Below are 72089 nucleotides of genomic sequence, written 5' to 3'. Positions count from 1 at the left end.
AACAAGCAGGGATGGAGGAGTTCCTTCCCTGACCAGGAACAGCAACCATACCCACCGGGCCCCAAATTACTAACAACTAACTCCAAGTCATTCATATGCGGTCTGGTCCAAATCCAGAAAAAACAAGGGAAGATAACCACAAAATCTAATTAGTACAAAAGGCCCATGTACAGATGAACTAAAGGCAATATACAAACACAATCAAGTTAATGCTGCATGTTTTCCAAAAAGCTCAGGGCACCACAACACATCACTATAATGTAACCCCCTCTGTATTATTTACAATGGGATATATTTGGGTAGTCTGTAAAAATGTATTACCAAGAGCTCAAACTATGCTCTGGGCACTTCTAGCAGATAGAAGGCATTTCTGGAAAACTGTTGTAGTCTTAGGGACAAGAAATGAAGAATGTAAATCATTGCATAGCTTGTATATACCTTGATGATTCAGAATGGTCAGAAAATCACAGCAGATGGTCCTTATTTCAGCAGCCTAACAGAGCCATAAAAAAGTAATTAGGCACCCTGTGTAGTTTCCCAATCTGGCACCCCCTCAACTTTGAAAAGAAAGGTCTTCACAAACTTGAAGAATAAAAACAACAAAAAAGCTTGGCTATTGTAGCAAGCTACACACTACAAAGGTAATGAACAGTTTGCTATAATCAATTTACCACACCCAGAGTGCTTTAATACTTCATCTGTAACAGCAAGTACAGTATCAGCATTCATTTTTAAAGCCACAATGTTCAACTTTCTGCAGATTTTAATCCAGTTCAGAGTTCCCACACCATCAGCACCTGCTGATAACACCCTAACAGCTTGCAGCAGGGACAGTCACTTCCATCACTTGCTCTAGTTACAGATCTGCAACCTGATCCCTAAATCATTTTGGAATAGGTAGTTGAGTGTCCTAAATTAAATGAATTTGAAAAATGTAGAGGAACACTTAGCAAATCCATTCCCTAGAATCTCCAGTCCCAAGTGAAATGCAGAAAAGAAACGGATCTGAGATGCTGAATAAGAAAATGGTTTCTCTTTTTTGCAGGCTGAACAATTTTACTTTTTTTTCTGTTTACAGACCTTACTGACAACTTACCTGAAAAATCATTGTTTATTTATTTATTTACTATTTGCTAACTGGTTAGGTGGGCTGATCAGAACAGCTTTTTCAGCTGCAGCCCAGGCGAAAAGAGAGTAATACAGACATTTTTATATTAAGACCACAAGAGATGTGCAAACACTTGAAGGTGTGATTACACAAAACAGATGTGGTGTGACTACACAGAACACGTAGTGTGATTAACAATAGCTATACATATTATGTAAAAATAAACGTTAAGGAAAAAGATTGCTTATATTATATATACTTTAAGAAGACTACCTTGAATCAAATGCTTTAGTTCTTGACTTTAGCTAACAACAGGTTTCTGAAGATGTGGATTACAAAGTCCAGCTAGCCACTATCAATGTAGCATTTATAACTGGCCTCATTATGTAAGTGATAAGATGTGGTATTTTTAAACTCAGTAAGAGAATTTGGACTCCTTATTTCATATAGAATTTTGTTCCACAGTGCAAGACCTAATGTGATCACATGATCTCAGATAATAAATTTTAAAAATTAGTTGGTTGTGTAGTATAATTTATGTTGCATTTTTCTTAAAGGGTAAACATGTCCCTTAATGGAAAATATTAGTTTCATTGGTAAGCAGTAGCCTTCTTTTAGCATTTTACACAGAAGAGAACCAGAGAAAGAGGTTACCCTATGCATTACAAGGAACAAGTTTAGTCTTTTTACAGGAGGTTGCAGTCTTCAGTTAGAGTACTAGATTGTAGGGCAAACAAGCACATTTTATTCTCTGTCATCTGTAGCCTCTCGGTATTGTAGATGAAATGAAAGTTAAGAATCGGTAACCTGTATTCCAGTTTAGGACAAAGGACATTTTTGTCAATGGGTACACAGGCAGTGGATATGAACTAATGTGAGATTCTATAACATACTTTCAGATGTGAGCCATATTATTAATACTGTCAGCGTCAACAGAGAAGGGGAGTGTGGTGTCAAGGGTAGGCACTAAATAATTATTTTCTAAAATAAATGGAATAATATTGTTTTTATTATCACTGATGGTAGTGCAATTAAGTTGAGTTACTGTATGTGTAGATGCAAACAACAAGCAAGAAATCTGGCAAAGCCATGAAATAAGGACCAAAAGTAGGGGCAATTTTTAAATATTTCTCTTATAAACTTAGAAAGTTGATAGAATAAAAAGGTTTCACATTAGCATGAATTTTTTGAAGGGTATGAGGTCTAAAACTCAAATGTCTGTCATTATTTTCTAACTTCAATCTTTAAAGATTTGCTACGAATTTACCAATAAAACACAATTTTATGAAAAATGGACCAAAAATATGAGGCAAAAATCTGGACATTCTGCAAAAATCTCTACAGTTGAGAAGTATGGTAGGGAGTTTATTCATTTGATGTAAGAGAATGCCATCTGTGTATGAAGTGAGCTCTAATTTCGTTAGGTGTTCTGCAAGGTCATTAATAACTAAGTTCCTATCCACCCATAGGTCTGCCAATGTTTGAGTGTACTTTACCGTGTTCAGAGAAATACTTGGGGGGGGGGATAAGACAGCTGTATAGAAGAGTTTACTTACTTTTTGAAGGGTAGACCCTGACATTTTTTACTTAGTTTGGTAATTAGCCATGTTCAGTCACAGCAAGCCTACAAATGACGTCAGAGTAGGAGAATTTAAACCCAGGACCTATTCAAACATGTTGTATTTACCTCACATGCTTCAGTAATACAAGAGCTTCTGTCTGCTGGATTAGATAACATTCAATAATATGCCAATATAGTTAGGTGCTCACTAAGAAGGTAACAGTTTCAGGTGTAGAGGTTGGAAATCTCTTTCATATTTTCTCCCTGCTCCCCATCATTACAGATCACAGAAAAAATGAGGATGTTTGGTGCATTAATAATCTGTTACAACTGATGGATTATAGTTTGTAGAAGCATTAACAATTTTGTGAGGTTGGAAACCTTAAGAGCAACAAGTTGCAAAGCCTTAGGAAGAAGGTTTTTCCTCAGGTGGTAATCTTCTTACATCTCATAGTTACAAACATTTATCCAAATGACATATTCCTCCAGATATTTGGAGCTCAGTATTTCCAAGCCTGAAGAAACACAATTATCCAAATATTTCATGGCTTTAGCCACTCATCTAACATTAATCTGAGCATGCAGGTTGTAAATCCAACTGTCCTCTGTCTCATATCACCTACTTAGAGGCAATCTCTGCTTGACATACAAAGCCATGTCTGGCCCAGCTCTGTTAGAAATGCTACATCTAAATAAATCCCAATCGCTCTGCACCATATGCTCAAGAGACCTCAGCCTCATTACCACAATCAACAGAACATGCTGGAGGGACAGGTTCATAACCCAGAGACTGCCCATGCTATGGAATAGACTTGCCATACATGTCAAGCAGAGCACCTCACTGGCGCTCTTCAAGATAAATCTTGATGAGTGGATGGGAAATGGAAAATTCATCCCAGGGATCACTCCAGTGGCTCCACTCGACAGAGGCACTGTGAACTAAGTTTGGGTGGCACGATGCCAGGGTAATCCTATGGGCTAGGCTTGAAAAGGCTCCAGGGCCATTAGCCTAGCACACACCAATGAACCATTGATGCATTTGTTTATTTAAAGCTATATTTGTGTTTGATATTTTGACAAAAGTTTTAAACAACTGCATATAATTCAGCAAATATTTTATTGTGAATTGGAGAGGAAGAAGAATGTTACAGGTATATAAATTAACATAGCGTTGGTAGTCAACCCTTTAATGAATTACCACACAAGAGCTGCCAGTGATGCCAGTGCTAAAGTAAATAATAAATGGGCAAGAGGATATCCCCACTTTGTACCACCCCATGTCAGCATATTTTGAGGAAAGGACTACAATGTCACAAAAAAAAGAGAATTTTTTTGAAAATCTTTGTAAATACATTAGGACAAGTAGGAAAAGTCTAAGATCTAAGATTATGCTTGGATAAGTTCAGCTTAACCTATCAAGTGCCTTTCCTGAGTGAATAATTACTGCAAGTAGCACCACATAAACCCTTTGGATGAGGAAAGGTACTTTGGTCTAGAAGCTGTAAGGAAGCTAGTATGCGTGCTAGCACAAAAGCTTATATATGCTTGGAAACTTTGTAGTCAATATTATGTATCAAAGAAGAAGAAAACTGGTAGGCAGAGAGACGTAAAACAAAGTCTGTTTAATAAAACACAGATAATAAACATGGAATAAAACTTTAAAAAACAAGGATGAGCACTTTCATACCTTCTAGGTACTTCATCAGATCCAATTAAGACACATATAACAAGCAGCATTTATAATTCAGTGTCTTAGGTCACATGACCTCAGTACTGGCTTAATTGGAATAACACCATTTAACCCCTTCCCATCAGTAGGTCGGAGTATATGCATCCATTTAATTTCAGCACATTTTGTTTGTGTACTTGCATCGCCCCCTCTAGGTCCTGGCACATACATTTCTGGAACCATGAATTTAAACCAGTGATTGCATCCTGCAGCTTTTACATGTTTTGACAACACATTCCTCTCATCACTTCTATTTATACTATAGAGATGCTCTCTGATCCTGTCTCTTAAGGACTGGTTGGTTTTGCCAACATAGAAACATTTGCAAACCTCACAAGAGGCACAATAAACCACATTTTGGCTACCACAATCAGCATAAAGTTTGACATTAAACACTTGCCCTGTGTCTGGATGTAAAAACTGATCATCAGTATTAATGTATTATTTTGAGGAGCAGGTAGAACAGTCCACCTCTCCCAGTTTGTCACATATTCAACCCACACGTAAGAGTCTTACTTATTCCAAGGACTCAGGTTCTATTTGTGAGATAGTTAGAAGACATTTTAAGGTTTTGGCCTCAGATGAAAAATGTAAGGAGTTGCTAGGTGTCTTCCCTTCCTTCTGCTTTAAAAATTGCCCGTCTATTAAAAAGATGCTGTGTTATAAATCTTTGACCAAGCAGAATAGGAAAGTTGTGAGTGAGAGAATAGGCATATACCCATGTCGTCACTGCAATGCATGTAAATACATTAATACTGATGATGAGTTTATACATTGAGACACAGGGCAAGTGTTTAATGTCAAACTTTATGCTGATTGTGGTAGCCAAAATGTGGTTTATTGTGCCTCTTGTGAGGTTTGCAAATGTTTCTATGTTGGCAAAACCAACCGGTCCTTAAGAGACAGGATCAGAGAGCATCTCTATAGTATAAATAGAAGGGATGAGAGGAATGCATTGACAAAACATGTAAAAGCTGCAGGATGCAATCACTGGTTTAAATTCATGGTTCTAGAGATTTATGTGCCAGGACCTAAAGAGGGCGATGTAAGGACACAAACAGAATGCATTGAAATCAAATGGATGCATATACTCCGACCTACTGATGGGAAGGGGTTAAATGATGTTATTCCAATTAAGCCAGTATTGAGATCACGTGACCCAAGGCACTGAATTATAAATGTTGCTTGTTATATGTGTTTGAGTTGGATCTGATGAAGTACCTAGAATATATGAAAGTGCTCATCCTTGTTTTTTAAAGATTTATTCCATGTTTATTATCTGTGTTTTATTAAACTTTGTTTTATGTCTCTGTGCCTACCAGTTTTCTTCGTTTTTGATACATTTTTGCCTTTCACTGGTTGCTCTTTTTGTTTTGGAGTCTATATTATGTACCAACATAGGCCTGTAATTAGCATACAACTGAGGAGACTGTTTAAAGAAATGTTTAATTTAATCAATAGGATGTATATTATACTAGAAGTATTTTGAGAAAAAGCATTTTTTTATGAAGTGATGAGTATTTCAAGTATCAAGAGGTACTGTATTATTAGCCATATTTATGTTAATATGAATCACTGTAATATCAGTTAGGGTTCATCAATTTAAAAAGTGGGAAACGTAATTTGAAAGTGCAGATGTACAGTAAAAGTGGCTTCCTATTGAAATGTTAACACTTGAAATGCCAAGTTCCAAAAAGCTGAAATAAAAAGACTAAAAAGTTGGAGAAGAGCGAATCTCAAAAATTGCTCTTGCCCTTAAAAAAACTTCTTTAAACAGCCCCTCCCCCATAACCTTACACATACCAAATTTGAGACTGCTATACCTCAGAGAAAAGAGAATATTATGGGAAATTGCATCTCAGACTTAGTGAAGGTCCTAGTTAAATCTAAAAAGGTGACTGACCAGAAGATGATATAGACACTGTTTGTTGTGCTGGTCAGTGTAGCAGGTAATCACAAGAATGTTTGGCTTAAAAGTCAAAATAAGCAAGGACAACGATAACCAAAGGGCACAATCTGGAATCTTACTTAGTGGACTTTGAGTGTTATGCCACTATAGAAAACTTTGATAAAGCAGACTGGCAAAAATCCTATTAATCCTATCTGACGTGAGGCAATGAAAATGCATATGGACATTTAAGAAACTGATTACATGGCCTATAACCAACTTGAAAAATGAACTTTTGGCTAGGACTAGAATGACATTTGAAGGGCAAGCAATAAATATTTTATCTGATCCTTTAATTCAGATGCATTAGTAGGAACACAGCTGTATGATTAAAAATATTTTAAAGCTATGGTCAGAACCTAACAGTGATACTAAACTGAAAATTTTATAAGATTCATCAGGATACAGGTTTAAAAAAGGTTTGACTAGTAGTACAACAAGAAGTGTATTACAAGTGATCCCAAGAACTCCGATAAACTAGTAACTTTAAAAGAATACTTATTAGATAATGATACAAAGTTTAAAATAAATGATATGCTTCGAAGTGGAAAGTTGTAGTAAGAACTGTTCCATCTTCTTTGATACAATGAAAAAGTAGAAAGAATTAATTTGCTTTAATGTGGAAGAAAGGGTCACATTGCCAAGTTCTGTGCCATTAATAATGCAAATAATACTAGTAAAAAATGTAAAAAATAATATGCATGCTGTGAATTCAAATGTTAGTATGGATTGTGATAAAATCTAAAATACAATAACCAAGTCATCATGTCAGTGTGTTACACTTAATGGTAAAATAGACTTTATTTTTATATGGAAGGGAAGTTCAAGCTCTGCTAGACTCAAAAAGCATGACTACACTTGTAAAGGGTCCCATGTAACATGCAGATAAGTTTAATAATATTCAAATTTACAGGTAATATACATCTGTGGTTATAGTGCAAAAAAATCCTCCCACATGTGTATAAAATGAAACAATTGTAGAAAATGTGTTACATTGTATGGCTGTAATTCCTATTTGACTTATTATATAATAGTATTAAATGATCTTACCTATTCTGCTGCATAATGGAACATGTGACAATCCATAGATAGTTTGTGGTAAACTGATTCACCTGAGAAAAAATAGGAAGAGCAGCAACTTGATACACCCATTCAGTATAAAAATGGTTGAATAAGACATTGAAACTCACACGGAGTTCCAGAATCAAAACCAGAAGAAAGGAAATGGCATAAAGGAACAAAATGAGATAGAATTTAGTTGTAATTAGACAATAAAATGGATCTTGTCTGTTATCAGAATCCTGCCCCGATGATAGTGCAAAATAAATCTCAGAATGTAAAAGATGTCAGTACAGGCACTGAAAATGAACTGATAGAAAATCCTGAAGTAGAAATCAACACAAAACAGAAGTCTGCTCATAGACTTACAAGGTACAGAAAAACAGAGATGAAAAAAGAGAAGTAAGTAGAAAGAAAAGTGAGTTCTAAAGATGAGGAAAGCAAGAGAATATAAAGTTTGGAACCTATTTTTCTAGTGTTGTGTAGAAAACTCAGGTAAATACACACCCTAAGCAACATACATCTACCAGTATGGAAACAAAAAATATGAAGGAATAATTTTTGCAAGATACCCTTTGCAAATGGAGGGCAACATAAAGAAGGAAACCATATGGGAATGGTAGTATCCACTCACACTGAAATAGAAAGGAATAAATAAAAGAAAGGAGACTACTGAAGAGGCCTGTGCAGAAAAAAAGAGATAGTAAATCAAAAGGTGATTGTAATCTACAATTACCCTTTGTAGGGAAGACATAGAAGAAGCTAAAATGCTAATGTTGTTTGGGGAAGAAGTTGTATTTTCCATCTTAATAAGTAACCGAAAAAAAAAAACTGCTCTAAGTTAGTGGACTTACAGTTAAGACACGTAAATTAAAAAAAGCATAATGTTCAGATTACCCTTCTTGAAGGGCAAAAATGAATATAATCAATATTGTAGAGTAGGATCATAAACACCATTTTTCTATTACTTTGTACCCCTACTTTGAATTTAAAATGCGTATGTTATATAGAGTAAATAAAGAAAACAAAGACATTTCACATCAATTGCAAGTTCCAAAAATGTATGGGACAATACTAATGAAGCTAGACCATGTCACATGTCAGGAGGTTACTTGAAGATGGAAAAAACTAAGGCAAGAGTGCTGTCCAGATGATACTGACCACCCAAAATAAAAAACATCGAAAACAGGTGTGCTTCTTGGCCAGAATACCAAATACTGCATCCCACATTGGATTTTTGAGTCCATTGATTCAAATGCCTATCATAGAAGTGATGTTTGAATATATTGCAATGGATTTTTAGGGACACTAGTAATATATAAGAATGAGTTGCATTGCATACTAGAAATGTTGCATGATAGCATACATTTTCAGAAATGGTGCCATTACGTAAAGCTAAGGCTTTTAACAGAGAACTTGTAGTATTATTCTGCGGAGATGGTATCTATGAAAAAATGCTTATTAATCAATGCACTTCTTTGCATAATTTATACCAGTGGTTTAATATCAAATAGTTGAAAACATCAGTCTACCATCTATAGACTGAGAAAAGTCCAATAAAACACTAGAGTCCATGCTAGGGAAAGGTACTGTGTCGAATGATAAAAGCAAGGACTAGTTATTCCCTTACTTACTGTTGATAATTAAAGAGGTGCCACAGGCCTCAGCTGGGTTTGCCCCATTTGAACTTTTATATGGCAGACCCCTTAGAGGGCTACTTGACCTTTCTAAGAAAACTTGGGAGAAAGAGAAAACATCATTTAAATGTGTGATATAGAACATTACGTTAGTCTACTCAGAGTATTATCCCCTTAATAAATGAGGACATGCATAAATGCTAGGCTATGTGACTGCAAGATTATAATACAAATTCTGATTTAGAGAATTTAATCCAGGACATCAGATATTAATACTAGTACCCTACAAAGAGATCAATTTTTTAACCAATTGGCAAGGTCCATTTGAGATAATTGAGGGAATCAATGAAGTAAACTGTAAGATTAGATTGTCATAAGAAATGCTAGAGCAGAGCTACAACAGTAATGCACTGAAGCCATGTAAAGAAATGGAGAGTTCATACATAGAAGCCAGAAAATCACAACAGAAAGAGGAGTCAGAGAAATACTTATCAAAAGTACAACAGCAAGAAGAAAGAAGTCCTCTTAAAAAATAAATAAGTGTTTTAAGAAATGCCTGGGAGGCTAAAGTAATTGACTATAGACATGCACACAGAAACATAACTTAAAGACAACACCAAGAATGAAGGCTAGACTTATGCCTTATGGAATACTGGAGTTAAAAACAAATACAGCTGATTAGAGAAGGATTCTAAGGATGCTCAAACTAGGAGTGATAGAAAAGTCACAAAATGAATGGAGCAGCGCACTATTGCTGGTTGTATGTCCTAAACCTGATGAAAGTCAAGGATTCTGTAACAACTTTATCAAATTGAATAGCATGTCAAAGTTTGATAGTTATCTCATGCGCAGTTTTGATGAATTAATAGAAAATGGAAGAGGTAGGTATGACTTAGCCCCACTGTTAAATAAAAAGCAGTCTTTGAAATTGTGGATGGTCTATTTCGGTACACAGTGTCACCATTTAATCTACATGGAGTTCTCGCTACCTTTCAAAGACTAATCATGGATGAAACATTACAGCCTCATTTCTCCTGATACACTGCAGTATACCTGGATGAGTTGGTCATTCATTTAGAGGACTGAGAATTTCACTGACCAAAAGTAGAGACTATGTTAAATCCAAAAGACAGACATACTTGACTATAAATGTTAAGAAAAGTAAACTGGTACAGCTGAGTCAAATACATAGGACACCTTATAGGAATGAAAATCTTAAGACTACAACTAGCAAAATAGGCCCATAAAAAATCTAACCTGTGCCCAATTCTAAAAGACAGGTGAAGACTTTTCTTGAAGTAGCTCTGTCACACAGAATGCATATGCCTAATTTTGTGACAATTATCTGTACTTTCACAGATATCATAGAAGGAAAAGGTCCTGACAGGTTACAATGTTGTCTTGAAGCAGATAGAGCATTTAATGAACTAAAATGGATATCATGTTCAAATCCTATGTTAATGACTCTTACTTTTATTAAAGATTTGCCTGTAAACTGATGAAACAGATGAATCAGATAGTATTACTGTCCCAAGACATTTGAGGAAAGGAAATGAATCAGCAGAAATCTTTGTAACGTGGAAAGGAGAATCTTAGCCATTCAAAGAGTATTCTTAGCAATAAAGGAGGCCTTATGTTCACTGGACCACTATTTACATAGTAGGCATTTCAGCTTATTAAAGGATCATTATCTCCTACAATGCCAGAGTAGGTAGATGGATGGCAATGACAAGGTGGGTCTGTGCTCACTGCTACCTGTGGAATCTTACTATTTCATAATGAATCACAGAACTGGAATACAACAGGAGAAAGCTGACTGGTTGTCCATATACTGCAATACAGCATTTTGAGGGTAAAGTGATTATGTGTCAGGACATTCCCACAGAAAGTTAGTCAGCAACCTTACTGCTTTAGCTATATAGCCAGACACTCATTTTCTAGTACTGCTGCACATATGAAGGTAGCCTGCATCAGAAAGACAGCAAAGATACTTCTTCAGAGGTTCTCAATGCAGTAGGCAGGAGGTTGCCTGAAGTTTCCTGAGTATGAACCTAGCTGGAGCCTGTATAGAAGTGTACCTGGTGCAGTTACCTATAACTCAGAACTGGCATTTGGGCCTAGGGAACTCTTGTAGTCCTAGATTTTGGTTTTAAGTACAGCCTATTGCTAGAAAGGCTATATGAGCAGTGCATTTGTCAATCTATCTATATACATATTGGAGAAAACTTTGAAGGGACTGCTCTTCTTTGTTTTAAAAGTGAGATGCATCTTATTTTCTCCTTTATGGATGTACAGAATAATACTTTTATTTTTATATCATAATTACTGCTTCCAGTGCTTGTGTGGACTTTATCCATCCATCCATGTATCCATCCATCCATCTATCCATCCATCCATCCATCCATCCATCCATCCATCCATCCATCCATCCATCCATCCATCCACAACCTCTTTTTCCTAGTTTTGCACACAGGGTTGTGGTGTCACATCAACAGTGGCAGTCTTATGGAGCTAATGCTTACACCACTGAGTAGCTAGCCTTGTCACAGTCGCTGTTCCAAACCACACACACATGCATGCACACTCACACCTATGGCCAGTTTAGTATGTCCAGTCCACATACTGCATGTATTTGGAATGTAGGAGGAAACTGGATCACCCAGAGAAAACGCACACAAACACAGGAAGGAGATCCAGATTCCCACAGGTGGGCACCCCACCCAGATCGAGAACCTCTTCCTGAGAGGAGACAATGTTAACTGTTGTACCACTAAGCTGTCCTAATTACATATTTACTTATATATATATATATATATATATATATATATATATATATATGTGTGTGTGTGTATATATATATATATATATATATATATATATATCTGTTTGTCTATCTGTGTCTACCTACACAGACACACACACACATACATATACATACACATATATATATATATATATATATATATATATATATATATATATATTTACACACATACATATATATATATATATATATATATATATATATATATATATATATATTTTTTTTTTTTTTAATTCATATTTCTTCGCAATGAAGCTATATGGAAAAATAAAAAATAAATAAAACAATCATACAAGCAGTATTAGGAAGGCCTGATATGGCAACGACTGACAAATAACATCTTTGACATTATTTAATACTTCTATACAGACATTTATTTTCTTATTATTCATTCATTTACTTTGCCCCTTTTTTGTCTATTGTTTGTTTTATTATTATGTATATTTTTCTTTTTTTATTAACTAGGTAAGTCAGCCTTACCAACACCTCTATTCAGCAATAATCTTGGCCAGAAACAAGCACCCAAAAAAGTAACACAAGACATGGCACAAAAGAGAACAGTCATGAGTAACTTCATTAGTCATATTCTTAGATCACTGTACATTGTGGAATTAGTAGATAGAAATATGATATTATATTTATAACATGGATATTCAAATAGATGGATGGACAGCTATATGCTTGTGTGCATGTGTGTATAAGTGTGTGGTGTATGTGTATGTATAAATGTCTGTATATGTCTACATCTACTATATAAATCAATATCCAGCTCTCTCTCTCAATATTGAAGGTACGTGAATTAAAATTTGAGAAGTTCCCTCTCCCTGTCCACCCATACACATCATTTAGCCATCTATATGTGCATTATGCCTGTGTACATGTGTTATAAAGATACTAGAGAGACAGACAGATAAGTAGCTCAGGGTAATCTTTAGTAATTGTTACCCGCCATCCCTTCATGCTGTCAACAGACCATGTAAAGAAGCTATCGATTCTTTTGTTAACATTTACTGCGATATGGAAAAGAAAAGAGTGAAAAGTTCTCACGGCAAACCGATTAGTAAAAAATACATGAACACGATGTCCTTAAGGGGTAATTTCCATATATCCTGGGGCTGCTACTACACCCCACTTGTCTCTATTACAGGAGGTTTAGGGTATTACACAGTGAAAACTTAGGTTTTTCTTGCAGTTTTCATTAAGCGACAAGGAACAGTCATTACACAGTAATCATTGCATGGAGTAGTTGCTATATTCCTGGAGGATTCAGAACACTGAAAATAAGGATAATATGTTTCAGTTGTCATCATAATTATTGTATTTACTTTGTCTGTGACTTCCATGAAAATACAGAAATACTGAATACTATCATTAAATGCTTCAACAGAGTCATTATGTCATATCTACAAACTAGAAAGGGTACTTGGGATTAAAACATGACCATTCAATGCCCTGCACTTTATCTGTTAGAGCTGTTATTAATAAGCCTGGACTCAGGCAGTAAGTGCACTTGCATACTTCTTGATTAGTTTCCGGAAGAGAAGGAAACTGCACCCCCCTCCCCCTATTAAAAAATAAATCACAATTCTGCCAGGAGGCGTCATAATGGACAACAGCAGTGGCAGTTTGGCTGCTGTTCCATGGGTGAGGTGATTTTAAAGAATTATTAATGAGTCATTTAAAAGGATGGGCAGGGAAAACTGTTCTACAGCAAACAGAAGCTGTGCTTGTGAAAAAGTCTAAGAAGAGCTCCATCTACTGTATTAATATACATGTAAGTACAGAAAAATAATGTTTATATTAAATATTCAGGGTAATATATCTTAGGGTATGGCTACAACAGAGGCACAGTGTCCCTGTTCTTTTTTTTTTTTAGTATAAAGGCATAGAGACATCATGTACCTAGATATAATTCTATCCAAAAACAATGATGGCAGCAGAAAAAAATAAAAGCGTAAACTGTACTGTAGTTTAAAATGTATCTGGGTCAATATTTGAAACAGTTATGAATTTTTGGAAAAAGAAGAAATTGAATTTTTGTGCAGGTATTCTGGGGTAAATTCACACCTAGGTAGTGCACTTCATGTTTGTTATGTTGTAATACTGTTTTGTTAGCAGTCTGTCTTTCTCTAGGCATCTAGTTAAAAATTACTACTAAAGTGTGTACTTGCAGATTCTAGAAAAGATACTCATGCTATGAAATGTGTGTTGCTTTGCTGTTAGCCTTATTTCACTGTTTTCTTATCCTTTGTTTACTGTCTGCCTGTCTGTTACTTTATATGAACTGAGTAGGATCAGCCCAGATCATTGCTTCCATATTATTTTACTGATGAGTGCCAAGAAGATTTCTTTGAATTTTTTAAACTGAAGTAAAGATCGTACTGTGTACAATAAGTAATTTCTAAAATGGAATAGGCTATCAAACAAATATCCGCAAACATACTTGATATGAGCTTCATAATGTAGTTCTGAGTTTAATGCCTTGGTCTCTATTTGCCTAGTCTGTGACTCTAAACTACTCAATGAATCATTCTCTGCTCCCAATTCATTTACAAAGAGTGACACTTATGGTACAATGGTTAGGTTGTTTACTTGGCAGATATAAGATGCAGAGTTTGATTTTTCCATGGAGTAACTGACTAGGATAAAACTGCTTGCAAAGCTAGTTAGCTTAGTATTAATCTATGAACCTTCTATCCGCTTCACCAAGTTAATAAATAAATAAAATCAGCATAGACTATCCACAGACTAATTCAAAAATTTCAGCATTAAAATCTTTGCCTGGCATTATTTCCGTAGACTTACTATAATAATGATTATCTTGAACAACTCAATTTAATGTTCGCCATCAAAACAGTTTTCATCTTATAAATTTGACTGATCGTGGAGTGTGTTTACCTGCAGACTTAAGGATGACTGCTTCCTTCTTTGATCTGCATTCTTTTTGTAACAGCCAGAAGTCAAAAAACATGTGTAGACACTTGAGATTTTTGAATAGTAGAACTACGGTTACTGTAGAACATGTCTACTGAATATCAGGTTTTTAATAGGAACAAGTCATATATCTGCATCAGGAAGAATATGCATCATGCTATGGTCCTCTGTAATGTGCAGTCCTAAAAATAGCACATGTGGATGACATCATTTTGTTGTGACAAATGAGACTGTCTGCCATCACACGCCTTATAGCTTTGTCTTGTAGAATATTATGTTGCTGCTAATGTCAACTTGATGAGCAGGTCTGGGCCAGGGGACAAAAAAAGAGTGATTCAGCAAAAACAACTGCCATGATAGTTAAGAATAAAACTAGGAAGTCCCAGTCTCAACCAAATGTATCAGGACTAACCTTAGACCTAGGTTTTTAGGTTGTTCCTACCACTGGATAACTACTGACTATGAGACTTACATAACTTGGCTTGCCTCAACCAAGAATGATGTTGTAGAAGAATCTTGTAGGCTTACCACAAGCACACTGAAAGGTGAGAGATGGGTATGGATCTCATGCAAAGTAGTCTTTGATAATGGAGGCTAGTTTTATGGATTTTAAACATTACATCATCTCTGAGGAAGAAACTAATGTGGTACAGGAAGTGGAAATTTATAAATTGGATATAACAACGCTATATAATTTAATATACAACTACAATTTATGAGCTCTGGAATTATACTTCTCCATTAATAAGGATCTCTTTTTTTTGGAGGTGCTCCTTCATGAAAGTTATGTGAACATGGGTCATACTTATGTTAGTTATATGTGCATAGGTATGATGCTAGGCTATCAGTCTGGAGACTATCACAAGTCCAGCCAATGGTCAGAGATTAGAATCAAACCTTATACCTTGTATCGCTGGGTTAAAGCCCTTAGCCATTATACCAACCCATCCCCTCAAAGCAAAACAACTCGACAGTGATCAAAGTGAGACTTAAACCATGTACCTAGTGTTTGTCAGGTAAACATCTTAATTGTTATGTTAATACACCAACCCTTGGGTAGTGCACTAATCAAAACTGACCAATTACAGGGAAAGTATAGATGAATGTTAAAGAGGTATCACAAATACATAAGAAAACTTTTTTTTTTTTTACATTTTTATATACCAAGAAGAAAGTAATAATGCACCAACATTTTAGCTGAGGGACATTTAGCTGAAATATTCTGATCAATGTCAATGAAGTCTAGCCACTGTGATGAAAACTGTAAAAGTTCTTTGTGTTTTGCACTCTTCTGTTTGTAATGAACAGCCATGCAGCATATTTTAGCATTTAAAGAAGCAATATGAGCTACCTGAAAAAGTGACACCTACCCATTCCCTATTCTTTCAAGGAGACTTAAACTACCACTTGAGAATGGTGAAGATAAGTGGAGTGGCATGACTGGGAGGAATATTATTCCTGATATGAAACTGAGTGATGAGTTTTTGCTCCTTGAATCAGATACAGGCCATAACATTTTATTCAAAAACAAGAATGTTTATTAACTTTGGGCCAATACCCATTACTGAATTTGTGGTCTTCCCATCAGGTCATAGGCTGCATATCCTTTGCATGCATGTGAAGAAAGAGTGAGAACTGTTATGGATTACCAGTTCATGGTGACTTACTGAACAGGAATTTATCCAGACAGACCTCAAAGAGTGAAATGAAGAGTGACTATGACCTGAAATGTCTGACAAAGGCTTCTGTGTGAGGTGACATGAGTTCATTTCCTGCATTTAGGAGGACATCATCCGTGTCTCATTTGAAGACTACAGCATTATGTTCTATAGGCATGTTCAACACCTCATTGCTAGGAACTGTGGTATGAAGGGGGTCTGTGCCCAATCAATTAATAACCCTAGGGCTTGTTGGAAGGGCCAGCAGTGATGAAAACTGCCCCACCAAGAAGGTGGCCTTCTAGGTGATGTTTATTTAAAGGTCTTCTAATTTAGCTGAGAAGAACTAGCAAGACAAGAAAACTACAATGATAAAAGTTGGTGCAGAAAAAGATAGGCATTGTAAATTACTTAAGAGATGTTCTGTCAAGCAGTTCACTGTGTCAGGAATGTAAACCAGGACTTTCAGCTAATGCTGCGCTACGTAATAGCACTGAAGTGTTTTATTATTTTGGGCGGGTTATTTAGGTGGTACGAAAACATTATCAAGAACTCATTAATCCATGATCATGACACGTTTTCACAAATGTGTGCCAGAATTCAGTGGTAGGTTTGTGTCTATCACTGTAGTACAGATCTCCAGATCTGGAAATGATACACACAAAGGTGCTAAAATCTCTGGACAAGGCTGTGTTATTATGACTACAACTCTTCTTCAGTATTACATGAAATGTAAAAACAATACATTTGAACTTGCAGACTTGAGTGAGGTGTGAAATTAATAAAAAAATGACTAGATAGTGTGATCTGGCTAAGGGAATTGTGGTCCTGATTGCTTTCTAAAGGCTTATATCACTGTCCAAAATTAGAATAGAATTTCAGATTCAGAAAGAACAATGTGGATTCTGCACACCATAGTGTGCATGTGTGTGTGTGTGTGTGGGGGGGGAGTTGTAAGTATTTACCCTTGTACCATTTAGAAAGGATGCTGGAGTAGCTACTTCAGTTTAAATTTAGGTTCATTGGTTCATACATTTTTAGTAAACTTAAGGCTAAAGGAGACCATTAAAAAGCTCAGCCATATCCCCCACTACTGTGGGAGATTAACAATGCTCCCATTAAATAGGCTTTAGCCACATATCCAGTCATCTAGAAGGTTGCTAGGGAAGTACTCTACTTGATATGTATGGTGGCCTATTACAGAAACGGGTATATGTTGAGTTAGATATCTGTCAAGCCATTTGGTATTGCTAATGTGACAGCATAGGTGTAGGTCTCTAGAGTGGATGTTTACTTTATCACTGGTTCCATTTAGGTGAAAGAGTTTAAAGAGTGGTGAGTTATTTACAGCCTAGAAGGTTAAGCAGAAAACACCCTCAGAAATCTGTATGGGACTGACTAGAGAGAGACAGGAATTTCAGTATATCAGAGTAGTTAGGGATATCAAAATCTGAAATCTGTTGATGATGAAACAATGAGGTCTCTCTTGCTGGTTTAGGTGCTTAGTGAGTTACATGCTAAAGGGTACATTATATTCAATGATGGGCCTAATAAAGAATGACTGAAGTGGGTATATAACTTTTATGAATGTTGAAAAGATACCATAAAGGATAACTTGTGAAAGGTGGAAGGATGTCCTCACCACTCTATAGATGTGGGGATCAAATGCAAGTTTGTTATCAACATACATACCCGAATCCCTGATGTCTGAGTCAGATTTAGCTGGAATGTTATCTATATAGTAAGCAGTAGTGATATAAGACTTTCCAAAGGAAACTGATACCTTTCTTGGTATTGAGGGTAAATCCATGATTAATTCACCAGGAATTTGCTAGGTACAGCCCTTGATGGAGAAACTGGGTATCAAAACGGGATTTGAAAAACAGCCTCAGTTAGCAATCATCACCAGACTTGAATAGTCTTAGTCCCTTAATATTGGCTTTTATGTCAGGGAGAGATATATATGAAAGAGAAGGGAACCCGAAATAATAAATAATTGGTTTTGGAGTAATCTCTGTATGTAGTGGAGTTATTTGGAGTCATAAATCAGGTTATCATAGAGAAGGTCACAGCAAGATGGTCAGATTTTACCAGGGAGAGGGTAACAAGGGAGGTAATACAATTGGGTGAAATGTTTGTAAATACAAGTATATGAAGAGTAACACTTCTGATGAGTAGGGGGGCAATATGATGAGTTGTATTGTCATTACAAATCCATAAATTGTTGGGCATATTTGTTGCTGGTAGTAATTTTTGTGACTCTTATGTGTGTATAATTGAAGCCACCCACAAATTATTTAAAATTTAATGAAACTGTTTATAGTTATAACAAAATGTTATACAACCAGAGCAAGAAATAAAAGCAAAAAAGGAGTATGTGCAGTAACTTTTCAGTCTAGTAACAAATACTTTCTGCCCCTCCCAGTGTGCCATCTGTCAATCTTCTACCTTTTTCCTTCAAATTTCACCCTTACTTTCATTCAGCTGTTCCAGACATTCAATTTTGGCCCATATCAAACTGCACCTCTAAAAACCTTCTAAATTCTTACAGGTTTTTAACTTTTATCACTACAGCTCAACAAATTATGCCCCCTTTATATCCTTCAGGAAGTAGTATTTTTACCCATTAACTCAATACAATTTTTTTTTTACTTTTCATTCCAGCCTTGCTTTTTCCCCACAAGCTTAAATAGTACAAATTTACATTCACTTGGAACCTGCTTTTCCCAAAATATCTTCCTATTCCAGGATACATTTCTCCCATGCATGATTAACTGTCTTAACTCCCAAAATATAAGGACATATCTAGCCTTACCTGCCCAACATCTTCAGGAATGGACTGTTCCAAATGTCCAGATCTTACACAGCTATTGATGAGATCTCTACAATTAATGGATCTGTCTCATACATTGAAATTATCACCAACCCCCTTTTTCATGTTTTTACATGTGGTTGGGGTGTCACATCAACATTAGTCAATGTGACTAAATCAACTGGTGCCAATGTTTACAACACCAAGTGCCTATACACTGATACCATAACACTGGGTTTAAACTCAGTTTTGTTACTACATTAAACATTTCACACCATTCCTTTGTGGCAAAATCAACACCTCTCTGCCAAGTGATAAAACTTCTGTTTTTTTTTCCATAATTTCATTTTTTCTGTAGAGTACTTTACTTCAAGCTGTCTTCCATGTTGTTTTTTTCTTCTTCTCTACTATACTAGCGTTTGGTTCATGTGTAGATAAAAGAACCCCTTTCATATTTAACCAGTTCTTTATGGTAATTTTTATCTTTTGAGATTTGTGCCCTATATTGATTCCTAGTAATATAAATGCTGTATTTCCTTTTTCATCCTGACCATTAACTGTTCTACTTCACTATTTTATCTTCTGTTTCGATCTCAATGTTATTCAATCAACATTTTTAATATGATAATAAATAAAATCCTGTTTTATCCCACTTCTGTTCCAAACATCAGCCAACACTTTATTTTCCTAGCCTTCCATATGCTCTTCCTTTTACCTCTCAAAGGCTCTTACTTTATGTTTTCTTCTGTCCCTTCTAACTGCTATTCTAATTACTTTATCTTCTTCCAAATCCTTTGCTTTCCTTCCCACATATGAGGCTAATGCTGACAGAGCATACAGCTGAAAATCTGAAATGTTCCCTACGGCCATTTTTTCACTTCATCTCATTTTCTTTATTATTCTATTTTCATTGCCACATATAATCTGGCACTCTGTACCTGCATCTTTTGAACCCATCTTATACTGTCCCCATCAGTATATACATAAAGAAGTACATAGATTTTTGGTAAAATCATCATTTGCATTACATTAATTCCATTTACTAATGTCCTTAATTATTTAAACCATTTACTCAGCAAAACTGAGTTTTGTTTTAAGAGTTCATCATAATTATTCCTGCATGTCCTCCCATGACTCAAAAACTTCTGAACTCATATATTTCATCTCCCTTCTCTCATGCCTCTTAACAACAATCCAACCTTTAGGCCCCTGTATTCTCACCACTGAGGGTGTATTGTTCTTGATATATAAATACAGCGGCTCACACTTCCTAGTCTATGAGAATTACCCTTGCCTTTTTATGCATCTCCAACATGAGATATTTTTGTTCTAGTACAACAGTAGAAAAGCAGGTTCCAAGTGAATGTAATGGAGGGACCTTCTGGTAGGGAGTTCAATGTTAGGGGGTAGCTGTGTAAGATCTGGACATTTGGAACAGTCCATTCCTGAAGATGTTGGGCAGGTAAGGCTAGATATGTCCTTATATTTTGGGAGTTAAGACATCCAATATGGTATTTTGTTGCCAATTTCATATAACTCTTTAGAAAATGAAGTACATCCTTATTAGGGCCATAGATAATTCTTAATTTCGAGCTGCTCTCATCCATATGTTTTTCTACTATAACCCACCTGTCTACCTCATCCTTTTGAAAATAATTCCTTTCTGTATTGACTCTTTTTCTGATCATTATCATCCACCTTCACATAATTCATTTAATTAAGCTAACTCCTATCACAATTTTCCATCTTCATCCCATCTTTAACATTTCTTCCTTTTAAATGTTATTTCCTGGAATAAGACTAGAACTTCCTTTATACTGTTCAATGTTCTCTGAACCTTCCCTCTTTTGCCTGGGTGACTTGCTTTTGCATGTTTCATGAAATGAAAGTAATTTTAAACACTTTCTCTCTCTCTCTCTCTCTCTCTCTGACGTCAAACCACTTTTTTGCTATAGTACCCCCTAACATTGAACTCCCTACCAGAAGGTCCCTCCATCTTCCCAGCTCCCAAATAGAGTTTTGGAAAAATTTGTTTCATCTTCTGTCTAAATTTGTAATGCCAGGTCTCAAACTGTGCTTGATGTGTTCTTTATTCAGAGTCAACAAGACTCCCCCATGCATCACTGTCTCTCCGACAGCTCCCTGCAGCTGTATGACATAAATTTTACATGTAATATCTTCTCATATCAGTTAGGCATAGCATGTTTTTCAGTGTCATATATTAACATTATAAAGGCTTCATTTTCTTTCAGTATTACTCTACATACATTCAATAGAACAGATATCTATCTCTCTATCTATCTATACATAGATAGATAGACAGATAGATATATAGAAAGACAGACATATGTTTAACTTTTATGTAATCTAATAGAATGCTTATGCCATTTACTCATTCAAGTGCAAATTATTATGAAACACAAAGGGTGGAATTCAATAAAGCCTACATGGAGTGATTCTTCATGTAGGCATAGTGTTATGTCCCCAACATGGAACATGGCCACTGAGCAATCCAGGAAACAGGGCAAAGGGGCATGCATGAGTGTGCGGACATGGAAGAATGCAAATCACCTTATAACCTGATGAAAACCATGCAAATGAGATTGATTTGCAGTACAATAAGCAGAAAGGCACCCATGTAGGTGCCTTTGTTGGTTTAAGAAATGTACATGGATAGAAACTGTCTACTGGACAGTAATTTTTACACAGGGGCTGTAAAAGCCTAAATAAAGGGGGGGATATGGTACCGTAGACATGTAAATGTCCAAAACTATAGCCAGTGTGCTCAGAAAGTAATGCAAATCATTTAAAAATATTTTTAATACATATGTTACATCTGCGTGGTGCGCAGCTGCATGCAAACATGCTGTTATGGAAAAAAATTAAAAAGTGTAAAAAAGTGAAAAGTAAACATTTGCAAATATATTGCTTTATAGTGCCCAGCATACAGGGTATTACAATGGCAGGTGTCATTGGTTGCTATGGAGGCAGGTCCTGGAGTAGTGAAGTATCCAGGGTATACTCAATTAGCTGTATGTAAATGAGCTGGGGTTACTGAATAGCAAAAAGGGGTATGGTGTCAGCAGATGCAACCCATTGTATGGCAAGAATCATGTAGATAGTGGTAAAACAAGTAGCTGACATCAACACGGGGTGTGCCACACTATGTTAAAGCAGTTTGGAGCTCAGCAGCACCTGTTTGCACTCAGCTAAGCACAGCTAAGCGGAGGGCGGTGTTTGATGCTGCTGAGCATGTTTTAGTTAGTTTAATCAAAGCTGAGCATGCCCATGGTTGGGGGAGTGCCAAAACTGCTGAGCACTGTTTACACTAGTACTGCAGGTTTGAGTGGTGCTCCACACTGCTTAGCAGTGAAAGAAATAGGAAAAAAATAGCCTGGGAAAGCCAATCAGGTAGAAATGACTGATAAACCCTGTCCAACTGATATTGGCCTATTCAAACCCCAACGATATACCTGTCAAGTGGAATGCAGCATAATGAGGCAATCACATGGACTGCAACTGCAGCACACCACTATAAAGTATGTACACCCTACAATCTGATTTTCATACATAGTCTGCACCATTGGAGTGGGTACACAATTGGGAATTTTAACTAACAAAATGCTAGGGGCTGCTGCTGCACTGCTACATCTGTATGTGCTTGAGGCTGAGGTCAGTGAAGATGATAATGCTGACAATAGGACCAGACTGAGAAGGAGAATAGTGTTCAGGCCCAGGGTGACCTTTCAGGGGCTAAATGAGCTGAAGATTGTAGAGTGCTACAGGGTGGACAGGGACATACTACAAGAACTCACTGAACTCTGCCGCCCTCACCTCAGACCCAGACCAAAGAGAGGGGAATCCATCTCAGTGGAAACCAAGGTATGTGTAGCCCTTAGAATATTAGCTTCAGGTACTTTTCAAAGACCAACTCGGAATATCATTGGGATATCTCAGGCATCTGCATCCAGGGTACTCCACCAGTTCCTGGATGCTATGCATGCACATGCCAGTGAGCACATTTATTTACCCCGCACCCCTGAGGAGAGGGTCGGCAATATTTATCTCTTCCACCATGTAGCACACTACCCAGAGGTACTGGGTGCCATAGACTTCACTCATGCGCACATCAAAGTACCACCCGATGAAAAGGATAGAGACTATGTCAACCACAAGGGGTATCACTCCATCAACTGCCAGGTCGTGTGTAATGCCCAGGGTATTATCATGAATGTGTGTGCTCGCAGCCCTGGCAGCTATCACGACTCCTATATCTGGCATGCCTCACAGCTGTACCAGACGTTTGCCGGGGGGACATCCCATATGGCCATCTACTGGGGGATGCTGGCTATACATTGGAACCATGGATGATGACACCCATCAGAAATGCACACACTCCTACTGAAGAATGCCATAATGAGGCACGCACACAAACTAGAAAAATCATACAGCATGTGCTTGGGATACTCAAGTCACTGTTCTACTGCCTCAATATATCTGGTGGAGCCCTACAGTACTCTCCAGCCACATGTGCAGACATGTGCACAGTATGTGCCATGCTGCACAATATGATCCTGCAGAAACAGCTGAAGCAGGAGCAGCATGGGTAAGGGTCACACAGCCCCCCACCAATGCCAAGGTGCCCACAGCCACAGGGGGACTGGGAGGAGGAACCCCCTTAGCCTATCCCTGTATTCAGACGTAGGTGTGCCCAGTATGCCCTGGCCTGGGCAAAGAGGCAACGCATAGCACATGCACTGACAACCTAGGGTCCTAGAGACTGACACCTCACTCTGACTCACATACATAGTAAAAAGGATGACAGCCACACCACACAACCTGTACCTTACCATGTATTAGCTGTGTACTGCATACATCAGACAGAGACAGCACTGAAGCACTGTTATCTCAACTGCTGCAGGTGCAAACTAAGTCACTCTTCTTTACAACAAATGAATGGGGTAGTAGACTGTGGTAGCATATGTATGAACCTGCCACATGTATGCAAGGGAATAGAGAGGGCTGCCAGGATAGCTGCAGACAACTGACAGCTGTGTGGAACAAAAGGAACTCTCTATCCAATACTGGGCAACCAATAAAATGCAGTAGGCCCCAAGCCAGCAAAACCCACTGTGCTATGTGAGGGAATGACATACAGTGGGGTCACAGAACAGATGCTTGACTGTCAATGCTAGAGTCCCCTACTCCCAACATACCCATGTCCCCATACAACTGCAGTGCATACCTCTCAACTGTACAGATTTTCACACAATGTCCAGAATTTTTCCTCATATTTCTGGTCTGTTCCTCGTAAAAAAAATGTTTTTTTTTAGGTTCATAGGTAGGTACTAGGCTATCGGCCCAAGTGCCTACGTAAGCCTAGCCAACAAGGTTCCCTGGCTTACGCCACCCAAGAAAGTTATTTGCCTATGCCACTGTCGAGCAGAAACACAGACAAATCACTAGGGTGCTCTAAGGACTGAAGTCACTAAATAATGACATGGATTTCAGTTTCAGACTTCATTTCCTTCAGAAAATGCATAACACAAATCCTGTTATTTTAGCAACTTTCTAAGTTTATAAGAGCAATATTTAAAATGCGTCCCTATTTTTAGCCCTTTGCCCCACCATTTTGTTAGGCTTTGTCCAGATTTCTTGTGCTAAGAGGTTGAGAGGTATGCTGCAGTTTGTTTATGTTCTTGCAGTATGTTTTCAAGATAATAGCAGCAGACCATGAAATCCCTTAGTTGTCCCTATCAGTCTGGTGACAAGTACAATGTCCCCAATATGCAGGGGTCAATGCGCTATGTTTGTTTGTGGTTGATAGTGTTAGGAAGTAAACTGCACTGTCTTGTGGTTGTCGTGGCTAAGTGGGTAAGTACATTACTATGTTTGATGTGGTACATGGTTCAAGACTGGCTGCACCTACTGTTTTGCATGTGAGCTACACCTATGGTAGGAGTTTTACACACCGTCCAGATGTCAGTATTTGTTACTGCAAGAAAGCTGGACAAAGACAGAGATAATGGAGAGGGACAGGGGACCAGAGATATGGACAGTTCACAGCCCTGAGTAACCTAGATGGTGGATAGTAGAACACCATGTTGTAATAAGTCAGTGTAGCACCATGGTATAAAGGCTGTCACATAACTGTGTCAGCACTTACAAGTCAGTGGGCACCATGCATACCTCACAAATGTACAGAGTTTAGCATAATGTCTACATTTACGTCTCATATACCTGTTCTGTTTGTCATAACTTTGAAGTTTTCTGGCAAACTACTGGCAAATCAATAAAGGCTGCTGTGAGAAACTGACAGACAGTTGTGATGCAGACTTCATACCCACTGGAAAATCCATGCTAATACAAAACCATTCTACCAGCTGTCTAGGTTTGTAAGAGCAATATTAAAATCTTGTCCCCATGTTTGGGCCTACATCCCACTGTTATATATGGTCCTGTCCAGATTAATGGCTGTAAGAGTTTGAGAGGTATGGGCAACATGTAGCTTTATAATAACAGTACAATGCAAACTGTCTGAGGATAAGAGCAGACCTATGGGGCACAATACTGGATAACCTGCAAAACAGGAGCAGTCAGAGGAGTGAAGTCAGTAACCCTGTGTGTGGTGTTACATCTCTTACCCCAGTCACAGCCTACCTAGAACTACATAGAGCAGCAACTGTGGATGAAGCCAGGAACTGGAGCAGGGCAGGACAAAAGCCCACATATAAGGGGAAGGAGGAATCACTGGCCAGACAAATGTAGAAAGTGCAGAATAGAACAGTTCGTGTAGTAGCATGGGGTCCCTGGAATGTATGTAGTCAGTAACCCCAATGTCTGTCAGCGGTTCCTCATATCAATCTATACTGATCTGCCATTGTCACACCAAGAAATCACAGTGCTCTGTAAAATGTAGCATACATATTTTGCAAAACTCTATTCAGTCCAATACACTCTGTACACACCCTAGATATGGATCAGATTGTACGGACAGTACACAGCCAGGAAATCCCACAGGCATTATATCAGGAAGGTGCTGGACTATTTCATGAGGTTAAGCAGACAATTGGCTGTAGCACAACAAATCTTGGACTGGAGTACAGGGAGGTCTGGCCTGGAGTCCAATGTAGTTAATGATGGTCATAGTGGGCATACCCCTACACTGAGTTAATTCAGCCCATGTCTGAACCCATATCTGACTATAGAACTGTGATGTCCTTATATCTGTGTGCATACAGGTAGTTATGTATACCTTAACTGTCTCTCCCTATCCCCATCAGGCATGATTACCCTTATCTATCTCTATGTGGCACATATAAGATATATCTGGATCTGTTGAGTTTAATATAGACATATATATATATATATATATATATATATATATATATATATATATATATTATAGGTAACATATATATATTTATATATATATATATATATATATATATATATATATATATATATATATATATATATAAAATATATAGAGAGAGGTAGATAGAGGGGGAGAGAAACAGAGAGAGACACCTAGAAAGGCATAGTGTGATGTAGTGCTGCAACCACTCATGCACCAATTGTAACCGGTGGCATGTGCAAATTGTACAGTAAGCTCTAGTGTGTAACAGTAGATAGGAAGGGGTTCTAATCTCACATCAGCCACCTTGTGTGTGTGTCTGTGTATATATTCCACATACAGCAGACTACACATGCCTAACAGGCCTATGTCTGTGTAATGGTCACTCATTTTGTGGCCCTGTAACTGGTGTCTTCCACAACAGTGGCCTCCCTGTCAGCAGCTACTGATGTCATCCACCCCATCAGCAGTGGCAGACACTATTCAAGTGGATAAAGTCTGTGGTACATACGATAAGTATGTAGCATTATAGTGTATACAGCTAGATGAGTAGTGGTTCCAATTCCAACAACTGCAACTCAGTGTGTATGTGTAAGTACATTCTTCTACAGCTGTGTGTATGTCTTGCCTATGTGTGTGCAATGCCAATACATTTTAAGGCCTGTTCCACCCTGTTAATCCCCCCATTGGTTTACTTTACTGGGCTTACTGGTGTTATCCACCTTAGATGCACAGTCAGACACTCTTCAGGCACATAAGCTCTGTGACGCATGTGATAAGTACATAGCAATATAGTATATGCAAGTAGAAAGGTAGGGGTTATAATCTCTAAACTAGTACCTCTGTGAGGATGTGTGTATGCATATCCCCTTGCAGCAGTTTGGCTGACTTTCCTGTGTTTGTGTGTGATGCTTATACCATTTTAAGGGCCTTTGCAAACCTATTAACCCCCCCCCCAGTCTCAACCTTTACAGCACCTGCAGATGTCCTCCACCTGAATAGTAGTGTCTAACACACATATAAGCTCCATGGCACATAAGGTATATATGTAGTACTATAGTATTTACAACTAGACAGGTAGGAGTTCCACTCTCAACAAGGGCAGTTCATGAGTGTGTGCATGTGTGTCTGTGTGCACATACATCCCCTTGCAGCAGTGTGATTGTGTTAGGACCAACACCTGTTCCACCATGCAGGTTGCAGTCCATGTTTGGCCAGGTGTGTCCTGTGAAAACAGCTAAAGCACTACATAGGTCCCTAGAGTTTAGGACAACAAACATTTCCTACACGTGTGTAATAGTTGCATAAAGCAGCCATTTTACATCAGAGACATCTTAATGTTTGGATGCCTAGCATAATATAGGGAAATGCTACATGAATAAGATGTCATATTGGCAGACCAAGAGAATTCCTATCCTTTACACTTGCCGTGGTTATGATTTGGCCTGCCAACTCTCACGATACTACATGAAGTGTCCCACATTGGGCATTTGGTCATGTGGCCTCCCTATTCTATGTTGCCTATGTGTGTGCAATATGTATACATGTCGAGGCTCTGTGAGTAGACACTGCCCCTAAATAACCCATATGTATGTAGGCATGAATGCTAACTGCCACCACCCACAATTGCATGTACTGACTAAGGCTGTGGCAGCTGTAAGTTGTGTGCTGTCTGTCATTGACCCACCAAATGATGTTAACACACTGCAACAGGGTCGTACCTCGGGTAAAGACTGGTGCAAAGGTCCTGGCCTCAAGCTAAATGCAGAAAACAGTACCATCATACCATACAGCAAGGACATGGCCCCACTGTGTACCACATCATTAGCATCCCCAGAAACACACAACCTGTGTTGAGAGACCTGGGTACTCAATTTGATAACAATGTCGCATTCAACCATCATGTAGTGGTAGTGGCAGAAAGGCCTAGTACGTGGTTCAACTCATAGGTAAAGGGAGTGCATCCAGAAAAAATGTGGATATTACCTCTGTGTAGTCTTCATTCAGTAGAACAATAATTTAGTACAATGTCCCATCTGATATGTACCTATCCAGACATCTGCACCAATTGGAAAGACCATGGTAATACACACAAAGGTAATCCATGGCCTCCAATACCTGTCCCATGCAGACAGCCTCTAATCAGTAGTGCCCGACTCGGCAATGGACAGTTTGGCCAGACGTGGGCTGTGGCAGGCCTACAAGGCAATGTTGGACTCTGTCCTTCAACAGCTGCCCCATATATGTGAGTATAATTCCTCGAACATTACTAGCACAACAGGCCTGAATCTGATATGTGACATTAACAAAACCTGCCAGAGAGTCAGGTTTGTCTCCCAGAGGCTGCCCTGTCTCAGGAATGCACTTCCCATACATATCAAACAGAGTACCATGCAGACCTTCATCAAGTGTAACCATGATGATGGATGGGATACCACAAATCTGTCCCAGGGATGCCGCCTGTGTCCCTCAATAACAGAGGCAACAGGTGCTGATTGATGATTCTATTGGGGATAAATTAATGGCTAGGCTTGTAACGGCCAGAGGGTCAATAGCCTAGTAACCTTGTATGATCCTAGGTATACCAGTTATGGCTCTGTGTGCTGTGATGGACTGTGTTGTTATGTGTCCACTGCCATCACTGCCAGCTACTGTTATGTGTCACCTATGGGTGACATGCCAGTACCATGTCATAGATCTATCATCCAACAAATATGTGAGTGGAACCACAGCTGTATGGGGACAGTTCAGCAACATATATGCAACATAATTACAGACAGCACTACAAACATGTTGTAGAATATCCTCTTTGTGGGTGTCCAACATCTACAGTACACAGATGTTTGCAGAATTTGTACATGTGCCTGATATATGTAGACCTTCTTCCAGACAAATGTGGATGTCTGGAAATCAGTCGGACAATATGTAATTTTCCAGACTGTGGGGAATCTGGCTGTCACAGGCCAGACACCTCAGAAACAGTTATGGTACATTAATATCTAGTACTGTAATCATTCCCTTATGTTATATGCTCAATATGCACACTCAGTTGCTGAGGGTCAGCCTCTGTCCACCCACTACTGTTGGCTATAAACTGTTGTCTTGCTGTAGGGGGTCAACAGGAATGCTAGCCATAGCTCGCAGGTGATGATATAGAGGTGTTGAGTAGAATGCTAGGATAGCACAGTCTATCATCATAGAGAAAGTCACAGACCTGTGTACCATAGGCAGCAACTTGTCTTTTGTAGGTTATACTCATGAACAGCTGATTGCCTGTGCACCAATATGTGTCTCAGACTTGCTAATTGCATTCAGAACAGCTGGGTTCCATTTTCATCAGCCAAAGTCTTGTGAATGCAGTGCTGTATTTGAGACCTTCATGTAGGCCTTGACCCTTTTCCTGTCCAGTGAGAAGGACATTATCGAGGTGTGGTGACTACAGCATCACAGAGGGTAGGTTGAAATACTGTTCACGGTTTGGATTTATGTGGTATGTCCACAGCTTTGCATGCTATATTTGGCCATTGTGAACAGACTTTCTGATTATGTGGCAGTTTACTGTTTAAGACTGTGGGTTGAGGTCATTAAGGAGACAGACAGATGTGAGTGTCATACATCATTTGCATCAGAATATGCATCCTGCTGCAGTAGCCGCTGGTCTATCAGCTGTGCATATTTGTAGGGTAAGACTTTGATACATGTCCCTGTCAAGTGACCACCCCCCCACCCCTTCATGTATGGGTGTTCATAGGTTCATAGGTTCATTCTAGGCTATCTGCCCTAGGGCATTTATAAGCCTAGCCAGAATGTGTTTGGCTTTCGCCACCCATTTTAAATTTATTTTGCTATGCCCTTTTTCGAGGTTAGTATACTGTGCCTCTGTCTAACAGTAACACAGAATTGATACCCGGGGTAAACCTACGATCTCCCATCCACTCATCAAGATTCCTCTTGAAGAGAGCCGATGAGGGACTCTGCCTAACCTGGACTGGGATTTTATTCCAGAGTGAAGGGAGCCTCTGGGTTATGAATCTGTCCCTCCAGCATGTCCTATTTATTTCAGTGCTGAGTTTCAAGTCTCTCGAGCGCGTAGCTCGATGGGATTTGAATTTTCTGAGGTGCCGCATGCCCATTAATTCCGGGTTGGACATGGCTTTATACGTCAGGCAGAGATCGCCTCTGAACAGGCGGCATGCCACTGAGTAGAGCTGGGGTTTCTTTAACCGGGCAGCATATGGCATCTGTTTGAGCCCTTTGATCCTCTTGGTGAGGTACTTTTGGGGTCTTTCCAGTTGCTGCAGGTGTCTGGTAAGGTACATCCCAAAAGGGGCATTGTACTCAATTATGGGCCTGATGAGGGATGAGTAAAGAGGCACGATGACCTCCCCTGATCTAGATGTGAATCCCTTCATGATTAGGTGGGCTATATAAAATGTTTTTCTAACCACTTTGGCCACGTGGTTGTCAATGAGAGATTGCTATCAACTTGGGTCCCCGGGTCCCTAATTACTTCTTCTGTACTTAATGGATTACCACCTATGTGGTAATTTGTGGGCACTTTGTTTTTGCAAAAGGGGATGACTATACACTTTTTGGCATTTAGCTTGAGGCCATGGCTCTGGCACCAGTTGTCTGTTTCTATGAGGCCCTTTTGGAGGATGCTTGTGTCGGCTGGAGAGTAGATTATGGCACCCAGTTTGCAGTCATCTGTGAACTTGGTCAGCCACAGTCCTTCCGTGTTGGCCTGTACCTCCGAGAAATATATACCGAACAAGAGAGGTCCCAGGACTGAGCCTTGTGGGACACCACTTGTAACTGGTTTGGAGTCTGACATGGCTCCAGCAATTCTAACCATGTGGGTTCTGTCCTTGAGCCAGTTTGCAATCCATCTAGTGACATAGGGGTTTATATTTACGCTGGTGAGCTTATCTATAATGCCCGAGTGGGGTATTGTATCGAAGGCTTTTGCGAGGTCCCGGTAGGCTGTGTGGACCACCTTCCCCTCGTCAATGGCCTTGGTGACTGTTTCAAAGAAATCAACCAGGTTTAAGAGGCAGGATCTGCCCTTAACAAAGCCGAACTGGGTAGGATCCAGTGTCTGTAGGTCCCCAATATCTTTATTTATGAGGTCCATGATGATCCTTTCCATAGCTTTGCAGACCAAGCTAGTCAGGCTTATGGGGCGATAGTTTCCAGGATCCGTTGAAGCACCACCTTTATGGAGAGGGACCACTGTTGCTGTACGCCACTCTTTGGGCACATATCCTGTAGTAAGGCTGAGATTGAACAGTAGTTTTATGTTTGGGTTTAGCTCTTCTTGGAGTTTATGTAGGACACAGCCCGGGACACCGTCTGGTCCCATTGATGCTGTGTTTTTTGCTTTGGAGAGGGCGGCTCTTACCTGAGCATCTGAGATGTCAGGGGGGCAGCACTCTGCTGGGATAGATATTTGCTCTTTTGGTGGGGAGGGGGGGAGAAGTCTTTGCTGAACCTGTCAGCTAGGATGTTGGCAATGTCTGTGGGTTCAGTGTATTTTTTGTCATTTTGGACTAATTCTGAGCATATCTGGGAATTACCACCCAGGTTCCTAACATAACTAAAGAAAGCCTTGTGATTATCCTTAGTGTCCTGTGCAATTTTTCTCTCGAAGCTGGCCTTAGACAATTTTATGAGTGCCCGTAGTTTTTTGCTAATACTGATCAGTGATGCCTTCCCTTTTTGGGATTTTGCTCTATCATTTAGTAGCTTCCTCCTTCTATTGTATAGTTTGTTTATGGCTGGAGTCCACCAGACAGGACATCTGCCTTTGGAGGATTGGGTCTTGGTTTTATTTGGGATCGCATGATCCATGCAATCCTGAAGGTGTTCATAGAATGCGTTTATAAAGGATTCTGCGGTCTGGGCCGTATTTTCCACAGGCCCGGGTGCTTTGAAGGATTCCACCTCGTTTTGAGGAGTGTGAAATTTGCTTTAGAGAAGTTTTTCACTGTGGTTTTCTGGGCAGGGGCTGGGGTTGGGATGTGAATATCCAGTGAGATTAGTTTATGGTCTGATCTTACCAGTGAGGGATACACTTCTGATCTGGAGCATAGAGTCCCCATGTTGGTGATGATCAGGTCCAGTATGTTTTCCCCTCTTGTGGGAGAGGTAACAAGTTGTTCCATAGCATTTGAGTTTATAAATTCTAGGAACCTTTGGACTAGGGTGTTGGAGCTAGAGTAATGCTCCCAGTCTATGTTTGGGTAGTTGAAGTCTCCCAATATAATGGTGTTTGGAGAGACCTTCATATTTTCCAGTTTTCTCAGAAAGGCCGAGTGGGGTTCCTGGGTTTGGGAGGGTGGTCTGTAGCAGGCTATAAACTGGAAAGCAGTTTTATCCACTGTTAGTTGCACATGGATAGTCTCTGAAGCTTCGTGCTTTGCCACCAACCTGAAGGTGTGGGTATCTTTGATGAATATCAATACTCCCCCTCCTTTTGTGGTTCGGTCCAAGTTTTGGGGCCGAAAAGCATGGTATGAGGTATAACCTGGTAGTGCTGGGGTGCTCTCGGGAGCCGTGAACCAGGTTTCTGTTAATGCACAGATATCGATGTTCTCCATGCTAAGGAGAGTTTCGAGTGCGTGCATCTTGAGGTTTAGACTTCTGGCGTTGAGTAGCATTACTCTTAGTTTCTTATCCCTTGTGATACCAATGGAGGTGGGTTTGTCTTTTGAGCCTTGCCTAAAAAAGGCACTATGGGGGTAGCAAGAGCCTTTGCCAATATCCGAAAGCCCAGGGGTGACAGGTGCAAGCCGTCCCTAGCAAAGCATCATGGCTTGTCGAGCATATCATCCCAAGCTGACAGGCATTGGATCCCCTTTGAATGACACCAGTACTTAAACCAATTGTTGAAATTGATCATCTTGTCTTCATATTGTGGCATCATTCTTGGTGAGGGTAAGATGCTACTCAAGGTCAGGGTCATACCGGCCTGGGCTACATGCTCAGAGAGCTCCTCTATGTCTCTTTTCATGTAGTCCAGGGAGGTATGTCTCAGGTCATTCACACCATCATGGACAATGACTGAGTCATATTTGTACTTGCCTTGGATTGACCTGAGTGCTTGTGTTATGTGGCGGATCCTAGCACCCGACAGGCTGCTCACCGTGACCCTTTCCTTGTTCAGCCTGGTGAGCGGGACGTCAGTGTGCCTGACGATAGAGTCACCTATTACAAGTGTATCAGGTGTGTTGTTTAGTCTTAAGGGCTGTGACTGTTCAGCACACTGGCTTTGTGAGATATGTGTTGCACGTGTTTTGTTTTGGGGTAGTGGTTGCTTGGGTGTCTGCTTTGGAGGTTTCTGCTGCTTAGGCAGATCTTTACTTAGAGCCTCCGAGTATGTTTTTGAGTGATTATGTGTTTGGTTTGCTGTCGTGGTAGGTCTATGTGAGACTGGAATTGTAGTGAGTGTGGTTTCCTTCTCCTCCTGACTGGTTATGCCAGTACTGAGTTGAGAGAGCTTAGCCTCCAGTTTGGCTATATGGTTGCATCTCTCACATGTGTTGGAATTTGTTGGGAGGAGGAGAGGGTTGTCTGTGTACATGAGGCAGTTGTAACATTGCCTCAAGATTCCCAGATTCACCAGCTGGACCGGAGAAGAGATTGACAACTGACCTTTGGACATGCTGGAATAATATTGGGAATTCCTTTATAATTGAAAACAAGGGCCAGTGGGGAGTGAGGGTGTAGTGCTTTTAATTTTTAGTGCTGACTTATATAATCGCTTTAGTGAGCAAGTGCCAGGTAACTTAAGTGCAATGTGTTACAGGTAACTTAAATTTAAAAACGACAAACAGTAACTTTCTTTCAAGTGAAACAAGGAAATAAGTACAGTAAGCAATGCAGATATCACTAGTGATCCACAGAAGCACTGAGAAGCCACGTATTAGGTGGCATTAGCGTTCCAGGGAAATAACAAGCATATAAACAAAGCTAGATTCTGCAGGCCTGGATCTAGTCTATGCTACAGCAAACAAGGTGTACCAATTTCAGTAAGATACAGTTCAAATATTCAGGCACTATAAACCTTTATTGCAAAAAACACATTCGGAAAAGTAAACAAAGAAACACCTAAACGAAAAATGCAGCCAACTGGAAAATCTTTTACTTCTTAACAGATTCTGGTACCTCGGCCTTCGCCTTCATTGGAATAAATTATTCTAAATCAGACCAGCTTTTATATACACAAGTTAATTCAATTAAACAATTAAATAAATTCATCAATTAAATAATTATGGAAAACTTTTACACTTATCACAACACATTACTACAATTCTTTTAATACAATATTAATAATATTTTCAAACATTAGTTAATGTACTTAAATTTCTAAATTCATTCCATTTGGAAACAGGGTTTTATAATTAACTATAAAATTTGATTCCATTCTCAAAAGTTTTCTTTGAAAATTAATGTTTGCCCCCCCACCCCCATCAGGTTTAGCCAGGACACTAAATATAAACTATAAACCTTTAACCAGAAATTCCCAGCTCAGTGTTGTGTGGATTCCTTGTTCTAGGTGTTTGGGGGGTATGGTAGGTCTGCAGCAAGTAGCTGAACATACTGATGCATATGTTGTAGGCTGTAGCTGCTGTATTCTGCCCAGGAGCCATACTGTAGATTGCGAGCACACTGTGGGACAGCAAGCTGTATATGTGAGGGAGGGAGCAGTGTCAGCTCTGTTGTCACAGCATTGCCAGTATTTATGTATTTCCATTTGTTTTTCTGAAAAGTCCAAATGAATAGTGAACCCCTTTTCAGCAGAGGCCTGGGGAGAAAAGTTCCTTTAACACTCAAGTACTTTATAACACAAACGTCAAGACCATTCACGTATTTGATCACATAGTTGCATACAAGTATTATACAACTAACAATTTAACTTTATGTATAAATCTGGTAATTACATACAGTTTTAATTATCTAGTATTATCTAGTATTTGCAAACAAGTATTAAGCTATTAGACATATAGGCCTTAAACAATTCGATATGCATTGAGACTAGTCACACTTGAAGAGAGACCCCTTTTCGGTACAAAGTAGAGTGAACACACTTTTTCATAACTTTGTATTATTCAGTCTATTCAGCATCATGGTACCCTGGAAATAATGTCTATAGTTACCAATTAATGTAGAGCAATCTTATTCTGTGTATCAAACTTTATTGTGCAACGTGAATAATTAATATAGAGTGTTAGTTACTAGTGAAGATATCAAGACAGTCAGCCTGGAGATGAGCGAGAACAGATCTAGTGACTGTCCCCTCTGCTCACCTTACTCATGTGTGCTAGCCCTAACTCTAACCCTAAAACTTATGTTACAAAAAAAAAAAAAAAAAACTTTCCCTAACAGTACTGCTACCAAGACAGCACTTAGTCTCAGCGTTATAGTCGGGGTATATGATATAGGGTATTTTTAGCTGGACAATGTATCCCTTTTCAGAGGCATCCTGGGAACACTGTCTGGTTATGTGACTTGATCTGAATCATAGAGTAGCTAAACAGAGGTGAAAGCATGGAAAACTATACGTTATATTGTACTTCATCCTAAACATATTTGTTCATGCAACACTGAAAAAAACAATTGAATTATTTTCTGTTAAATATGAATTTAGGTTGCAGCTGAATTTAAATGTACAAAGTAAAATAATCAAGCATGCCTGATGGTTCCAAGATCTCATAAGTCTTTATCAAAAGTGTTAAATATGGAAAAATAGACTATAGAAATGCTTATATGCAAGTATTTTGTATTTTACATTATTTACAAGTATCTTGATTTTGTTTCAGGAAGTAATAATCATTGCATTGAGCAGCTACCTAGCAGGAAAAAGCTGATACTGTGACTGATTAGATCAGAGTAGCTTCATCTTCTAACTACAGTTAGCACGTTTGCATCTAAGTTTGTATGCCCTTCTCAAGTAAGACACAGACACAACAATCTCCCTTTAAAAATCAATGTTTTGAGTTGAACTAGGCCACAAATTTGACTGGTAATTAAAGTAGGTCTCCCAGAGGTAAATGTGTCATTACTGTAGTTCTTTGCATTCTTTGTACCTTGTGTGGCTTACCTGCTACCTCTGATGCAGAGATTACATCAAAGATAACTGTCTCGTAACTCATGATAATATGCCTAAAGCCTGGGTATAATTCAGTTTAATGTCATCTTCATCTCACATCCAGCCTAATTTAGGTAATCTAATTTCATTAATAACTTTCAACCTATCACTATCCTGTCCCCTATCTCTAAGATCTTGGAAAAATGCATTCACCTTTAACTAATGCCCTATCTCCTTCAGAACCATCTCCTGTCTTCCACACAACATGGTTGAGATCCAGTCACTGTACCTATTTATTTCCTGGATACTACTGACAAAGCTCATGATAATGGAAAAACTGTATCTTTCATTTTCTTAGATCTTTCTAAGGCATTTGACATTGTTTCCTATTCTCTGCTACTATCCCAACTCTCCAACTTTGGTCTGTCCAATACCACTCTCAGCTGGTTCTCGAATTATCTAAAAGACAGACAACAGGCCATCAAATGGCAAAACTTTATCTCTTCCTATCTTCACACCTGTACTGGGGCTCCTCAGGGCTCCTCAAGGCTTCATACTCGGCCCCCTACTATTCAACAACTTGCACACATCTATAACCTATGGGACCCATATCCAATTTGCAGGTGATTCTGCCATTGTCTGCACAGCTGACTCTATCTCAGAACTCCAATTCAAAACCCAGATAACCTTCTCCACCACAAAATCATGGATGCTAAAACACCACCTAGCCCTTAACCCTAATAAATCCAAGATCATGCTATTCACCCCCCACGCACAAAACATCTACCCTGCTAGACAAAGACAAGCTTAATATCTATTCCCAAACTAAAGGACAAATAGAAATTGTCAACCACACAAACTTCTAGGAGTAATCTTAGATGAACATCTAAAATTTGATATTCACCTGCAACAAAACATAAAAAAAAACATCTGAAACTTGGAATGTTTAACAGGTACAATTAGTTCCTGAGCCCCTCTTCCAGACAAACTCTTGTCTCTGCCTACCTACTTCCTTCCTTAATGTATGGTACCCCTCTACTTACCAACCTCCAAGCTAAACTCAAATCTTGTTACAATAACATATCAAAATTTGCAACAAGCTCCAAAAACTCCTCCTATCACTGTAATGCTCTTCTCTCACTAAAATGGCTATGACTTCCAAATTACCTCAACTATCTGCAACTTACTACTGCCCACAAACTTATCTTTAAACCTTCAGACAGTCCTGCTCTCAGTTCTATGTTACCTTTTACCTCCCTAATAGGCCCCTCAGATTAAAGAATTAGCAACTGCTTCAGGTTCACAAACCTAACCTACCACCAGGCCAACTTCTCTTCTCTTACTCTTTAGCCAAGAACTGAAATGACCTTCCATTAGCAATCAGAACAATCCAAAATCCTGCCCATTTCAACACTTCTCTCCACACTTACCTATCTTCCAACTGGAACTGTTCCTGCATTCAGCTCCCTCGAATACCATATCTCTCTTATTAGCTTGATCTTCTCCTCCTATACTGAGCTTTATCCATAAATCCTCTGCTCAATACATCTGAACTGTTAATCTTGCTCTCAATATGGCATACTATCTCTGTATATACATTTATTTGTACTCAAAATGGCATACTACCTTTGTATATAAATTTATTTGTACTGAATTGATTTTATCTTTCTTATCCAATATTGTTAAACTTTGCTTTACTACCAATGTTCATAATATTACTTATACTGTAATTTTGATTTTACTGAGGAGTTTTCTCCCCTGGCATCCACTGAAAACAGGCTCTGCACAGCCCAGTCAACTTTCCTGGTTAACAAACAGCAAATAAAATAAATAAATAAATAAACTTAGGCCAGGATTCACTAATCCTCCGTGTAAGGCTAACAAAGTCTTACTTGGAGACTGCAGTCTAAGAGTATGACGTCAGTGTTTCATGCATATGCATGAGGGCACGCTGACTCAACTCCAAGGCTAACACAGAGCGTGCATGAGTGCAGGGGGCGTGTCAGACTGCCGAGCAGTCCAAATATCTACGCCCCTGCAAGTGCCTAAACAGCAAATGCCATCAGACATGAGCGAGTCCGCTCAAATGTGTAAATCTCCAGCACTACACTCCCCAACATTCCAAACCCGTGTGCAAATATAATAAAATGTAAAACCATTTTTTTCCTCATTCTCGGTATAGCTGCCCATATTTGCACGTGTGTGCATGGGTTTGCCCATTGCTTAGCTACAGTTAGCAGTTCAGACATCAAAGAGGATAATAAACTACTTATATGCAAGTTAAGCAAAATAGCAATAGCGTAGTGGTAGAGCCTTCGCACAAAGAGGAGGCATTCCCAGTTCGAGTCCCACCACTCCCCTTCCCATTTTCTGTAGTAAATCTGTGCATAAATTAATTCCTGACATTTACCTTTTAAATATTAGTACAATGCATTGAAATGGCCTATGTAGTAGTGAACGATATTTTATATATATATATATATATATATATATATATATATATATATATATATATATATATAAAGGTGAAATGGACATGTATATTGATACAGTCATAAGTAATGTATCTTAAGCAGTGTGAACCACTGCTAAGCAAAGTTTACCAGTATTAAGTATATTTAAGTATAATTGCTCATAGCTTATCAGTGCTTTAACTAGTACAATAGCTTTGCGTGGAGCTGCGCATCGCGCCAACTAGCACAAACAAAACATGTTTGCGTGAAGCTGCGCACCACACTAACTAGCACAACACTGGGCAACGTCGGGCAACGTCGGTAAACGTAGAGCAACGTTGGCTAAAGTTGAGCAAAGTCAGCTAAACATAGCCACAGCCCCTACCAGTCAGGCCAGTAGTAAAATAAAAAGCAATGACAGGCCTCGAACCCGGGATAATGTGGACCATAATCGCAGTACTGATCCACTAAGCCATGACAGCATTTGATGTTCATGGACTGTCAACACACATATACATATTAATCAAAGTTTACCAAGTGCTAAGCAGGTGTGCACTCAGCTGAGAATTTTAAAATCTGGCCAATCACAAATAAGTTCTGGAAATGAGGTATATTTAAGTTCCATAGGTGGGAATACTTGCCATAACTGGTTGTAGCTCCCATCTGCAGGCAGCAATGGCTGTTGTCGGAGAGGGATCTCGCTTCTGTGTGCAACGGTGGGGCATTGAGGAGTCAAAAGTGATGGTTTGGCTCCTCGTCCATCATCATGATGCTAGACTCCTGCAGGGCCAGTTCCAGGGCACGGAATACAAAGCGGAAGCCTGGAACCGTCTCACACATGAACTCACCAGTGCTACAGGTGTCCCTCGGACTGGTGAGCAGGTCAGACACCACCATGCAGACCTGAAGAGATGCAAGCAGGACCAACTGAACCAATGGATACAGGAGGCCCGTGGGATGCAAAATGCCCCACTACTGTGTAGGTAGCCATGGAATGAAGTATGTAAAAATTGCTAGTATAGTCGATAGTATGGTCAATATCACTTCATTTACTTCACAGCTGCAGTTGTCTGTGCTGTGAATCTGTAAGCCTATGCGGATAGGCTGCTAAGGCTGCACCACCAGGCAGGTTAGTAATTTTTCTGCATGTACTGTTATATAAAATAAGTGAGAGAGCCTGACAAAAAGTGTCATAGCCCAATAATAAAGGTATAATAAGGCTTGAATAACCTCTCTGCATGTACTATTATGTAAAATAAGTGAGACAGCCTAAAAAGAGTGTTGTAACCCATTAATAAAGGTATAAGTCCTGGATTATTTCTCTGCATGTATTGTTATGTAAAATAAGTGAGAGAGCCTGAAAAAGAGTGTCGTAAACCATAAATGAAGGTATAATACATCTTGAATAAGACATCTGCATGCACTTTAATATCAAATAAATGAGAGAGCCACTAGAAAAGTGAGTAATGTAATTAATAAAAGTATAACTCCTGTAGTGTGTCCGTGTCACTTTTTTCAAAATGTTGATGTACTCTTGCAGTATAGAAATAGTAGTGTTGTATTAAGCGCTGTCAACCCACACTTGGGTAGGCCCATAGAAAGTGGATGAAGGGAGTGCCAGTATCTCTTAAGCATATATACAGTCCTCAACTGTTGTTTCAAGGCTGGCATGTATAGGTAAATCTGGCACATGAGTAGCTTGTTATTGTGTTCACCAGAAATGTCAGTGTGCTGCCAGAAAAGTATGAGGCTGTTAAAATATAACTGATAATGTCACCTGAACACATCCAGATATGTAGACATATAAATATAAATAAAATATATAAATACGTAGGAGTAACATCTGCATCCTGGACAGTTTGCATGTCAGATACAGGTCAGGTATATAAGGAACTAGCAAAACACATTTCACAATGTAATGGACATTGCCTAGTGTAATAATACATGTAGGGGTTATATACCTGCAGTCAGTAGGAATGTACTGTAAACTATAAGTACATATAAGTTGTTAATGGAGGTATCTTTTGACACCCTACTGCATGTGAACAAACAATGCAATTCCACACCTCTATGGGTATGTGTAATTTCAAAACATTTGTTGGGACATATGTCCTATTGGTTTATAAATATATGCATTTACTTTGATGCATGTGCCCTGTTCAAACACCACAATCTTGGTGGCCTGTTGCCACCAATCAATCCTGCATGCTGTTGGAATGTCCACTGTTGTTCTATATATGCATGTGTTATGCTTGCTGTTCAACTGTTGGAACTCTGGTGTGTTGGGTTAATGGGAATATTACTGCATGCTGTTACAACTAATTTGGAATGCTGTTGGCTGTTACCAACCCAAATTGTCATTAAATTCTCCTAAAGACAGAACGTATGGGAAGGCCGGTCCCAGTGGACCCACCTGTCCCACCTCAGCTGGCAATGGCATCTGGCACCAGCAGGTCCGGTGCCCAGCCCGGGACCTCCTCCTCCATTGGCTGTGTGTCACCTTCAGGTAAGAAGCACTGCAGGGGATGGGGCTCATCCCCCCTGCAAGCGTGGCCAGAGGAGGGCCATCTATCACCCTCCGAACAGTCCAGGCTGTGGTGCGTAGGGAGATTGAGCATTCAGTCGCTGATCCTCTATGCCAGCTCGAGGCAAGAGTGGTGCGACTCATGGGTGATCCTGCCCATCCTACGCAGCCCCCAACACAGCCACCCTCTGGGCTGTGAAGGTGCCGTGGTGACTGCCCATGGGTGGGATCTCAGTTCCACTGTTGCCATCTGTGGGCTCATGGGCTTGCGATTTCCAAAAATCCTTCCCCATCAATGGTGGTCACCTACCCCATGTGTCATATTCTTCCCATGTATGCGTCTTGTTTGTCTTGTCTGTTTAGCTCCCCAACCTACCTCCCAAAATATACCTACTTCCCCTACCCCACATTCCACTCACACCTGAAAAAAAAATACAAGAATGGGCAATCTGCTCCCACAAAAAAAACTACGCCCCATACATAGCTGCCCATTTTGTACAAATGTCCACTGGACACAGAAACTGAAATTTAATTGGCAGTACAATATACGTCGTTGTCCTCACCCCTCTTTCAGGGGTGGAAGGTTTCAAATTTCCCTCCAAATTACTAGTATATGCACAGCTGTTGCTGTTAAAGAAATGGGCAACTATGGACCTTCCTACACCCATCCTGCACATCCCGAGCTGTTTTCCCTACTGTCTTTCCCTCTTTGTGCCCCCTTTTCACCACTTTCCTATCTCCCCATTTTCTTTTCTTTCAAAGAAATGAGCTCGGGGGTTAGCGTGGGTCAGCACTTTTAAGCAGTAGTAAGCGGGTTTGCGCGAGTGTGCGCTTGTGTGCGCTTAGCTTAGTATTGCTAAGCATCATGCAAACCTGCTTACAACTGTTTAACAGTGCCTTAGTCACCCTGCATATGAGGGGCCTTGTTCTGCTCAGCAGCAAAATAAAACACCACTGTCAGTCTCAAACCCCGGACCTTGGACACACTAGACTGCATGAAGTACCACTAGGCCACAGTAGATATACAGCAGGTTGTTGCTGAAATATATATATCATGCATCAGAATGTGTGAATGTAAAGGAAAGATAGGAATGCCACAACACAAAACCTGTTCTGTGGAACTTTACTAGCAGTTGTTGTGGAATTGCATTACATGACTGTGATATCAGAACCAGACATTCTAGTAGTAAATAATGTTACAGCAGCACTTTACACCCCCCCCCACACAGTATCATAGCAGGACAATCCCCACCCAAATGTACAAAATACCTGTGTGTTCAAAGTACAGCAAGGATGTAGGTAGGCATACTCAGTACTGAAATTGTCCTGTTTTCAAGAGCATCCTGTGATAATGTCAACAAAAGAAAAAGCACAAACTGTGCAGAAGTGAGTATATTAATATCCACAGTACAGCAGTTCCCAAACAGTTCATGTGCAAAATGAAAACATCTCAATAACTACGTATGTATGCCAGCTAATTGTATAAGTAGAAAAGAAAATACATACTCCCATGTATCTTGTGTTAGCATTTGTTGGGGTGAGTACAATTCTACACTGTCATTGTATACTGGAAGTGGCAACATTCAGGTCTGAGTACAACATTCAAATCACTGGCTACACCCCTAGCATCAGTTATGAGAAGTATACCAACCTTCTGACTTACACAACGGTGTCCACAGCAAACAAGCATGGTCCCCACTTTGGAAAGCTGAAAGGGCTACGTCTACCTGACTTAGCAATTTATAGTATTGGGTTGCTATGACAGTAAGTACTGCAAGTACCACACAGTAGGCTGCATGCAATTGCCAAATAGTGGCCACCACCTGGTGCAGAGGCCATCACATGCACATGTGCAGATGCCTATAAAAGCAGGCTGTACTTGCTGTCCACACATGCAATCTCTTCATTGCAAGTACGGAGGGAAAGAGAGAGAGAGAGACGTACAGATGCAGCCAACAGCAGCACGAAAAAAGAAAAAAGATCAACCACAAATATATTGAAAGAAAAAGTAAAATATAGCAAAAAAAAAGAAAAAACTAAAAGAATATATTGAAAAAAATATATATTGAAAAAAAAAGTATATTGAAAAGAAAAATATATTGCAAAAAAAAATCCCATATTGAAAAAATAAAAATATATTTAAAAAAAAATATTTCAAAAAAATATATATTGAAAAGAAAAATATATTGAAAAAAATAATATTGCAAAAGTAATAATATATTGAAAAGAAGAATAATCATATTGAAATAGAAAATATATCTTGAAGAAAATCATAAGCTATAAAAAGAAAAGCTATTACAAAGCACATGAAACAGAGGAATCCGAACACATACAAAGGTAAGGTATGTAACAGCTATGTATTTACTGGCATGTAGTAGATGTTTATGAAGAGTACTCTACATAGTTTGAATCATCCATATGTGGCAGCAGTGTGTATCTATGCACATATGCCCTGCATAACTACTGGCATGGAGACATCAGTGTGTAGCTGTGTGCAGTGGGATATGACTGTGACATATGTAGTTCAGCATTAAATGTCAAACATCTGATCCATGTTATCTGTGTTCTGTATAGTAGTGTGTACAATGTCTGTTTGTGGGAGTAGCACATACGGTTATATAAACATGGATGTGACAGAGTAACAAATGCATGATAGTCATATTAATGTGTAGCTTAGCATTGGCAACAGCTGTACCAGGCTAGTATGTTAATCTAGCATTTGCGGCTATATATACACCCTCTAATATTATGGTGTGCTCACATGTGACACCTGTTCATGTTGCAGCAAGGCCCAACAGGTTAGCCATGATGTACACGAACATATAACAATGTGGACCTTGTGTGTGTATGGTACACAGATATGGAGAGATCTGTCTGTGTCAGATATATTAGCATCTGCACATGTGCAGAGAGCAAGGGACATACTGCATCTGTTTGTGAAGGGTGGACATATATATGTTGTTGAAGGTTGTTATGTGCATATGTCTATGTAGGTTGTAGTGTGTGGCAAACAAGACAGCATACAGTACTGTTATATGACATGTGGCGGATAAACGCTGTGGGTATGATTTGTCAGGTTTGTAGTGTTGCAGCCAGTGAGGCCTGCTAAAGCTGCATGGGCTGAGAACACCTTCAATGCATTCCGCACAACACTGTGCAATATTATGACATAACGGTATACCTCACAACCTTTGCATAATTGATATCCCCACCATGAAAGGTGGACTGTATATGTGCCTATATGTATATCTACATGTACACCAACGAATGTTTATATGTATGTGTGTGTGTGTGTGTGTGTGTGTGTGTGTGTGTGTGTGTGTGCGTGTGTGTGTGTGTATATATATACATATATACATATTTAGAGAAAGAGAGAGAGACAGGGTCATATTTACAGCAACAGATGCCGGGTAACAAAGCCATGGACACAAGCTTACTGTTGACACTGCATTGGCATACCTTCTCGCAAAGACTCTGTACCCATGAACTACTACATAGGTGGTAGTCTACTTAACACTGAAGGTGTAATAAGAGACCATGGGACACAGGTGGACAGTAGTCACCCCTTTGATAATCACAGTGCCACACTAGTTATGTCAACTGTCTACGTGGCACACGGCATCACAAAAGGTGTGACATCCAGGGAAATATAGGTAAGTGTTCCCCTCTACTCATCACACATAAAGCCCATTATCGAGTACAATGCCCCATGTGGTATGTACCTCCCAAGACATCTACAGCAACTGGAAATGACACAGACATACCTCACAAAGAGTAATACCGGCCTCAAACAGATGCCCTATGTAGACCATTTCACAAACCCACAGCTAGACTGTGTTGCATACTGCCTACACAGAGTTGACCTCTGCCTAACATACTAAGCTATGTCAAACCCAGAGCTGTTGGACATGCTCCACATAGACAGATCACAATCCCTATGAGCTACATGCTCTAGGGACCTAAACCTTGGGACCTCAATAGACAGCACATGCTGGAAGGATAGATTCCTATCTCAGAGACATTCCATACTCTGGGACAAGCCATCTATCAATAGCAAACAAAGCCCCTAATTAGCTGTCATAAGAAATAATCCTGATGAATGTATGGGAGATAGGAAATACACCCCGGGAATCACCTCTTTGGCTCTGCTTGACAGGGCCACTTGAAACATACTTACCTGTGTGTCAAAACCAGGGTAGCGTATGGCTAGACTATAGCCAATAGCCTGTTACCTACCTATGAAGCGATACACACCCACATGTACTTGTTGCAATAATTGCTATGTGAGGTTGACTGAGTGTGATGGTGAATGTGTTGGTGAATGTGTCAGAGTTCTGTATATATGTGATAGCTTAGTGGGAAACTGTTTCAGTCATGGTATGATGTGTCCTAGCTGTGATCCCAGCAAAAGATGTGTATGCAATCACTAGGCATAAAAAGCAGTATGCCATATGGTCTGACATAGTCCCTTGGTGTTGACTGGCATGTCCCATTGTAGGTTAAAGTAGTACATGTATGCTTGTTGAGTGTTACTGCTGGTGAATCCAACTCATGTATGAACTGTAGTACTACCTGAAGCTGTATGCCTACACAGCACAGTATGGCATATGTAAACATTTCTTGGAACCACTGTTTTGTGTGTTCCCTGTAGTCCTCACAGATTACATACCTCAGGCATAAGGCTTTGTAACTATTGACACACAGTACTGTATGGTACACTGGTAAAGGTCATCTGGGTTGCCAAACCTTTGTGTCTGGTATGTATGTCTGATGTGTGTGTGGATATGCCTGTACCATGGCCTTGGTCATATGTGTGTTACAGGATATAAGTGCATATCTAGCAACATGTATAGTCTAGTACAGCAGTATGCCACCTATATTAACGAATGTGCACATATGTTAGGCAGGGGTTTGCCATCAACGACTAGTGTGGTATACTGGTAATACTGTAACTGGACTTTACAATCATTGCAATGGAATACAGATTTCCTGATGCATTAGCTTGATATATACCTCCGGTGGCTAGGTGGTGCATTGTGTCACATACAGTGTGCCATGTACTGTTGTATAGTCTTACATACTGGTTTATCTTTGTTGCTGTGCAAAACATGGTTTGATATATAGAGTGTGCCAGGCACTGTCAGGCAGTTGTGGGCTGAGCACTGATATGTGGTATTAAAAGTGTGTATCCTCTGACAGCCAATAGGTTGCTATATATGGCAGTTAATTGATATCTGTACTTTAGAATGTTAAGTGTGCCACATGACATGCTCACACATATTGTTTCTTGTCTTCCAGGGTAATGGCCCACCATAGTAACCCCACCTACAGCACGGCACAGGAGGAACTGATAACAGCAAACCTGGTGCAACACTATGCCCTGCTGTTCTCCAGAACCAGCCAGGACCAGCATGAGCAGACTGCACTGTGGCAAGATCTTGTCCATAGGGTAAATGACATAGGCATGCATAACCGGACATATGAGCAGGTACGCCATCACTGCAGTGATTTAATTAGACATGTCCGGCAGCATGCATCAGATATCCATAGACAACAGCTTGCCCCAGGTGGTGGGGGTACCCATCCACCCCCCCCTCACCAGAGTGGAGGAGCTGCTCCTGGCCAATAGCAACAACATCAAGCAACATGTATCATCATGGAGGCCGGACCCACCCAGCAAGTTGAAACGGAGTGTGCAGGTAACATGGCATAGCTGTACACTACTGTTGCCTCTATTGGTAGAGCATGCTCATGTGAGATGTGTACTATGTAGTTAGAGGATTTAGTGCCTAGTGTTGTGCAGTACTAATAATTAGGAATGTAATCTGTAAGCCTGTGACTGTCACCCGTTGTACTACTGTAAGATTGCAGACACACAGTAGCAATGCCACAGTTTTTGCCACTGACAAACTGTCTCATATCCTTGTAGGTCCCTCTGTTGTGACAGCAAGGCAGCAGACCCATGCTGGTGAGTGTGTTCTACATTTAATATTACTAATTAAATGTGCATGTCATAGGTGAGCTGTAGGCCATGTACACGTAACAACCTATGCATAATGCATGCTGTGCATGTTTGCTGTGAGACTATGCACATCCCAGTAATGTGGGTAGCTGTCTAAAACACATAACAATACACAGAGCATCCCACACAATTGTGGCAACACTGTAGTGGACATTGGATAGGCAGAGGCAATACACATGCACACAACATACACAACTTTGTCATACGTGGTACACGTTCACATGCTATACATGGCATATTCAGACCCCCGCTGTAAGGTCACACTCCAGTATCCCAAATGTCATCCGCACAGCACACAAAATACACCTGAGTGGCTGATGCCTCTCATGTGGCTGTGTGACACTCTTCAACACATACATTCATGTTAGGCAATGCCCCCTACTGGGCACCATACAAACCCATGTAACAACTAGCTGTGAAATGGTGAATGTAGTCATGGTACAGCAGTTCTGGTACAGCGTGGTATGTGCTGGTCTGGCACACATTAGTAGCCTTGAGTGACCACATGATGTTGCATGATGATGGCTCATGGTACTACACCCCATCCAGTTACAGTGACCACAGTACTACACATAGCATTAACTGCTGTGCACCTCTATGTTGTGTGTGTGCACATATATGGACCAATACACAATATGCGCAGCAATCACCTTTTGTACAACATGACACATATATTCCTTGTAATGCTATTGTGTGTATAGGTCATACGACGCACACTGTGTATGTGTGATGTTTAATGTTGCAGTTGTGTTGTAGCATGCCATGTCATGGCTGGCGCTGGCATGGCCACAATATGTCCTATACTCAACATAACCACTGTACAATGGCTATGTTGAGCAATGGTATTCCATCAGGTATACATGCACCACTCATCCTGTGTGTATACATAGCATGCATGTGCTAAACCTGTGTCCACATTTATCTGCTAAAGACACAGATGCTCTAATCAGAAATGGATATCTATGTGACACACAGATACACATCCAGCCATGGTATGTACACCTGTGAGTGATGGTGCACAGGACATTGCAGAGCTTTTAATACTTACACAGCAATGTTGTGTCCATGTACACATTGTGTTCCATGGTGAGGCCAATCACGGAACAACAACACACATGCATCAAAGCCATGTATACTGTTATTAGCAAGGGCTGTCTACACCCGCACTGCATGCTGTTGAGCAACACACGTCCTGCATGCTGACATGTGTGATATCACTGTTTGCCTTGTGATACTGTACCCCACCATCACTAGCTATTGAGTATGTTCTGGATTGCTGGTGGTGTGTGTGTGTGTGTGTGTGTGTGTGTGTGTGTGTGTGTGTGTGTGTCTGGTTTGTGAGGAGCGCATTCGTGTGCATGTGTGCATGTGTTCGTGTGTTCATGTGTTCATGTGTGCATGCACGCATGTGTGCATGTGTGCATGTGTTCATGTGTTCATGTGTGCATGTGTTCATGTGTGCACGTGTGCATGTGTTCATTTGTGCATGTGTGCATGTGTGCCGACATCATGTACAGGTCATAAAGTGTGTTTCCTGTCTTCCTCTCACAGGTGCTGACTTTGGGCTGGTCCACTGCAACAGGGAAACATATGTCACTGAGCAAAATAGTGATAATGATGATAGGTGTGTTGAGGCACAGGCATGTTTGCCAGGGTCTGTTGTTGGGCCACCAATCGAGAGTACACATGTGTCCACTCCATCCATGCACACAGTCATACTGCCAATACATCCATCACCAATACCCTTAGCTGAGGGACAGCATACAGTTGGCATTGGCCAGGACAGTGTGGTATCCATGGCACATGCATCCCAACATAGCAGCCATACCCAGATGTCTGGAAGGGTACCACATAGGCAGATGTCCAGGGGTTCTCGTCGGACCACTGCTGCTCATCATGCCACTGGCAGACGTGACACAGGTCTTACAACCTCACGCATGTTCCAGGCTGTCATGGAGGCACAGGCATGTATGGAACGGTACACCAGACAGGGACTAAGGGCACAGAGGGCACATAACACTGCCGTAATTGACAGTATCCATGACCTAGCTGGTGCCATCCGTAATTACATTGAGTTCACTGATAGACATTGGGGAGAGACATGAGATGTCCTCCACAATGTCATGTCTATGTGTCAGGACAGTGCGGGACGGGTGAGTCATTGATGTGGACGTATGCCAGCAACATCAGCAGCTGGCAGACACAGCAGACATCCCTCAAGCCACAGCCACTCCCGTAGTGCCAGCACCAGCCCCAGCAATGTTGGGGGTGGGCTGTCCATAGAACGTCCTAGAAGACCATGTGCAAGTGGCTCTGGATAGTCCCAGCAGGGACCTGGGTCCAGTGTACATCCATCTACCTCTGGGGATAATACCCAGTCTGGCCTAGTACCTGATAGTGTCAGTAGCACCCCTGCCAGGGACAGGTACCGTATCCATGGCCAGAGACAGTGATCTGTAAAGCCTCACAGGTACAGTCTGTGGCTGTCCCACAAATACCTGTAAATGGCAGCCACATGGTGGCACTGTGTGCATGCAGACACACACACATAATCCAGACACCTAGGGCTAACAGATACCCACATACATTACATCAACATTGGCCCATACCAGTATTCTTGCCCCTCACACACACACACACACACACACACACACACACACACACACACACACACACACACACACACACACACACACACACTTATACATGTCGATTGGATGGCTCACTGTAGGCCTCTGGCAAACCAACAACACACTCTGTGCATATGATGAAACCTGTGCCACCTCCTGTCATCTGTAACATCGATGCAGGAACAGGCTACCATGGTGCTGATGCACAGGGTGTCTTTATAGCAGTATAACAATGTTAGCATGTTGTCAGCAGTAGAGTGTAATGATATGCTTGAAGGTGTAGCTGAGCAGGCATGATGCATTAAAGCTATGATTGTCTTTGTAGTGTTGTTTACACCAGTGTTAGTTCCAATTGTGTATTGTCCACCCACGTGCCACTTGGCTGATGTGTGCAGTATTGGCAGCATGTGTTAGAGAGTGGACAGTGTGTGTCGGATGTGTGTAGCACAGATATGCAGGAATACAGTTGTGAACATGGTGGAGGTGCACTGTCTGCATGTACGTGCATAGTGGACACATGGGCAGGGTGACATGCTCTGTATTACACAGTAACACTCCATAGTTTCTATTGGTGGCCAGTATGCATTGTACTACACACATTTCGAAACCTGACTACACATGTGTGTATGACATGGTTTGACACTGTGCTGTGGGTGATACTGTTACTATCTGTCATTGTTTTGAATTCTGGTAGTATACATGACTTCAACAGCCTGACCATAACCAATCGTTAGATGATGTCTTGACAACTGACACACAGATGTAGGACACACAGCAATGTTTGGATCCTTCAGGTACTATACTATGCCAGTAACCAGTGGTATTCACCTGCACCCATTACTGAGACCACTCCTGTTTGGCATATGGCTCTCTTAGGTACAAGCAAACACAGTAGGGATATGTCTGTCCACGTCTGGTAATGCATACTGTGGCTTATACTGCATTCTCCAGGTGACACACACATCCTCCACAAGGGTATCATACAGACAGATATCTGTTGTCAAACCCATGCCGTAAGGCTATAGGCCAAACTAAACATAGCCATCCACCTTTATGGAACATAGTATCCCCACAGTACCACATAGGTAGTATCCACCAACATGATGAACAGGTACCGATGTGTACATGCAACCTAGTGTTATGTCATCTCTCCTTTGATAATCACATTTCTTAAGGTATTTTGAAATCCCTTGGTGGATCACATAAGCAATTAGGGGTCTGCATGCATATCCACAAAGGTTGTTGTACACCTATCATGAATAGTTATAATTGACAGACTTTGCTGCATTTGAACAGGTCTGACATATACCTTGGCCATAAACCCTAACTCACACAATTCAATAGGAACCGTAATGAGTGTGTGAGACACGGATAACCTAGGCCAGGCATCACTGCAGTGGCTGGCATTGTCGCAAGCATACAGATGTGACCTAAGGTCTGGGAAGCAGCAGCACAGTTTGGCAAAGATGACTGCTGTGTTCTTGGATAAAGCAGGGTTCCCACACATGCAATAATTGAGGTAACATGTACATATATGTATTTGCCTCACAGCTACCTCACATGTGCAATGCCTACTGATATGTCATATGGTAGTAAAAGCAAAATCCACAACCCATTGACCAACAGTGTCACACACATAGAGAACACACACTCACCAAGTGCAGGACTTAAACCCCTACCTAACTACTTCATGATACTAGAGGAGTACGTATGAACACAACGCGCTATAGACATTACTGGGAAGTCTCATTTCTACAGGTATATTTGTAGGATGGTGACATCATCATACTTGACAAAGATAAGTATACCACTTGTAAGGTGTACTACTACTCTAAAAAAAGGTTGCTCCTCTCCAAGATAATTACACACAGTTGTCAAGTGCAGGATTCAAAGCCCTACCTAACTACTTTGTGATACTAGAAGAATACACATTAACATGTTGTGCTATACACGTTACTGGGAAGTGTCTTTTCCACAGGTATATTTGTAGGATGGTGACACCATCAGACTTGACAATGATTAGTATACCACTTTTAAAGTGTTTTACTACTCTTCAAAAAGGTTGCTCCTTCCCAAAAAGACCACACAGAAACTTGTCAAGTGCAGGATTTAAACCCCTACCTAACTATTTCATGATACGAGAAAAGTACAGATTAACACATCGTGCTATACACATTACTGGGAAGTCACTTTTCCACAGGTATATTTGCAGGATGGTGACATCATCAGACTTGACAATGATTAGTATACCACTTTTAAGGTGTTTTACTACTCTCCAAAAAGGTTGCTCCTTCCCAAGGAGGCCACACACAGATACACACTTGTCGAGGGCAGGATTCAAACCCCTACCTGACTACTTCATGATACTACAGGAGTACGCATTTACACAACTCACTATGCACATTACTGTGAGTTCTTCTTTCCACAGATATATTTGTAGGATGGTGACATCATCTGACTATACAATGTGGGTTACATTAGGTGGGCTACATAGAAGGAATGTCTGAACACTTTGGCCATCTGACCATCAAAGGAGAGTTTGCTATCTACCGGTGTCCCCAGGACCATAATGACTTTCTCTGTACATACTGGATTACCACCTGTGTGGTAATTTGTGTGCACATTGTTTTACCCACAGGGGATGACTATGCATTATTTGGCATTCAGCTTGAGGGCATTTTTTGACACCAGGTATCAGTCTCTGTAAGACACTTCTGGAGGATGTCTGTGTCAGCCGTAGAGTCAGTTATGGACCACAGTTAGCAGTCATCTGCAGACCTGTTCAGCCATACAACTCCCATGCTTGCCTGTACCTCTGAGCAGTATCTACTGAACAGGTGGAGTCCCAGGACCAACACCTGTGGGATGTCATTTGTGACTGGCTTAGAGTCGGACATAGCAGCCACAACTCTGAACATGTGTGTTTGATCTGTGAGCCACTTGGCCACCCATCCTGTGACATAGCTGTTAATGTTCAAGCTGGTACACTTGTCCATGATGACAGAGTGGGGAATGGTGTAGAAATTCCTTAGTGAGGTCCAGGTGGGCTGTGTGGACTACTTTCACCTCCATCTATGTCCTTGGTAACTGTTTGACATAAGTCAGCTAGGTGTAGGAAACAGGATCTGCCTTTAACAAGGCAGAGATGTGTAGAGTCCAGTGTCTGGAGGTCTCCAATGTCTTTGTTTATGGGTTCCATAACAATTTGCTCAATAGCTTTGTAGACTAGGCTGAGTAGACATATAGGGCAATGGTTTCCAGGTGCTGTTGTGACACCTGCTTTGTGGAGCTGGATGACTGTTACTGTATGCCATTCTTTGGGTACATAGCCTGTGGTATGCTTGAGTCTGGAAAGTGGATGTAGGTGAGGGTGTAGTTCCTTTTGGGCCTAGTGTGGGACACAGACTGGGACACCATCCAGTCCCATTGATGCTGTGTTATTAGCTTTGGAGAGGGCTGTCTTTACCTGCATGACCATGACATCTGGGGCTCAGCATCCTTCTGTGATAGACACAGGGACATTTGGGGGTGATGGGGGGGAGTTCACACTGAACTTGTCCCCCTGGATGTGGGCAATGAAAGTTGGTTCAGTGTATTTCTTTCCTTTTTCAATAGCTGACAGCATATTTGGAAGTTGACACATATATGTCTGGTATAGCTACCGAAGGCTATGTGGTTGTTATTCTTCCATTCCTTGGCTATTTGTCTTTAGAAACAGTCCTTGGTTTATTTTATGAGTGATCATTCTTTCTTCCTAATAATGATCATTGATGCCTTTCCTTTAGTGAAGTTGGCTCTATCATGTGTTCGTTTCCTCCTTCTGTTGTCTAGCTTATTTATGGGCAACAACCACCTGATTGTTGTCTTATTTTTGGAGGAGTGCATCTTGGATTTCTTTGTGTTGTCTCATTCCATGCATCCCTGTAGATGCTCATAGGATGCACTTGTAAATGATTCTGCAGATTGTATACCATTATCCTATAGCAAGAGGTCTTTGGAACATTCCACTTTGGTCTTGGCAAGTGGGCAGTTTGCTTTGGAATATGTCTTCACAGTGGTTTCATTGAATGGGTGGGGGGTGGGATGCGGATGTCCAGTGTGATTACTTTATGATCTGATATTACCAGCGAGGGGTTTATCTCTATTGTGGAACACTGGTACCCCATGTTGGTGATGATCATGTCCAGTATGTTGTCACCTGTAGTGGGCATGGAGACCAGCTATTCCAGGGTGTTAGAGTTTTTAAACTCTAGGAAACATTGGGCAAAGGATGTTGTACACGAGTAATTCTCCCACTCATTGTTTGGGTAGTTGTAATCTCCTCATATAATGGTGCTTGACAGGACCTTGTATTTTTCACTGTTTTCAGGAATACTGAGTGAGGTTCCTGAGACAAGATACATGATCTGTAGCAGGCTACAGTCTGATGAGCAGCTTTGCCAAATGTTAGTTGCACTTGCATGGTCTCCAAGGCCTCATGCAGTGCCACTAACCTGAAGGTGTGGGAATCCATTAGGTAAATGGGTAAACCCCTTCCTTTTGTATTTCCCTCATGGTTTTGGGTTAGAAGGATAGCGGGATTGTGAGTGTTTTACGTGGAGCATGTCCTACAGCTCTGTGTATGACATAGCTTTGTATGTTAGGCAGTGAACACCTCTGAGTAGGCGATATGCAAGGGAGTACGGATGGAGCATTTTGAGATGGTCTGTGTATGGCATGTATTCCAGGCCACTAATGCTCTTTGTAAGGTATTGCTGCAGGCTTTCCGGTTGTTGTGGTTGTCTTGTGAGGTACATAGCAGAAGTGGCGTTGTACTCTATTATAGTTCTAGTGAGTGATGAGTAGAGGGGAACAATGTCCTCTTCTATTCTGCATGAGACACATCTTGTGATGAGGTGTGCCACATAGGAGGGTTTCCTGACTACTGTGGGAATGTGGTTATCACAGTTGTGTCCACTGTCCACCTGTGATCCAAGGTCTCTTGTCACACTTTCAGTATGAAGTATACTACCACCTATGTTGTAGTTCTTGGCTACAGAGTTTTTAACAAAGGTGATGACAATGCACCTTTTGGCATTGAGCTAGAGCCCATGGCTTTGACAACAGCCATCTGTCTCAGTGAGGCCCTTTTGTAGGATGTCCACATCTTTAGTGTTTACAATTATGGCTCCTAGTTTGCAGTCCTCTGGAAACTTCAGTTGCCACAGACCTTCCATGTTAAATTTTACTTCAGGGAAGTAGATGCTACACAGCCTGGGATGTTATCTGGTCCCATGGCTGCTGTGATACTGGCTTTGGAGAGTGTTTTTCACCTGTGCAGCCATGATGACAGCAATTTTGCAGTCTTCCATTATAGAGATGTGCTCTTTCATGGGTGAGGGGGGGGTAAGGTTAACACTGATCCTATCTGCCAGGATGTTGGCAATATCAGATGGGTCTGTATATTAGGTGCCATTGAGCTGTAACTCAGAACAGATCTGAGTGTAGCCATGACATGGACCTGTCTGTTGTGCAGAGATCTCCTGAGTTGACAGTATGCAACAGAGTACAGATTGGGTTACATTCAGTCTTGTTGCATGGGGCAACTATTTGAGGCCAGTAATCCTCTTGTTAAGGTACTTCAGTGGTCTTTCTGGCTGCTGAACATGCCTAGTCAGATTCATCGCAAGTGTGTTGTGGTACTCTCTGACGGGTATGATGACTGCTGAGTAGAGGGAACCTCCTTTGACCTACATGCACAGACCTTGGCAGTTTGTGTGAACACATGGCATGATTTTCTGACCACTTTAATGTGTTTCCGGAAGTAGAGATGACTATCCACATGTGTCCATAGATCCCTTATTATCACATCCGTATTTAGCCTAAGTGTGTGAGCATGCCCAGTATGAACTTTCAGTATGTTGCTGCCTGACATTTGCTTTGTTTCTTTTAGTGTGTGAACATGCCCAGTATGACCTTTCAGTGTGATGCTAAATGAAATCCACTACATTTGTTGGAGTGTGTGAGCACACCCAGTATAGGCATTTATACTATATGTGTATGGCAAATCAGGTTGTATTTTTACAGCAGGGCTCACCTTTGGGTCATAGATCAACAGGGATCATGCTGTGCCTACAGGGCTTCCATGAGACACTTTGCATAGATTTATCAACATTTCTACATACAGGGGGGGCAGCTATTCTTTGTACATTTCTACCGAGGGGCACACCTGATTGTTACTATGGGTGTACATAGGATGAAGGTTTCACCTGACATTTATACAAATTTGCTATGCCTGCACTGCTATGTACGGTACACCATTTCAGTCTGTACTGTTGCCTATCGTACTGGTCTGAGACATACTACTGTGCTGCACATCCTAGTGTCCAATGTCACGTATATTAGATTGCGACTTCGTAGCCTACACAACCCACATCACACTGCCTGGCCTGATGTTCTCTGTCTGCATAGGCCTGTGGGGTGGTTACTCATATGCCTCTTTAGGGGCATGATACAGCATTTCTTTGTGTTTGCATTAGTATACAATTGTACTGCTATGTCAGTGCCACTGAAATGCTATCATGGCTTAGTGGTTCAGTACTGTGACTATAGTGCGCAGTATCCTAAGTTGGAGCCCTGTCACTGCTTTTTGTTTTCATGCTGGGCAGACCAGACTGCTTAAGGAACAGTAAAGCAAATATGAGCATGTTTACCTGACTTTGCTCAACTTTGCACGACTTTGCCCAACCTTGCCCAACATTGTTCAACGTTGCTCAACATTGCTCTAGTTAACACAGGCAATTTTGTTTACATATACTAAATATTGGTAAATGCTGCTTAGCACTGCTTTATGTTGCTTAAAACATGGCAATCGTGCCTCAGGTGGTGCTGCAGGGCTGCCTATGTCAGATGCACATACTACACTCCCTATACATGTTTGGAAACAGGTAGTGTCAAGTTAGGCATCCCTTTTATTTTATGTGCGAGTCGGAGAGAGGTATAATTTCCAGGGTTTCTACTGAGCCAGTGTATGTGCTATGCGTTGCTTCTTTGCCAAGGCCAAGACATACTGGGCACGCCTCCTTCTGCCTACTGGGGCAGGCTCAGGTTGGTCCTCCTCCGAGTCACGCTGTGCCTGTGCAGGCCTTGGCAATGGAGGGGGGCTGTGTGGCCCTGCCCCATGCTGTTCCTGCTGCAGCTGTTTTTGCAGGACCATATCGTGTAGCATGGCACATACCATGACAATTTGGGTACATGTAGTTGGTGAGTACTGCAAGGCTCCACCAGATGTGTCCAGGCACCGGAACCGTGACTTAAGCATCCCAAACACACGCTCGATTACATTTCTTGTTTGTGCGTGTGCTTCATTATGGAGTTCTTGTTCAGATGTGTGTGAATTTCTGATGGGTGCCATCAGCCATGGCTCCAGTTCGTATCCAGCATCCCCACTAGGTGACCGTCAGGGATGTCCCCATTGGCAAATGTCTGGTACAGCTGCATCAGATGCCAGATATGGGAATCATGGTAGCTTCCAGGGCAGCCAGCACACACATTCAGTATTATGCCCTGGGCATCACACATGACCTGGCAGTTGATGGAGTGGAAGCCCTTGCAGTTGATGTAGGCCCTACCCTGCTCACTGGCTGGTGCTTTGATGTGTATGTACGTGCAGTCAATTGCACCCACTAACTCGGGGTATTCCGCTATTTGCTGAAAGAGGTGCATATTGCTGGCCAATACCTCACGGGAATTGGGGAAATATACATAATCACTGACATGTGCTGACATGGCATTCAAGAACTGGTGCAGTACCCTGGATGCTGATGCCTGTGAAATCCCCATCATATCAACAGTTGGTCTCTGGAAGGTACCTGTTGCTAGTATTCTTAGGCCAACACATACCTTGGTTTCCACTGGGATGGATTCCCCTCTGTTGGTTCTGTGTGTGAGGCATGGCCTGCACAGCTCAACAATTTGCTGCAGGAGGTCTCTGTCCACTCTATAGCACTCCACTATCTCCAGCTCATGTAGCCCCTGGTAGGTTACCCTGGGTCTGTACACTCTTCTACGTCTCATCACTGTGGGTTGCTCAGCAGCATTTGCAATGGCACCACCCTCAGCATCTTGCACATATTACCTTATAATAGCAATGGCAGCCCCTAACATTGTTTTGTCTGAGTTGAGCTTTTTAAGTTTTCACTTCTCTTTGTAGACTGCAGTGTTGCAGTGTTTCTGAGAAAAACATGGGGGAATGTTGTTTGCAGAGTTTTATGTGCTGAGCTGGGCTAGTGTACTGCCTGTGTAATTGGCTGATTCTGATTGATTTCACCTGGCAGCTCTGCTAGTGCTCCTTGGTTAACTTCCTACTACTTCTTTTCCTTCCTTTTCCCTTTCTGTTTCCACAGGGGGCAGCGATGCGCAAACAAGCGCAAACACACGCACGCACACACACAGCCTTACACAGGCTTACACGGCCTTATACAGGCTTAGGCAGGTGCACATGCATGCACACAGGCTTAGACAGCCTTACACAGGCTTACACGGGCACACACATGTGCACACAGGCTTAGATGGGTTTACAGGCATGTACACGTGCACACACAGTGTAAGCATCTTTGCAAGAAACTTTAGTGATAGCCACGGCGTACACCTTCAGTTTCTGGGTTTCATTTCAGACAACTGTAGACACTCCTCTTCCAGTCCTGAGTAACTCACAACAAACACATGCCACTCTGCTCCAATAAGCTTACAGTCTTTGTAACATACCCCCTCATGATGTCACCTATCTTCTGCTCTGTTACTCCCCTAATCCTACTCTTACACTCTAGGGTCATGGTTCACATGGCAGGGAAAATTGGGATTCACTATCCGTATACCCATTTGCATAGGATTGCCTACTAATGCTTGGTTACATCTCTCAGACTGAGCTTCCCCCCTTAGCAACCTTTACTCAGTAGCCATGTTGTCTTCAGCTTGCCATTCACCTTCATGGCAGATGAATATATTTAATAAAATGCCTATTTTTAGGCTTTTTTTCTGTTTTTTAGAGTGCCGCATGTTTGCGCGGTGCTGTGCTACATTTAAATAGTTTTTTATTATTTTGCAACACATAATAATGCCAATGGCCTTATATTTGGCCATTGGCATGCTTCCTCAACTGGATGCATCCTTTATGTGGAGCTGTCATAGCTCCGTTTTGCTATTTGCAGAACGGCAATCAGTTACCAACTGAGTACATTTCTGCAAATACCACTACTACTCTTACTCAGACAGGTTAGTGTTTCCTGGATCACAAATTTCCCTCATTTGCATAGTTTTCAGCAGCAGCTGAGGTAATTTGCATATCCTAACACTGTCCGTGCAAGAGTTGCTTTAAGAGCTCTCATGCACGCCCCTACCGGCTGTTTCTGGATCGCTCGGCAGACATGTTGGCTGTCTGGAGTCTTACTCTACTCTTAGACTCAGTGCAAGCCTTCGTTAATCCGGCCCTTAGTCTATTGTCAAAGCAATATGCCTTTCTCCTTTTTGGCTTTATTGGGTAGCGGACATCTCTTCTATGGTTTAAGATGTATAAGTAGGCTTAAAACCCAAGGAGCAGGATTTGATCCATTTCAGTTATGTTCATTTATTGCAGCTTCACTAACTCATCTTCTTCTATTTCTGTCTAATCCAATATGATAGGTTTTTATGTGACTGGTCTACAAGTGATATGTTTGAGCAGATGTATAACGTGACGAGATAATTCTCTAACTTTTCTGCTCCTTTAAAAAAGCTAATACACTCATTTAACTGGCTGTCCAGACTTTACCTATTTGCAACAAAGCAACACACACACACACACACACACACACACACACACACACACACACACACACACACACACACACACACACACACACACACACACACACACTACCGTTACATCATTCTTATACAGTATTAACAAATATACCATATTAGAGAATATATTCAGTGATCATTTCTGTATTCCTCAATCCCATCTAAAGTTCAACTTTTCCTTCCTCTTTTGTTTTGTTGCAACATATATCTTTCCCTAAAACCACTTCCTTCATTCAGACTTATTCTCTCATTTCTGCCCAATCATCTCATCTTTTCCCCTTGCCAATTTTTCTTGATTTCATCTAAGCTGGCTTCACCTGCCTTTCTTCCACTCCCTTCCTCTGCATACTTTACTCCAGACAAGTAATCCATCATTACTTTTTCATCAAAGCTTCCAAAGTCCATCTGCCTCATACAAGGCTATCATTAAACCTATTTTGTAATCCTTTTCTCAGTCACCTCAGGATTCCTTCTCAGCATACGGTAACAGACATATCAGTCATCTACTTCTTCCCCAATTCCTATAATTCTTTGTATATCCTAAATGTAATTTTCAATGACCCCATCTTCCTTCTCCTGAGCACACTTTTCAACTCTTCCTTCTTTGCATATAACCCTCCTCTATTTCTCCATTTTTGCTACATCACAGAGCAACTGATCGCTTCTACATTAATATATATGTGCCCTAGTCCATGCTTTCCATTAATGCACCCAATCTGTTCTACCTTAGTGTACCTCATCTAGCAATAGATAATAACTTGCCAACTTCGTTGGTGCACTATCAGTTTGAAAAATTCTGTGGATTACAACCAGTTCAATTTTCTGAAATCATAAACAATAAACACTGAATAAGAAACCACACTTAATTTTACATCAATGCACACTCTCCCATCTTTATATTTTATTTCTGAACACATTCTACTAATTCTGTCATAGCAACTTTGCATTCCATTCCCTCTGCATACACATGACCCACACTGATGTCCCTCTCACTAGGTTGAGCAAGGAGAAAATTACAGTCAGCTGCCTGTCGGGTGCCAGGATCCGCCACATAACGCATGCACTCATGTCACTCCACAACAAGTACAAATATGACTCTGTCATTGTCCATGTTGGAGTGAATGACTTGAGACGTACCTCCCTGGACTACATGAAAAAAGACATGAAAGAGCTCTCGGATCATGTGGCCCAGGCAGGTATGACCCTAGCCCTGAGTAGCATCCTGCCTTCACCCAGAATGATACCACAATATAAGGACAAAATGATTGACTTCAACAATTGGCTAAGCTTCTGGGGTCATTCAAAGGGGATCCAGTATCTGTCTGCCTGGGATGACATGATTGACAGACCACGATGCTTTGCCAGAGATGGTCTGCACCTGTCGACTCTGGGATTCAGGTTACTGGCTATGGCTCTTGCCACCCCTATAGTGCCTTTTTTAGGCAATGTTGAAAGAACAAAACCACCACCATAACAGGTACAAGCATGCAAAATCTGAAGGTAATACTACTCAATGCTAGAAGTCTAAACCTCAAAATGCACTCTCTTGAGGCACTCCTAAAAATGGAGAACATCGATATCTGTGCAGTAACTGAGACATGGTTCAAGGCTCCAGAGAGCACCCCTGCAATACCAGGCTACAACTCTTACCACACTTTTCCGCCACCAAAGCAGGATCGAAAGACTAAAGGTGGAGGAGTGTCAATATTCACCAAGGATATTCACACCACCAGGCTAGTTGCCCAACACAATGCGTCTGAAATTCTCCAGGTGCAACTAACACTAGGTAAGACTGCAATCCAAATTGTAGCTTGCTACAGATCCCCTACCATACCCCAAGATTCTCACTACACCTTTCTAAACATACTGGAAAATATTAAGATAGAACCAAACACCCTAATACTGGCTGATTTTAACTACCCTGCCATTAACTGGGAAAGCTACTCATGTACCAACACCTTTGTCCAACGGTTCTTGGAATTCATAAATTCCAACGCCCTGGAACAACTAATCCATAGTCCCACCAGGGGCTCCAATATCCTAGACCTGGTCATTACCAACATGGGAAATTGATGCTCCACACCTATGGTCACCCCCTCGTTAGTCACATCTGACCATAAGCTAATCACCCTTAACAGCCACATCCCACCCCCACCCCCCACTAAGGAAACCTCCATAAAAAACTTCTCCAAAGCCAACTTCATGCTACTCAAATCAGAAGTGACCAACTTCATGACACCCATGCAGACGGGAGCTGAAAGTTTAACTGCTGAATCCTACACTAAGGCACTGTACGAGCACAACCACTCATACATAAATCATGCCATCCCAAATAGAACCAATATGCTCTCATCCAAAAAAAAGAAGCCAATCTGGTGGTCCCCTGCCATAAACAAACTTAACAACAAAAGAAAGAAACTGTTGCAGAAAAGAGGAAAATCCCAGGATGCAAAAAACTTCCTTACCAGCCTCAGTAAGAAACTGAGATCCCTCATAAAATCCTCCAAAGCTAGTTACGAAAATAAAATTGCAAAAGATTCCAAACACAACAACAAGGCATTCTATAACTATGTCAAGAATCTAAATGGCAATGCTCAGATCTGCTCTGAGCTAAAACAGAATGGCATTAAATATACTGATCCCAAGGATATTGCCAGTATCCTGGCAGATCGATTCAGTGCCAACTTCACCCCCCTCTCACCCCCTAAATGGCCCATCTCAATACCGGAAGATTGCCAAATTCCAGTAATAATGGCCACACTGGTAAAAAACGCTCTCTCCAAAGCTAAGAATACAGCATCCATGGGACCAGATGACATCCCGGGCTGTGTACTACATGAACTACAATATGAACTGGCACCTCACCTAAGTGTCATGTTTAATCATAGCCTCATCTCAGGTTTCGTGCCCACTGAGTGGCGCACAGCTACAGTTATCCCACTCCACAAGGGGGGATCCACCTTGGATCCCAGAAACTACTGTCCCATCAGTCTGACAAGCCTTATCTGGAAGGCCATGGAGCGTATTATCATGGAACTTATAAACAAAGACATTTGCAACCTTCAAACACTGGACCCCACCCAGTTTGGGTTCGTGAAGGGCCGATCTTGTCTCCTGAACTTGATTGACTTATTCGAATCAGTCTCCAGAGCCATGGACAAGGGTAAGGTGGTCCACACAGCCTATCTAGACCTTGCCAAGGCCTTTGACATCATCCCCCACTCCGGAATCATAGATAAACTTACTAAGCTGGGCATTAATCTCTACATCACCCAATGGGTTGCTAACTGGCTTACTGATAGAACCCACACTGTAAAAGTAGCCGAATCCAAATCCAGCTCCAGACAAGTGACAAGTAGAGTACCTCAGGGTTCAGTCCTGGGACCGCTCTTGTTTGGCATCTACTTCTCTGAAGTACAGGCCAACACTAAGGGACTCTGGATAACAAGGTTTGCAGATGACTGCAAACTGGGAGCCATTATTGAATAACCAAATGATGTGGATACTCTACAAAAGGGCCTTACAGAAACAGATGCTTGGTGCCAGAGCCATGGGCTCAAGCTCAATGCCAAGAAATGTATAGTTATCCCCTTTGGGAAAAAAACATGTATCCGTGAATTACCATATAGGTGGCAGTACACTAAACACCGAAAGTTTGATAAGAGACTTAGGGACACAGGTGGACAGTGGTCTCACCTTCGATAGCCACATCACCACAACAGTCAGGAAATCCTTCTATGTGGCACACCTCATCACTAAGGGCTTTTCATCCAGAAAAAAGGAGGTCATTGTCCCACTGTACTCATCCCTCATTAGACCCATTATGGAATACAATGCCCCGTTTGGTATGTACCTCTCAAGACATCTGCAACAACTGGAAAGGCCACATAAATACCTCACTAAATGAATCACAGGCCTAAAGCAGATGCCCTATGCTGACCACCTTAAAAAACTCCAGCTATACTCTGTCGCATATCGTCTACTCAGAGGCAATCTTTGCTTAACATACAAGGCCATGTCAAACCCAGAGCTGTTGGACATGTTACACTTAAAGAAATCCCAATCTCTCAGAGCCACACGCTCCAGGGATCTAAACCTTGTCATCACAATAAACAAAACATGCTAGATGGATAGGTTCCTGACCCGGAGACTCTCCAGACTCTGGAATAGATTGCCCATACATGTCAAGCAGAGTGCCTCTTTGGTCCTCTTCAAAAGGAACCTTGACGATTGGATGGGAGAAAGGAAATTCACACCAGGGATCATGTCAGTCACCCTGCTAGACAGGGGTCCAGGGAAGTAAATAGTGTGGGAAGAAATAGCCAGTGAATTGTTATGGCTAGGCTTGTATAGGCCCTAGGGCTGATAGCCTAGTACCAACCTATGACCCAATGGAGAAGTTATCTTAACAAATAGCAAATCCTATATGCATCTCTCATTTGTCCTTAGCAGAGTCAGTTTCTTGTTTGGTGCTGTCCGTCAGCCTCCAATAGTATCTGTTTCTTGCTCATTATAATACATTACAAAATCAAACAACTAGACATATACCACTCATTTAAAGTTATAGAGTTCAAGCCAGATGAAGTGCAGAGGTCTTTAAGCTTCATGAATGGGAAGAGATTCCACTGAACTTCCTTCACACTCATGACACTCAAATTACAAAAAGTCATGCAGCTAGTTGAGGACCTCTTGAAAGTCATCTTCACAGTCCTTGAAAATAATTTTCCAATGGTACCATTAGACTCAGCTCCATCTGACCAGTAAGCTTCTCATTAAAACGGTCAGCAGCAAAGTCCCTCAGTATTAACAAAAGCAAGAGATCAGCATCTTACCTGTCAGCTTGGCACATTGTGTCAAAGGCTGTCCCTTATATGTGTATGATGGCATGTCCATTCCTCATTGCTGTCTCTTTATCAATTCTCATTTTTGCCTGGTGCACCTCATAACATTCTAGTGCTTGCTGTACATGTTTGTCCACCTCTTTTATTCCCACCTACTATCTACTTGCCTTTTCCTTCTCAGTATCACCATGTATGCTAATCATTGTGTCCAAGTCTGCCCACAAGGTTTAATGGGATCCACAAATCTTGAAAGGTAGTGGCCTTTTTCCTCATGTATTCCCTGTCAGGCCTCAACCTCAGTTTACTTACTGTTTTTTTTTTATTTATTTACATATTTTGAGCCCCATTAAGATAGTTGCAATAATGGAAATGTATTTATAACATGCAAATGAAAGAGCATTGTCACAAAGTAGGCCGACAAAATGTTCTAATAAGAATATAAATATCCAAGTAACTAGTGATAATGATGTGGTTATCATTAACAAAGAAACCAACAGTACATAATACAAAAGGAGTACAGCAAAACTGATCAGTCTGCAAGCTTTAGCCAAGTAATAAAGAACTAATTAATTATAATCACGTTGAGGGCAGCACTTTCTTTAACAGCCTGACCTCTGTACCCTGAGTCTTCTTAAGTCATTCAGCACTCCCTTCATTCCTTTCCAGACTGGTGTCTTCTGTCTGATCATCCATTATCTTTCTCTTTTCACCAATTTATTTATTTTTTTCTAACAAGACATCATCTGCCCCTCAGAGTACACCATTGCCTTTTCATCCATCATAGTCCTAAACTGTCACTATCTGCTATTGTGAGTGACATTCAGGATTGTATAATAAGTCAGTAGCACAGCATCACCCACCTGCCACTACAGTCATATAACCTCCAGAAATCTTACTCTCCTGAGATAATTTTCCATTGCAAAATAAGTCATACATCTGGCACTCAACCTTGCCATCATGAAGCCTCTCCCACCTTACTAATGACATTAAACCTTAACTTTACAGCTGTGCTTTTTACACATTAGGTGGAGAAGGCAGTCATGAAGGTGACCATACCCCCCAGCCCCATGAGCACTTACAGTTACAAAGTCTACATCCTCCTGTCATGTAGGCAGCTGAGGAAACCACTGCTATGGAAAGCAATTATATTTTGGACTTTGAGCTCTTTATGTAGTCCAGTTAGATACACATAGTCATTCACCACCCTATTCTCCAAGTGCCTGGCTTACCTTTTGAGCCACTCACCATTATCCTTTAGCCACTATATCTTCCTTCTGCATAACTTTATCTGCACACTGTGGGAGACCACTAAAAATCTAACTTCTTTAAACTCCAACTTGATATGTGGATGCTTCCTGCAGTGCAACACTATGCAGACAATCATTTCAGCTAAGTAAAAGGTACGCCCCATGCATGATCTTTGCAATTACATCTAATCTATCTATCTTTCACTGCTCTTACCTTCAGAATCTTTGGTAGCAACTTCTACATACACTACCAGACTTAGATGCTTCTTTTTTTTTCAGTTTTCACACCCGTGAACTTAAAAGCAGAGGCCAAAGGGTCTATATTGAATTAGCGAACGCTAATTCATCGACCCCTATTAAGTGAAAACTTACAATCTTGAACACTCGGAACAGTGAATATTTTCACAGGGAAAAAAAATGCTGGGCTGGTTTTGGGAGTTCGCCATTTTCTCCACTGTGGTGCGATCTCGGAGTTGGTATATTTAAGTTGGGGGGGGTTGTGGACCAGCAATTTTTTTTCCCTGTGAAAAAAAATCGCTGTTCTGGGTGTTCAAGATTTTAAGTTTTTGCTTAAACGGGATAGATGAATTACCGTTCGCTTTTCTAACCGTTCGCTAATTTAATATAGACCCAGGCCAAATACTCAAGGCAGCATAGCTTGGTGGCCATCTTTTATTTAGCCTTGGCTGTTGAATAACTTAAAAGAAAGGTGCTATTCACTTCAAGTGCATTGGAAAATTACCATTTTTATGCTCCTCTTAAACAATTGCACATTTCATGATTAAAGACATTATTGATGGGCATGCATATATTGCCAGATCATTTAGACTGACTCCTGACTGCAAAATTAAAACTGTAAGTTTCTTATTTCGGACAGATTAGAAAATCTTCAGCTTTATCTTCATGTATTGTATATAATCTACTAAACAGCATGACTTCCACATTCTTCTTATGCTGTGAGCCACTGTCCATATAGAATTGATGCCATAATTGCATTAAACCTGTGTGCGCGTGCACACGGGCGCGTGTGTGTGTGTGTGTGTGTGTGTGTGTGTGTGTGTGTGTGTGTGTGTGTGTGTGTGTGTGTGTGTGCATGTCTGCATGTGTGTACTTGTGCCTATATCTATGTGGACACTTTCACTTTGTTTTGCCTATATGACTAGTGCTGTATTTGTAGCTGTCTTTGTCTGATGCGTTTCCTTCTCTCCATGTAACTCTACATATATGTTGGTACACGTAATTATATCACATAGACCTATCCTATTGCAGGCTTAAAGTGCACTGCATGTCCTACTTAATCCTCTTCCAATAGCTGCATAGTGCTGTTCCAGAAGTTAAGCATCCTATGTACTGTAGTCTTTGTCATGTTCCTTACCATTATATTTCCTTACCTATAACCCATTCAGTCTTTGCCGCTAACCCTGGCCTTGTAGTATAGACATAATCATTGATTTGGCATTGCAGTTCTGCAGAAATTTTGATTAATTATTGTAATATTTTGTGGAAGTGTTGCTAGTCCTTTTCTTTGTGGCATTTCTTCTGCATGTATAATCATCCATTTTATAATATATATGTAACTCATTTTCAGTTCCTGCTGGGGTTAGTGTTTTTCTTCAGCATATTTTATGACAACATATTACTTTGTTTCCCTTGCAGTTTTTTTTCCTGTTACACCAGCTTGCAGTGGTTCTTTTTTTATGTGGCTGTACCTGCCACTTTTCTATGTAATATTCACTGTTTCATGACTTCTCATCTGCATGTGTTCCGCCTCCTCTGTCTGATAGCATAAATTTTCTTTCTTATCACACTAAACTGGTTTTTAAACTGTAAATCTTACTTACCCTGATCCCATGTGCAAAAATGGGAAAAAGGGCTTGTGGATGGATGGATGGATGGATGGATGGATGGATGGATGGCTAGATGGATGGATGGAGGAACTGTCAGAGTAGAAACAGTTATATCAGATTTTCTGATATAGGTAATAAAGCTCCATCATTAAATATCTACTTATCTATAAAACTTTTCATTGTAGTGATTTACCCTCTCTGTTGAATTCTTCCTGTATTTAAGTCTCATGTTTACTAAGGTTTGCTCTCAGTTAACCAGAGCTGCTCAGAGTTTGGTGAATTTAGTCAGAGATCTGGAGTGCATCTGAACTGAAATCCAAGGTATCCACTGCAAACAACTAAAAAATAAGTATATTTAAAGCATGCATTGCACTTTGTTAACTCTATTTATTTGACTCACTGCTTCATTTTTGCTAATTGTGTCCGAGATTTTTCTGCACTTTGCAATTCTGCACTACTGCCTTATATAGCATAGTCTAGATTGAGACTTGCTGAATCTAGGCTGTTTGGGTATCACTGTGCTCTAAACCAACCGTCTTGCATTAAGAGGGCCTCCCTGCACCCTTGTGGCAGAAGTGTGGAGCTCAGGTTTTATCTGAGGTGAGGATTGCTGTAGAAAGGCTCAGTTTTGGGCTTTCTCATTGGTACTTTTTCTTAAAACAGTTGAATTTCACCTGTATTTAAACCTCACATTTGTGTGTAGCTGCACATCACACAACAGGGATTAGAGCTGCCCTGTATAGATGCAAACACCTGAAAACTTAAATTTTCTCTAGGAATCTGTCAGTACACCCCGCCTCACCATGCTGGACACTGAGAAGGTCATGGTAAGCTGCCTACTGGGTGCCAAGATTCATCAGATCATGCATGCACTCAGGTCACTCAACAACAAGTACAGTTATGACTCTGTTATAGTCTGTGTTATAATAAACGACTTGAGACTTACCTCCCTGGACTATATGGAGAGAGACATGACTGAACTCTCAGATTATGTGTCTCAGACAGGTATGGCCCTAGCCTTAAGCAGCATTCTACCTTCACTCAGGATGATGCCACAATATAAACAAAAAATATATATTGATTTCAACAATTGGCTTAGCTTCTGGTGTCAGTCTAGGGGGAGCCAGTACTTGTCAGCCTGGGAAGACATAGTCAACAGGGCACATTGTTTTGCCAGAGATGGTCTGCACCTGTCTCGTCTAGGCTTTTGAATCCTGGCTGTGGTGCTTGTCTCATGCATAGTTCCTTTTTTAGGCAATGTCAAAACGATAAAATTTCTAATATAGCAAAATCCACTTGAGACAAACGCAGGGTTCTGCTGCTTAATGCTAGGACATGAAACTACACTCCGTTGAAGTATTTCTCAACTTGGAAGATGCTGTGCAGTCACTGAAACATGGTTCAAGGCCACAAAGAGAGCACCCCAGCTGCACTTCTCCCTTTGTGATGCCCTCTCTTGGTAAGGTTGGACTATAAATCAGTCTAATTTGAAGTAACTGTTGGACCCCACACCCCAAAAGGATGGAAAAAGGAACTTCTCCAAAGCAAACTTCAGCCTACTAAGTGATGATTTAAAAGTTTTATACCCCTTGTAGTCATAGGTAATAATAAATCATATGCAAAGATGTAAACAAATGCCCTGTATAATCATCTTAGCTATTGTATAGACTTCTGTACCTGGATGGATTAAGACCAGGCCCTTCCGAAAAACAAGCCACTTTGATGGAAATCTAGTATAAACAGTTTGTATAACAAAAGGAAGAAACTGATGTCCAAGAACAATAGACAACTGCCTCTGCAGAGGAAAAATTCCCTTCACAAATTGAACAAGCAAATTGGAAGTCTAGTGAAGTACTCTAAAGCTAATTATAAAGCTAAAATAGTATCCCGAGCCAAGGACAATCATAAGGCATTCGTTAACTAGTTCCAAAATCTAAAAGTGAGTGCCCAGCTATGTGCCAGATTGGTAGTAGATGGTACCATTCACACTATACTGGGGGAAATTGCCAGCTTGCTAGCTGACAAATTTGCTGCAAACTTCACCCCCCCCCCATCCCAACTAGCCATATCCTAAAGCATACCTGACACCAGTTCTTTACCTAGTATCTCTAGAGATCAAGTCATATCTGTGCTCTCCAAGGCCAAAAACATGGCCTCAGTGGGATCAGATAACATCCCAAGCTGATTAATAAGCAATCTAAAAGAGGACCTAGCTAACTGACTTGGCACTCTCTTTAACCATAGCCTGAGAATTGGTTTTGTACCAGCATAATGGAGAATACCAACAGTAATCACCTTGCATAAAGGGGGAGGGGGGCAACAACTGACCCTGGGAACTATAAACCCATAAGTCTAACCAGCCTCATCTGTAAGGCCAATGGAAAAGATCATTGTGGACCTTATTAACAAGGGCAAAGGTGACCAAACACAAGATTAACCCAGTTTGGCTTTGTTAAGGGTAGATCATGCTTATTGAACCTGGTAGAATTCTATGAGAAAGTCACCAAAGCCCTGGATGAAGGTAAGACAGTGCATACCACATATCTTGATCTAGCCAAAGCCATTGACACAATCCCCCCACTCTGGTATCATTGAAAAACTTTTCCAGCTATCATCGAGGATTGAAATAATACTATTTACATGAACTTTAATTGTACTTTGACTTAGGAATGGGCTCCATTCCCGTCATGGTATTAGAAACCCAAAAGACTTGGAGAAATTAAAAAAAACTAGGTGTTAACTCTTACATCACTAGATCGGTAGCTAATGATTGTAAACTAGATGCAATCATTGAGCCCCCAATGATGTTAACATATTACTGGAGGGGCCAGCACAAACAAATGACAGATGCCAAAGTAATGGTTTAAAACTAAATGCAAAAAAATGCATTATTATCTTATTTGGCAAAGTGGAATTTCCCACTAATTACAATATTGACATCACACTTCTAAGTTCAAGCCCAGTGGTGCAAGATATGGGAACACAGGTCGACGGCAATCTGAACTTTGACCATTAGGTTTCCACAGTGGTAAGAAAAGCCTTCTACATTGCGCATCTCTCACATCCAGGTCTAAGGATGCTATAAATCCACTTTGCTCGACCATAATCAGACCATTAACAGAGTGCAATGCTCCGTCCTGCATATATCTCATCAGACACCTGCAACAACTGGAGAAACCACAAAGGTTTCTCACTAAGAAGAGACAGGGCCTCCAAACCATGACCTACATGGATAGACTGAAAGCTCTGTCACTGTACTTTGTATCATATAGGTTACTGAGAGACAACTTGTGCCTGGCCTACAGGGCAGTCTCTGACCCTGACCTGACGTTAATGCTGCACATCTGCAAATCAAATGTCACTAGAGTCACTCACTCTAGGTATCTCAACTTTGCCAGTCCCATTAACCGAACATCCTGGAAAGACAGGTATGTCTCCCAGAGATTGTCCTTGCTTTCAAATAAACTTCCAATTCATGTAAAGAATTACAGCAAACCAACATGTAGTAACCATGCTGGCAGTAATTTCTAATGGCAAACAGTCATCAATGTTTTCATCCTTGGCATCTTGTGACCCAAAACCTGATGCCTGGAAAACAGGAACTTGACAAACTGTACAAAGTCCATCTATAGTCTGTCTATATGCAAGACAAATATGAAGGAACTGGCATTAAAAGTTTGAATAACATAATGTAATCTGAGATATAACACATAAGCAGTGTCTTGTTTAAGTAGTATACAAAGGAAATACTTTCAACTAAACAGAAAGCAGCTGACAAAAACGGTTAATAATGCATTTTTTGTAATATGTCAGACATCAATATCTTTAGCACACAGACAAATGAAGTAAAAAAAACATTAATCAAACCAAGAAAAAAAGGTCATGACAGCTGCCACTTCCAATATTTATTTATTTATTTTTAAAAGCCAGTGTTCTGAAAAGGACTGGGTTCCTTTTCAAATCCTGATGCTTTAGCAGAAAATTCAAAT

This window comes from Protopterus annectens, chromosome 7.part0 (genome assembly GCF_019279795.1).
Source record: "Protopterus annectens isolate FY-2018-M chromosome 7.part0, PAN1.0, whole genome shotgun sequence".
NCBI lineage: Eukaryota > Metazoa > Chordata > Ceratodontiformes > Protopteridae > Protopterus > Protopterus annectens.
The sequence above is the reverse complement of the archived record's forward strand: the minus strand, read 5'-3'. Positions refer to the sequence as shown.